Consider the following 72,089-nt stretch of genomic DNA (forward strand, 5'->3'; position numbering starts at 1 on the left):
TAAGTTGAAAGAAATTTGCAGAGTATGACATTAGTGGGCACTAAATTACTGGTGGATAAGTTTTGAGGAGAGATAGAAACCACAACTGAAGTGTGACACCAACGTGCAAGGGAACAAACAGCTCAACAAGAGGCTTGGCTACTAGAGAGGCTGGAAAGGGTGAATTCTTTAATCATCCATATATTGATGAGGAATGTATAGATTCTCAAAAAGGAGCCTTTTCGGGTAAGTGGTCCTCCCTGGATCAACTAGTTCCCATGGATAAATAGAAAGTTGAATCCCTACAAGATTTCACATGAGTCACCTTGTCCATCATCCCAAAAAAGAATCATTATTTGGTAATAGAATTGGATTATACCCATCTCAGGGTCAAGACCACTAATGGGTAGAGTAGTAGAGTACCCCACTATTTAATACACTTCATGAACAAAGTATTTGATTTATATGTTCAATAGGATTTTATTACATCATCTGAGCTACAATATCCTTTATATTTTGGATGCCTTTTAAACTTGAGGTGTGGGTTATATGAAGAAAGAAAGGAGGTTGATATTGCTTCTTAGTGGACATTAAAATATATTTAGAGATACACTGGATTTTCTTGACAACATAATTCATAGATATAAGTTAAGGTCAATTGTACAAATTATTGGAGAAAGAGCTAAATGCTATCTATCTTGTATAAGTTGCATACCTCCCATCACTGTAACTTTTGAACTATGAATATATAAGTGGGAGAACTCTCATTCGTTCATTGGCTTTTTCATCAATGGAGAGGAGGGGCCAGCTTTCGATGAAAATAGAAGTTCCTTCTTTGCTTCAAAAATGACACACTCCCCCTTCAGCTCTTTCTCTAGGAGAAGCGGATCTGACACTTTAGCAAGGTCACCTAATGTAGCAAGCACACACATTGCTCCACCACACATTTGGTCAAACAAGTAAAGAAGCTTTGACCGCTTGACTAGCACCACCTTCTGCAAGCTAGACGTCATAGGTATCGCTCAAAAGGGTCCAAACTTGGTCAAAAGGGTCCATAAACCATAGTAGCAGCTAGCAGGTTCAAACGTTGAAGAGAGCAATGAGCAGCTAAAGCAAATGGTCCTGCTCTCCAACAATGCACACAGCTCAGGCTATTGGAGGAGAGTAGTCTATTCTGAGCCATGATTCGCTACCTCACAGGGGATTGCTAAAGAAACAAATGCAGCCACACAGCAAGGCCTCAATGAATTTTGAAGAAGTTTCCAAGTACAGATCTGTGAAGTAGCTGTCAGGAACAGTGGATTGTTTTTGGCAGCCCATGCCAGACACTAGAAGAACATCACGACTGAAGTTTTCATGCATGCAGAGGAACATTAGCAGTGCGCCCTTCCTTGGCATCAGCCCTATTTTCCCGTCTGCCAATTTGAGATGTCTCTTGTAGCCACTGATCTAATAGGTATAAACCTCCTAGCTTAAGGAAGCACTTTAGAAGATCGACCTCCTGGGTGCAGTCTAAGGTAGTGAACAAGCATACTTTATTATTGGAGGCGGTACTATCTTGGTAGCAAACCCTCGTTCTACAAGTTCTTGCATGGTTGTCTGTGCAGCTCCCCATTGGCAAGGACCACATGGCATCCATAATTGTTGTCTTGTTGATGGTGGGCATTAACAGTAGAGGAAGAGGACTGATCATCTTCTTCCATCATGTCTTCTTCTCCTTAGATTCCTCAAATGGGCAATCAAGCTATGCTATTGACATGCTCCCATTGCACTGGTGACCATTTGCAATTGTACCTCTGTGAAAGTGCTCATCAGAGTTTTCTGCAATCGTTTGGTTATAAGTGTAAAATGTGTGGGAAGTTGTATTCAAAGATGGACCAGAATGTTGAGGCTCATCTACCTCAAGGTTTGTGAGCATATTTCCCAATTGGTTGCATAGAAACATCAGTCTCTATTGTGAGAGGACCACGTCAGCTTCAAGGATACGTTGAGGTGGGAATATAAAGAAGGATGGTTCTAATCTCACAGCTATCAACTAACCCTCTTAATCTTGGGATCAAGGGCTACTGTATCTTCTTCTTGCATGATCAGGTGAAGGCATTGGTGGCAGAAGAATAACCCCCATACTTGGGTTCTGGCCTGTACTTGTTGTTGCAGTCTATCTAGAACCTGTGGCAGTAGATGACAATAAAGCCTCAAATGGGTTTACACGATAGTCAGACGAGAAAGCTAATGTACATCTTATGACTGAAATAACAAGGCATGAAGCAAAGCTGAGTGAGGGCATAGTTTCAAAGACATGACTTATGACTGAAATTACAAGGCATGAAGCAAAGCCGAGTGAGGGCACAGTTTCATTTGATTCTGAAATTTTTGTTGGCAATGGGCAATCCTGCAGAACTAGGCATCATCGAAAACCTCAGAGGTTTGGTGATGAACAAGTTCAGCTAGAGAACTATGGGCTAAAAGAAGGGGTTTCTAAACACAGTTAGAGAAGTAGTAGCTTTTGATGCAGATGTATATAGCAATGGGAAAGTGAATGCAGGCTATGATTATAGTTGGGATCTTGTATGAGAAAGGATGTGAAGAAGTGTTGATAACAGTGAATTATTTGCTTGCAACATCAGACCGTGTGTTTTGAGAGTAAATGATGATGAAGATGAAGCAGATGATGCAAGAGGAACCATGTCATCGAGATGCAATAGCAAGGGGGTCCTCGTCTATTGGGAAGTGGATAACTGGTTTTGCCATAGGTCTACCTGCAGATTGGCAGTAATGACACAATGCTAAACACATGGTATAGCTCTATCGGCTTTGATTTTGTTCTAGAGAATAGTTGAAGGGGAATCGTTCAAAAAAACTTCATCACACATATCTTCTGAAGACTGCATGCCCACCACTACCATTGTCAACTACAACCACAGTCCGATCACTGCTAAGATCATATCTCCCTTTTTGCAAGCAACTGTGTTTGTCTTGCAACTCTTCTGTCTTTAAATCTGTAGCAACCTGAACAAATGCTAAATTTTGTTCTTGTCGAAGTACAAGCAGACGCACATCCATTGCCCTGAGTAGCTCCACCTTGGATGCTTCAACTCCATGATCAAGATTATCAGGTGGGCATCTTGTTGAATATTTTAAGCTTCCATCCTTCTCCTCAATTCCAAAGGTTTCCCCATCAGCATTCCGAGATTAGATCACACAGTGAAGGGAAGCACCCCAGAACCAACTTGGCTTAATGCTGGAGTAGATACAAGATATGGAGAATCGTGGGCAGAAGCATGTATGCTGGAGTTGCGGTTGTAATAGCCAGCCTGCTTTTGTGCAGAAAGGAATGTCATATATAGGTAGCAATATGCTGCCAGATGGATTGGGAATGCATGCAGGGTATCTCCAGGATCACCTTCTTACAGCAATATGGTTATGTCAGGTGTGAATGACAATCATGCTGTAATATTTCCGGCCATGCGAAGTTTCAGGGAAATAATAAGGTTACAGTGAAGTTTCGGACGGGATAATCTAAACTAACACACCTCCACTGAGTCCATACAAGTCACGGTTTTTCAAAACCGTATATTTCTTATAAGAACCTCCTCTTGGGAGGAGGACAAGGGATAATAATGGGAATTTAGGTAAATTTCTCTTTCTTTTTTTTCCCTCAGCCGAAGCGTGGCTGAGGGAAGATAATGATGCCTAATTAAGATGGATGAGTCGTGGGCTGCATGGGAGGGGGGGGAACCCATGCAAGGGGCCACGTGGGGGAGCCCTTCTCTCCCCCCCCATGCCTATATAAACAACCGCTTACGTGCAGAGGGGGGGATACTAGTCGCCGTGCTGAGGAGGAGGAGGCTCTGACAACTCGTCGCCGTGCAAAGGAGGAGAGGAGGATTGCGAAGTGGAGCCTGGGGTCGCCGCCTGCTCAGGCCGGCAGTCATCGTGCTGCATCCGAGGAGGGATAGGCCGACGCGTTGATGAACGCTGTCGTGCTGCACCAGTTTCTGCCAGGCTGCCGCCACGATCACAGGGGTCTTCTTCACAATTTCTTTTTCCCCTGCCGTCGTAAAATTTCCCCCCCCCCAATCATTACTTCTCCCACCCACGTTTTCTGTAAAGGATAGAAGCTTCCTAGAAGCTTCTAAAGGGAAGGCCCTAAGCCCTGTGCACGCGGTCTTTACCCAGTGAGCTTAAAATCCCACACCTTGTGACGGGTATTCCGGCATAAGGGAGAAGCGGATAGACGTGGAGGTTGTTTTGCCAAGGATAGGAGGAATCCGCAGAGTTAGAGTCATCAACGATGGCGCCCAAGAAGACACAAGGCGCACCTGCGGGAGGTTCTTCCCCGGACTTACACGTGGATATCACTGCGGATCCACAAATCCAGGTTCCGTAAATATATTTCCACATGAAGAGATGTTTTAAATACGCTTAACTCCATAGGGAAATTCATACTACGTTATCATTAATTCATGGGTAGTGATAATAGTACATTCGATAAATTATAGATAAAGGATCCGTGCATATCATGCATCTACAAAGTTATGAATGAAAAGCACTTATTCTCCTTGTGAACTTAGTTGCAAACTGTCTCGTCATGCATCTTCAAAGTGGAAGCCACATATGGCCTAGGATTATTGTTAAAGTGCATTGGTCATGTAGGAAAGGAGTATTTTTTTGCATTTAGTCAATAACTCCCTTCGTTATGATTCGCGTGAGGGATTTATTAACTTCTGTTTCACGGCATGATAAAGAACCCCGATGTCGAAGAGTTTGTGCAAGAGCTGCAGAGAGTTTGTGCAAGAGCTGCAGAACACGGGGTTCAAGGTACAGCAATGGAAGAGTCTAACAAGAAGAACTCAAATTTTTGATGTCAAAGTTCACTATATTGCATGTCATAATCGTAGAGTTACAACAAAGAAATGGAGCAAACTCATGTTCTTTATATGCTGTCATGAACAGTTTTGGTATTTCAACAAGTGATCCTCTCCTTGGTAACCAAAGATCCCTATATTTTATTTCAATTTCCACTCTTCCTTAGGTTTTAATACAGTTTAGGGTGATCTGTAAGCAAGCTGGACAGAATGGTTCTCCTTCTGCAAGCTCTGATTCATCTTCATCAACAACTGCTGTCTTTAACCGCAATGCATTTGCGTAGAATTAGACATAGACTCCACATGATTCAGTAGAACATAGCACAATCGATTCTTCAAAAACAATAAGTGGCCAAAAGCAGCAGCAATTCCCTGATTGTATTTGTCTAAATCCTTCGGCTATGTGTTGAAGAAGAAATTCAGAATTTCTCATCAGTCCAGGAAACCAATGAAATCTTGGACTTGGGGATAAGAGCACCAGAGAACAACTGAGTTGACTGTAATTTTTGACCTTGCCAAAGTTCACTATATTGCTTGTCAAATGAGTTACAAGAAATTCATGTTCAGGATAATCCAAAGTATCTCATAAACTGTTTACATTCAGGTGTATGATGACAGTTGCGGTAGGAAGGGAAACACTCTTCACATCAGCATGTTCATTTCGTAACTTGGCAGTTGCTAGTTCAGCAGAGAATTTCAGAAACTCCAAAAGAACATCTCTATAATGAGGTCAAGTCCATCATTATTTGCTGAAAAGATATCAGCAAGTCTTTACAACTTCCATCTTTTGTTGATTGGATTCATGGCTAAAAAAAAGGGCAGTGTCACTTGTATATTTTGTCCAGCTGTCAGTCTGATTCTGTGAAGGACTACACGAAGAGGGACTTTGGCAAGTTGCTTCTGCTCCTTGAAAGGGTATCAACTCATGAGCGAAATGATGCCAAGATCATAGCCACAGCTCAAAATTTTGGTTCGAACAAGTACAGCACCAAGTAAAGCCTTGTACGTGGTCGTTCAGCTGTAATATGCCATGCTTGAAGATGAAAACTCTGTCGAGAGGATTGCTGAGAATGGGAACTGGGTTACTGAAATTTCAGCCTAAACAGAGCCTTTGGGATACTTGCAACATGGAAGTTGGTTGCACTTACAGATTTACTTTCCAAGGAAAGACCTTTCTTAATGTCATGCAGCATTCAAAGAGTTAAGGATCACACAAAGCAGAAAATCTAAGCATCCCTGTTTCCTGTAGCAGCACGTTCAGCTTTGATCCTTTCACACGAAGTCATCCGAGCACACTCCAAAATAGTTCTATCAGAAACAATGAAGTATGTAGCAATTGTAGCTCCACAGATGATTAATGCTTGGCCAGTGTAATTCAGATGTGCCTTTGCCCAAGGTAGCGTTCGTGCAGCAACAAGAGTTTCCCTATATCCATGGGAATCTGCAGCTTCCAGTCGAGCTCCATTTTGCAGCAACAGCTCTGCCACTTGGATTGAATTGCGAACAGCTGTCCAATGTAGAGCAGTCTGTCCAGTATAATCACTGGCATTTACATCTGCTCCATGCTCAATTATGTACTGGGCAGCAGCGACTCTGTGTTCAATTCTTTGAGTGCAATATAATGAAGTTCTGTAGGCAGCCTGCTAACTCCTCCTCTTCTCCTCCTCAAAGTTGGGCAAACTCAACCTTTGTCTGCTCCCAAAATGTGTACACAAGAGGTGGTTTACCAACGGACGGATCACAAACTAAAGGTAGAACAAAGGAGACACCAGTGAAAACAGTATGCTGCCTCCCATTTAAAGATGAAAGCATCTGAAAGGCATCCTCTTCATCTTTTGGCTTCTCTAACACAATTCCATCGAGTTCAACCACGGTATCAGCTCCTATGACAATGTCCACTTTGGCATCATCCCTGTGGATCTGCTGAGAGACTTCAATCGCTTTATGCAAAGCAGTTTCTGCAGCATAATCCTCTGCTAATGGAAAGGAGGACTTTTCAAGGTTTTCATCAAATGTCGATGGGATCACTTCTACATTCAGTCCAAGGCTACGCAACAGCTCGGACCTGCGAGGGGAGGCGGATGCAAGCACGATCCGTTTGGTGGCGAGAAGAGGCAGATGCTGTATCAACATCCCTCTCCCTCTCCCTCTCCCTCTCCCTCTAACGAGGACCAGGAAAAATCGTCATGTCCCTGAGAATCCCAGCAGCCATCTAGATCATCCCCTCCATAGTTTCACGACAGCTCTCCCGTTTCCATTCCAGGCGCAGCCCGCCATATTCGCCTTTTCAAAAATATCCCCCTATCTCCCCAGAATAGACTAGCTTTTCCTTTAAAACTTCTTGTACCTTATCTTTAAGACAGGCCACACCATAGGCCTCTAACATCAGATTATATGTGAGTGAATTTGCACCAATACCATCAGTTTGCTTCATTTCTTGATAAACACGTTCTGCCTTTTCCATCTGTCCACTGTTTATGTAAGCCTTTATAAGCATATTAAAAGTAGCATGTGCAGGCCGCACATTCACAGCCTTTGCCCTGTCGAACAAAGAATCCACTTCTTTTTAGCACTTCAATTGCAAATACATATTCATGGCACTGTCAAAACATGGTTGGAGTGGTTTGAGGTCAGTCTTCTCAACTTCAGATAGTAACTCCAGAACATGATCAGTGTGCAATGCATTAAGGGAATATATACATTGGATGCGAATTATTAAAATGCTAACACAAATGCACAACAAAAGAAATGGAGGTGTATACGACTCGGATGCGCAGCAACACGACATCCACCCCCTCTAAACCTGCGCATCCTCCGGATGTGCCAACTATCCAGGATCATTCAATTCCACAAACAGGTCAAGTCCATCTTCTGATTCTAGTAAACCTGTTTCTCTATCAGCTTCATCATCTATGTCTTCTGTCTCATCTGCTTGTCTTTCTCCTATCTGCTCTTCTTCTGTCAATGCTTCAAGTGCATATTCTTCATCTTCTCTTCTCTTGAAAATCTTGACTCGTTTTCCAGCAATAGGCACCCTCAATGTTGTTCCATCTAATTCAGCCAGCTCATAAGTACCATTGTCAAAAACCTTTTTCACTTCATACGGTCCAAACCATCTTTGAACCATTTTTCTCATGCTACTATGCTGATTTTCTAGACTACTGTCATAGACTAGAACCCAATCTCCTTCTTTTATGGCTCTAGGCCTCAAGCGATGCCTTAAATCAAACCTGTCCTTATTTCTGAGACGGGCTGCCTTCAAACGGTCAATGGCTAGCTGCACATCTTCTGTCCTTCTCTCTAATTGACGAATCCGAAGGGCTAACAGCTCTTCCCTTGATAAATTCTCATGCCACGGAAGAACACTCCAAGTGAGAGCACAAATTTCAGTAGGCATGACAGGTTTTTGCCCATACATCAACTCCGCAGGCATGTATCCAGTAGTCACACTATGTGTAGAGCGATCAGCCCACAATGCAAAAGGTAGTAATCTCGGCCAATCTCCAATCCGACCTCTACAAGCTTTTGCCAATGCTTTAACTATTGGCGGATGTCCTCTTTCACTTTTGCCATTTCCCTCTGGATTATAGGCAGTAGTAAGAGCCAATTTAATCCCAAGCCGTGAGAAGAATTCTCTATTTTCATCAGCATCTAGCTCTCCACGATCAGCTGTAATCTTACCTATACATCCATACCTGCAAAATATTTCTTCCAACAAGAATTTACATACTGTAGTGGTGGTCTTCGTCCGCAACGGTCTACCTTCAACATAGTTTGTAAGATCCTCCCTAGCCAAGACAAGATATCTCATCTGCCAAAGTCCCACTGGCAAAGTAACCAAGTCTACCACCCACTTGTAATGCATACATAGTGGATAAGTCGGATGCAGCTCATCACGATGTCGCACTAAAGAGTAAAGCTGGCAGTCCCTGCAAGTCTCCACAAAGTGAGAAACATCTTTATACATCCCTTTCCACCAGTATCTTTCTTTGATTTTCTCATAGGTAGCCCACACACCTCTATGTCCAGCCCATGAGCTCTCATGAAACTCTCGCATAATCTGTATTTGCATCACTACATCACAAACTACTCTCAAGGGCAAGCCTCCTCTCTTTCTTGGATGCTTCCAAAGAAAACCATCTTTCAAGAAATACCCATAAGCTTTCCTTCTGATTTTCTTGAATTCATCATCTGTCCAATCAGCTCTTCGAGTCAATGAACTTAGATATTGTCCAATTTGCAGCCATTCATCAACATAAAGTTCTTCAGTAAAGGCTTCAACAGTAGATACATGACAATCATGAATAAGGACAGAAGCAGCAAACTCTGTCTCATCATCTTCTGCAAGCATTGACTCCTCATCCTCATATCTCGCTCTAGAAAGCATGTCAGCAACTGGGTTATCTTTCCCTGCTATGTGTCGAAATTCTGGATTCAATGATTTAATATAGGCAATCCATCGAAGCATCTCGATATCTGGAGTCGAGCAACTAGTAATCATGCCAAGCAAAGGCAAACAATCTGTTTCCACAATAACTGAAGCTCCAATAAAATACCCTTTATCACACTTCAGTGCAGTGACTACTCCCCACAACTCTCTTTTAATCTGCGGATATCTCCTTTGTCGCTCATTAAGAACTTTAGCTCCAAAGCGGATAGCATACCTATTTCCATCAGCATCATCCTGTCCCACAGCCCAACCTATGCCAATAGGGCTAGTATCAACTGTCAACATGATCGGCCGTCCACACTGATAATCCGCCTTGCGTAAAGTAGGAGCTGATTGCAACAGCTTCTTGAGCTTACGCATGGCTTTTGAATGCTTCTCATCCCAATGAAATTTCTGCCCCTTTCGAAGCAGCTGATAGAGAACATCTGCAATATGAGCAAAATGAGGAATCCAAATCATGTAAAATACACAAGCTCCCACAAATCTCCGCACCTCTGAAGTAGTCGAGCAATACTCTGCAATCCTGTTTATGGCATCCACCTTTGCAGGAGAAGGCTTTCTGCCATAATATCCAACCATATGCCCAACTATGATGACTTCATTAACAGCAAAGACAGATTTCAGCCCTGAAAGTGTCAAATTTACCTCCTCTAATCGTGTCAATATTTGCTCACAAGCAATCAAGTGGTCAGCCACAAACTGTCTACATCCACGCAAATCAAGACTTTCATTCTTTTCTTCTTCTGCACAACCCTTAATAGGCACATCATCTAGAAAAGGCATGGTAAACTGCGGAATATAGTCTCGAAGAACTCTATGCATAGCATTCATCATATGAGCAACTGAGTTTGTAGCACCTTGAGGCAAGGTACACATCCTCACAAGACCAATAGGTGTCCGCATAGTAGTAATATCCCTGCTTTCCAAGGCAAGCTGAAACTGATCATAACCTGAATACAAGTCTCCTAGAGAATAGATGGCTCGTCCTGCAAAAGCCTCAGCAAATTCATCCACAACTGGACCTGTACCCACATTCCTGATTGTCACTTTGTTCACGGGCTGCATATCCTGAATAAATCTCAAAGTATCATTCTTCTTTGGTACAGTAAACCACCTGTTAGAATAAGGTGCAGAAGAGGGTTCCAAAATCCCCATTTTAATCTTTTCATTCAGCAACTCTATCAGCTTTGGCAAGTGTGCTTTAGGCACAGGTATAGGACGTATATTCCATGGTACATGAGGAACAGTGAAGATGACCATAGGTGCAACCAATTCGGGACTAATGCAGCCAATTTCATGTGGAAAGAAAGCAAATGCCTTACCATGACGTCCAAGCATCTCTCTAAAACATTCTTTTTCCACTGGAAGCAAAAAATCATCATTTCCAATCTTCAATTCTGCAAGAGTTTCAGCTGTAAACTTATGTCCAATATTTGCAGGATCCCTCAACATAGGCTGCTTCATAGCTTTTTCAATCTGTTCATCACTATCAGAAGGAAGCGGGCCTGCAACCGGCTTAACCTTCTTATCAACTGTTTTATATTTTGTGTCAACCTTGGCATCATTCAGGCACTCTTTCCTTTGCTGCAACTTCTGCAAATTTTCAGCATCTTTCAACTCTGTTGGCTGAAAAATTTCAGCCTTTAGCTCTATGGACTGCATGGGTGCAGTCTGAAACTCTGTATGCAGAAATTTTTCTGCATTCAACTCTGTTGGCTGAATGGATTCAGCCCTCTGCAATTCTATTAGCTGATCAAGATCAGCCATAAATTCAGTTTGCTGAGTTTTCTCAGCCTCTAACTCTGTTTGTAGCATAAAACCAGAAATTTCCTGAAACATATCCAAGGTTTGCACAGGTATAATCTTTGAACCCTTGCATACATCAGTTTTCAGCATTGCTCTTATCTCAAACAATGTATCTGCATAAGACATCCCTTCATAAAATCCATCCACATGCTCTTCTGCTTGCAAAATACCTGCATTCTTCAACTCTTTCTCCTTACGACCAATGTACTACCTGGCAGCTCTAGGCAAATCTGAAATTTTCTGATAACTTACTGAACTATCTGAAGTAAACCCAACAAAGTTATTGGAGAAAGACTGGCTGCCAGGAGGCGAGATCTCCTCTTTTCTCCGCGCCGTACCACTGGCGTCTCGCAAGACAGCGGTACCTAATGAAAATCCAACTCCTTCGCAGGTAGTGGTGCCTCACGCAAGGAGTCCCTGTTTCTCGGATGATTTACCCCAACAGTCATAAACTGAACTGCTCGCATACCATCTTTACTGCGTATCCACGCATAAGCTGATCCGTCATCCATCACTTTTGTTTCCATTCTTGCTTCTGTAATGAAAGGCTGTCCAAGAATAATCGGATAAGAGCATGAATCCTGAACAAAGCAATGATAATCCTCTTCAACATTACCAATAGAAATTCTGATACTCGGACAAGCAGCATACATATCACCAGAAGTATTGTTGGCGGCTCTCATGCGCCAGCCATGCTCTGCATCCATAGGCCACTTGCCACTCTCATAAACACCTCGCGCAATAAGATTAATCTCAGAACCATGATCAACTAAAGCGATCAAGGGAATTTGTTTCTCTCCAATCCTTACCACTGTCTCAGTGGTTGCTCTAGCCCAATGACTTCGTGAAAAATGGCTGCGAGGAATGAGAATAGGGGTCTCATCATCTTCATACTGCATAGGCTGCACTATTTTCTCCAATTGCGAATTAACAGAAGCATTCTCAACCATCACTACATCATCATGCTCTTCTCCAAGAGCTCCATGCCACAATCCCTGTAAAGCAGGTCCTTCCATCGCATGTCGTTTCCTCCGCAAAAGATCCTGCATCTGATCTTGTATTTCTCTTCTAGAAATCCCAAGAGCCTCTCCAACAGTAAAAGTGACTTCACTATTCAAAATTCTTTCATGAAAAATCTTACTCATATCCGTTTGCATATCAAGGTCTGACAAGAGCTTGAATCCTGGCTCTTTTCTTGGTTGCCTCTTTTCTTTCTGCTTATCTCCCATTGGTTGATCAGAACCTGTTTGAGTTGGAGAATTTGTCATAGGTGGAGCTGTAACAGGTGGTGAAACAAAGTCACCCCCTCTAGTCTTTTTGGAGGAGCTAGGACCCTCCTCATCTCTTCTTCTCTTTTCTTCAACCATGGCATCTAAACCCTGCGTTTTAGCAATATAAGCAAAAATAGAATACCTGTCAACAGGAGAATCCCATCCTGTTTCTCCTCGGATGCTAGAGCCCACACAAGTCATAGTAGAAGTTTGAACTTTCCCTCTTCTCGCTATCTCCAAGGCAGAAGACCACAAAGCAGAGTCTCCATCAGATTTCTGCTCAAGCTGGACTCCAAAAGCTGAAGCATCTCCTCTAACACTCACATAAGCTGATCGCGCAGCCATATCATCAACAAGCTTCTTCATACCTCCCTTACCAAAGTTCGTGTCAAGAGGAGCGCCAGTCTCTGTCAGCCATATCTTCCCATCTTGTCCCCAGAACACTACATTCTTCTTACGTGCTTCCTGAAAAGCATCACAATCTCTGCAGTGTTGGTGCTCTGTACTATCACACCAAATACATCGTCGCCCTTTTCTTTGACCAGCTGGAAAAGCAGTCACTGGAGCAGGTGCTACAGCAGGTACTGACATAAGTTGCTCCTTTAACTTACCAACTTCAGCTTTGACTGCTTCAATTGTCAAATCCGCCAAGCCTTTAATAACATCATCTACAGATAAGGGCACTGGAGCAGCAGGAACTGGTGGATTTATAACAGGAGGAGTAGGCTTAGGCAAAGAAGCAGCAGGGGTAGAAGAAGAAGTCTCCAAGGATTTTTCAGGAACTGATCCTGTATTTCGATGCAATCTTACTCTCCTGCGCTGCTTCTTGACAAGAGCATTCACAGCATCAATGACATGTCTCCACTCAGTCTTTAAACCTGAATCAGTAGCTTGATCTTCCAAAAGATCATCCAACTTTTTCTGTAAATCAGCATCTGCAGCTTGCAAAAATAACTCCACTTTCTGCATCTCCAAAGCTTGCTGTTCAGTCCCATCCAACTGATCATAACGGCTTTCAAACTCTCGCAGAAGAGCGGTAACTGAAAGTCCCTTATTAGGCATAGAAACCCATGCTAAAAAATTCCTGCGATTCATAAGACCTGTATCCTCCAAGAAATATTCATCTTTTAATGCCTTTTTAAATTCAGCCCAACCTGCATGTGCCTCTTGAATTTCTGCAATTCGACCTTCAAGAGCGCGCACCACGATCCGCAAGAAGTAGCGACTCCAAACATCTTGAGAAACCCCAAAAAACTTCATCTTTTCTTCATACAAATGCAGGTAAGTTGACACTTGCTGGCCATTAAACTGCTTCATCTCCTGTTGGACAGCTTTCAAAGCATCCATAGCATCACTGTCACGTTTTGCATGAGCTTGCTGCTGCATATACATGGTAAATGTCTGAAACAGGTTCTTCATGACATTATCATCTGTCATCTCTTCGTGCGAGTCTCCCATCTTGCTGATGACGCAGCACTTTCACGTCGGGTTCACCAGAAATGTCGAAGAGTTTGTGCAAGAGCTGCAGAGAGTTTGTGCAAGAGCTGCAGAACACGGGGTTCAAGGTACAGCAATGGAAGAGTCTAACAAGAAGAACTCAAATTTTTGATGTCAAAGTTCACTATATTGCATGTCATAATCGTAGAGTTACAACAAAGAAATGGAGCAAACTCATGTTCTTTATATGCTGTCATGAACAGTTTTGGTATTTCAACAAGTGATCCTCTCCTTGGTAACCAAAGATCCCTATATTTTATTTCAATTTCCACTCTTCCTTAGGTTTTAATACAGTTTAGGGTGATCTGTAAGCAAGCTGGACAGAATGGTTCTCCTTCTGCAAGCTCTGATTCATCTTCATCAACAACTGCTGTCTTTAACCGCAATGAATTTGCGTAGAATTAGACATAGACTCCACATGATTCAGTAGAACATAGCACAATCGATTCTTCAAAAACAATAAGTGGCCAAAAGCAGCAGCAATTCCCTGATTGTATTTGTCTAAATCCTTCGGCTATGTGTTGAAGAAGAAATTCAGAATTTCTCTTCAGTCCAGGAAACCAATGAAATCTTGGACTTGGGGATAAGAGCACCAGAGAACAACTGAGTTGACTGTAATTTTTGACCTTGCCAAATTTCACTATATTGCTTGTCAAATGAGTTACAAGAAATTCATGTTCAGGATAATCCAAAGTATCTCATAAACTGTTTACATTCAGGTGTATGATGACAGTTGCGGTAGGAAGGGAAACACTCTTCACATCAGCATGTTCATTTCGTAACTTGGCAGTTGCTAGTTCAACAGAGAATTTCAGAAACTCCAAAAGAACATCTCTATAATGAGGTCAAGTCCATCATTATTTGCTGAAAAGATATCAGCAAGTCTTTACAACTTCCATCTTTTGTTGATTGGATTCATGGCTAAAAAAAGGGCAGTGTCACTTGTATATTTTGTCCAGCTGTCAGTCTGATTCTGTGAAGGACTACACGAAGAGGGACTTTGGCAAGTTGCTTCTGCTCCTTGAAAGGATATCAACTCATGAGCGAAATGATGCCAAGATCATAGCCACAGCTCAAAATTTTGGTTCGAACAAGTACAACACCAAGTAAAGCCTTGTACGTGGTCGTTCAGCTGTAATATGCCATGCTTGAAGATGAAAACTCTGTCGAGAGGATTGCTGAGAATGGGAACTGGGTTACTGAAATTTCAGCCTAAACAGAGCCTTTGGGATACTTGCAACATGGAAGTTGGTTGCACTTACAGATTTACTTTCCAAGGAAAGACCTTTCTTAATGTCATGCAGCATTCAAAGAGTTAAGGATCACACAAAGCAGAAAATCTAAGCATCCCTGTTTCCTGTAGCAGCACGTTCAGCTTTGATCCTTTCACACGAAGTCATCCGAGCACACTCCAAAATAGTTCTATCAGAAACAATGAAGTATGTAGCAATTGTAGCTCCACAGATGATTAATGCTTGGCCAGTGTAATTCAGATGTGCCTTTGCCCAAGGTAGCGTTCGTGCAGCAACAAGAGTTTCCCTATATCCATGGGAATCTGCAGCTTCCAGTCGAGCTCCATTTTGCAGCAACAGCTCTGCCACTTGGATTGAATTGCGAACAGCTGTCCAATGTAGAGCAGTTTGTCCAGTATAATCACTGGCATTTACATCTGCTCCATGCTCAATTATGTACTGGGCAGCAGCGACTCTGTGTTCAATTCTTTGAGTGCAATATAATGAAGTTCTGTAGGCAGCCTGCTAACTCCTCCTCTTCTCCTCCTCAAAGTTGGGAAAACTCAACCTTTGTCTGCTCCCAAAATGTGTACACAAGAGGTGGTTTACCAACGGACGGATCACAAACTAAAGGTAGAACAAAGGAGACACCAGTGAAAACAGTATGCTGCCTCCCATTTAAAGATGAAAGCATCTGAAAGGCATCCTCTTCATCTTTTGGCTTCTCTAACACAATTCCATCGAGTTCAACCACGGTATCAGCTCCTATGACAATGTCCACTTTGGCATCATCCCTGTGGATCTGCTGAGAGACTTCAATCGCTTTATGCAAAGCAGTTTCTGCAGCATAATCCTCTGCTGATGGAAAGGAGGACTTTTCAAGGTTTTCATCAAATGTCGATGGGATCACTTCTACATTCAGTCCAAGGCTACGCAACAGCTCGGACCTGCGAGGGGAGGCGGATGCAAGCACGATCCGTTTGGTGGCGAGAAGAGGCAGATGCTGTATCAACATCCCTCTCCCTCTCCCTCTCCCTCTCCCTCTAACGAGGACCAGGAAAAATCGTCATGTCCCTGAGAATCCCAGCAGCCATCTAGATCATCCCCTCCATAGTTTCACGACAGCTCTCCCGTTTCCATTCCAGGCGCAGCCCGCCATATTCGCCTTTTCAAAAATATCCCCCTATCTCCCCAGAATAGACTAGCTTTTCCTTTAAAACTTCTTGTACCTTATCTTTAAGACAGGCCACACCATAGGCCTCTAACATCAGATTATATGTGAGTGAATTTGCACCAATACCATCAGTTTGCTTCATTTCTTGATAAACACGTTCTGCCTTTTCCATCTGTCCACTGTTTATGTAAGCCTTTATAAGCATATTAAAAGTAGCATGTGCAGGCCGCACATTCACAGCCTTTGCCCTGTCGAACAAAGAATCCACTTCTTTTTAGCACTTCAATTGCAAATACATATTCATGGCACTGTCAAAACATGGTTGGAGTGGTTTGAGGTCAGTCTTCTCAACTTCAGATAGTAACTCCAGAACATGATCAGTGTGCAATGCATTAAGGGAATATATACATTGGATGCGAATTATTAAAATGCTAACACAAATGCACAACAAAAGAAATGGAGGTGTATACGACTCGGATGCGCAGCAACACGACATCCACCCCCTCTAAACCTGCGCATCCTCCGGATGTGCCAACTATCCAGGATCATTCAATTCCACAAACAGGTCAAGTCCATCTTCTGATTCTAGTAAACCTGTTTCTCTATCAGCTTCATCATCTATGTCTTCTGTCTCATCTGCTTGTCTTTCTCCTATCTGCTCTTCTTCTGTCAATGCTTCAAGTGCATATTCTTCATCTTCTCTTCTCTTGAAAATCTTGACTCGTTTTCCAGCAATAGGCACCCTCAATGTTGTTCCATCTAATTCAGCCAGCTCATAAGTACCATTGTCAAAAACCTTTTTCACTTCATACGGTCCAAACCATCTTTGAACCATTTTTCTCATGCTACTATGCTGATTTTCTAGACTACTGTCATAGACTAGAACCCAATCTCCTTCTTTTATGGCTCTAGGCCTCAAGCGATGCCTTAAATCAAACCTGTCCTTATTTCTGAGACGGGCTGCCTTCAAACGGTCAATGGCTAGCTGCACATCTTCTGTCCTTCTCTCTAATTGACGAATCCGAAGGGCTAACAGCTCTTCCCTTGATAAATTCTCATGCCACGGAAGAACACTCCAAGTGAGAGCACAAATTTCAGTAGGCATGACAGGTTTTTGCCCATACATCAACTCCGCAGGCATGTATCCAGTAGTCACACTATGTGTAGAGCGATCAGCCCACAATGCAAAAGGTAGTAATCTCGGCCAATCTCCAATCCGACCTCTACAAGCTTTTGCCAATGCTTTAACTATTGGCGGATGTCCTCTTTCACTTTTGCCATTTCCCTCTGGATTATAGGCAGTAGTAAGAGCCAATTTAATCCCAAGCCGTGAGAAGAATTCTCTATTTTCATCAGCATCTAGCTCTCCACGATCAGCTGTAATCTTACCTATACATCCATACCTGCAAAATATTTCTTCCAACAAGAATTTACATACTGTAGTGGTGGTCTTCGTCCGCAACGGTCTACCTTCAACATAGTTTGTAAGATCCTCCCTAGCCAAGACAAGATATCTCATCTGCCAAAGTCCCACTGGCAAAGTAACCAAGTCTACCACCCACTTGTAATGCATACATAGTGGATAAGTCGGATGCAGCTCATCACGATGTCGCACTAAAGAGTAAAGCTGGCAGTCCCTGCAAGTCTCCACAAAGTGAGAAACATCTTTATACATCCCTTTCCACCAGTATCTTTCTTTGATTTTCTCATAGGTAGCCCACACACCTCTATGTCCAGCCCATGAGCTCTCATGAAACTCTCGCATAATCTGTATTTGCATCACTACATCACAAACTACTCTCAAGGGCAAGCCTCCTCTCTTTCTTGGATGCTTCCAAAGAAAACCATCTTTCAAGAAATACCCATAAGCTTTCCTTCTGATTTTCTTGAATTCATCATCTGTCCAATCAGCTCTTCGAGTCAATGAACTTAGATATTGTCCAATTTGCAGCCATTCATCAACATAAAGTTCTTCAGTAAAGGCTTCAACAGTAGATACATGACAATCATGAATAAGGACAGAAGCAGCAAACTCTGTCTCATCATCTTCTGCAAGCATTGACTCCTCATCCTCATATCTCGCTCTAGAAAGCATGTCAGCAACTGGGTTATCTTTCCCTGCTATGTGTCGAAATTCTGGATTCAATGATTTAATATAGGCAATCCATCGAAGCATCTCTATATCTGGAGTCGAGCAACTAGTAATCATGCCAAGCAAAGGCAAACAATCTGTTTCCACAATAACTGAAGCTCCAATAAAATACCCTTTATCACACTTCAGTGCAGTGACTACTCCCCACAACTCTCTTTTAATCTGCGGATATCTCCTTTGTCGCTCATTAAGAACTTTAGCTCCAAAGCGGATAGCATACCTATTTCCATCAGCATCATCCTGTCCCACAGCCCAACCTATGCCAATAGGGCTAGTATCAACTGTCAACATGATCGGCCCTCCACACTGATAATCCGCCTTGCGTAAAGTAGGAGCTGATTGCAACAGCTTCTTGAGCTTACGCATGGCTTTTGAATGCTTCTCATCCCAATGAAATTTCTGCCCCTTTCGAAGCAGCTGATAGAGAACATCTGCAATATGAGCAAAATGAGGAATCCAAATCATGTAAAATACACAAGCTCCCACAAATCTCCGCACCTCTGAAGTAGTCGAGCAATACTCTGCAATCCTGTTTATGGCATCCACCTTTGCAGGAGAAGGCTTTCTGCCATAATATCCAACCATATGCCCAACTATGATGACTTCATTAACAGCAAAGACAGATTTCAGCCCTGAAAGTGTCAAATTTACCTCCTCTAATCGTGTCAATATTTGCTCACAAGCAATCAAGTGGTCAGCCACAAACTGTCTACATCCACGCAAATCAAGACTTTCATTCTTTTCTTCTTCTGCACAACCCTTAATAGGCACATCATCTAGAAAAGGCATGGTAAACTGCGGAATATAGTCTCGAAGAACTCTATGCATAGCATTCATCATATGAGCAACTGAGTTTGTAGCACCTTGAGGCAAGGTACACATCCTCACAAGACCAATAGGTGTCCGCATAGTAGTAATATCCCTGCTTTCCAAGGCAAGCTGAAACTGATCATAACCTGAATACAAGTCTCCTAGAGAATAGATGGCTCGTCCTGCAAAAGCCTCAGCAAATTCATCCACAACTGGACCTGTACCCACATTCCTGATTGTCACTTTGTTCACGGGCTGCATATCCTGAATAAATCTCAAAGTACCATTCTTCTTTGGTACAGTAAACCACCTGTTAGAATAAGGTGCAGAAGAGGGTTCCAAAATCCCCATTTTAATCTTTTCATTCAGCAACTCTATCAGCTTTGGCAAGTGTGCTTTAGGCACAGGTATAGGACGTATATTCCATGGTACATGAGGAACAGTGAAGATGACCATAGGTGCAACCAATTCGGGACTAATGCAGCCAATTTCATGTGGAAAGAAAGCAAATGCCTTACCATGACGTCCAAGCATCTCTCTAAAACATTCTTTTTCCACTGGAAGCAAAAAATCATCATTTCCAATCTTCAATTCTGCAAGAGTTTCAGCTGTAAACTTATGTCCAATATTTGCAGGATCCCTCAACATAGGCTGCTTCATAGCTTTTTCAATCTGTTCATCACTATCAGAAGGAAGCGGGCCTGCAACCGGCTTAACCTTCTTATCAACTGTTTTATATTTTGTGTCAACCTTGGCATCATTCAGGCACTCTTTCCTTTGTTGCAATTTCTGCAAATTTTCAGCATCTTTCAACTCTGTTGGCTGAAAAATTTCAGCCTTTAGCTCTATGGACTGCATGGGTGCAGTCTGAAACTCTGTATGCAGAAATTTTTCTGCATTCAACTCTGTTGGCTGAATGGATTCAGCCCTCTGCAATTCTATTAGCTGATCAAGATCAGCCATAAATTCAGTTTGCTGAGTTTTCTCAGCCTCTAACTCTGTTTGCAGCATAAAACCAGAAATTTCCTGAAACATATCCAAGGTTTGCACAGGTATAATCTTTGAACCCTTGCATACATCAGTTTTCAGCATTGCTCTTATCTCAAACAATGTATCTGCATAAGACATCCCTTCATACAATCCATCCACATGCTCTTCTGCTTGCAAAATACCTGCATTCTTCAACTCTTTCTCCTTACGACCAATGTACTGCCTGGCAGCTCTAGGCAAATCTGAAATTTTCTGATAACTTACTGAACTATCTGAAGTAAACCCAACAAAGTTATTGGAGAAAGACTGGCTGCCAGGAGGCGAGATCTCCTCTTTTCTCCGCGCCGTACCACTGGCGTCTCGCAAGACAGCGGTACCTAATGAAAATCCAACTCCTTCGCAGGTAGTGGTGCCTCACGCAAGGAGTCCCTGTTTCTCGGATGATTTACCCCAACAGTCATAAACTGAACTGCTCGCATACCATCTTTACTGCGTATCCACGCATAAGCTGATCCGTCATCCATCACTTTTGTTTCCATTCTTGCTTCTGTAATGAAAGGCTGTCCAAGAATAATCGGATAAGAGCATGAATCCTGAACAAAGCAATGATAATCCTCTTCAACATTACCAATAGAAATTCTGATACTCGGACAAGCAGCATACATATCACCAGAAGTATTGTTGGCGGCTCTCATGCGCCAGCCATGCTCTGCATCCATAGGCCACTTGCCACTCTCATAAACACCTCGCGCAATAAGATTAATCTCAGAACCATGATCAACTAAAGCGATCAAGGGAATTTGTTTCTCTCCAATCCTTACCACTGTCTCAGTGGTTGCTCTAGCCCAATGACTTCGTGAAAAATGGCTGCGAGGAATGAGAATAGGGGTCTCATCATCTTCATACTGCATAGGCTGCACTATTTTCTCCAATTGCGAATTAACAGAAGCATTCTCAACCATCACTACATCATCATGCTCTTCTCCAAGAGCTCCATGCCACAATCCCTGTAAAGCAGGTCCTTCCATCGCATGTCGTTTCCTTCGCAAAAGATCCTGCATCTGATCTTGTATTTCTCTTCTAGAAATCCCAAGAGCCTCTCCAACAATAAAAGTGACTTCACTATTCAAAATTCTTTCATGAAAAATCTTACTCATATCCGTTTGCATATCAAGGTCTGACAAGAGCTTGAATCTTGGCTCTTTTCTTGGTTGCCTCTTTTCTTTCTGCTTATCTCCCATTGGTTGATCAGAACCTGTTTGAGTTGGAGAATTTGTCATAGGTGGAGCTGTAACAGGTGGTGAAACAAAGTCACCCCCTCTAGTCTTTTTGGAGGAGCTAGGACCCTCCTCATCTCTTCTTCTCTTTTCTTCAACCATGGCATCTAAACCCTGCGTTTTAGCAATATAAGCAAAAATAGAATACCTGTCAACAGGAGAATCCCATCCTGTTTCTCCTCGGATGCTAGAGCCCACACAAGTCATAGTAGAAGTTTGAACTTTCCCTCTTCTCGCTATCTCCAAGGCAGAAGACCACAAAGCAGAGTCTCCATCAGATTTCTGCTCAAGCTGGACTCCAAAAGCTGAAGCATCTCCTCTAACACTCACATAAGCTGATCGCGCAGCCATATCATCAACAAGCTTCTTCATACCTCCCTTACCAAAGTTCGTGTCAAGAGGAGCGCCAGTCTCTGTCAGCCATATCTTCCCATCTTGTCCCCAGAACACTACATTCTTCTTACGTGCTTCCTGAAAAGCATCACAATCTCTGCAGTGTTGGTGCTCTGTACTATCACACCAAATACATCGTCGCCCTTTTCTTTGACCAGCTGGAAAAGCAGTCACTGGAGCAGGTGCTACAGCAGGTACTGACATAAGTTGCTCCTTTAACTTACCAACTTCAGCTTTGACTGCTTCAATTGTCAAATCCGCCAAGCCTTTAATAACATCATCTACAGATAAGGGCACTGGAGCAGCAGGAACTGGTGGATTTATAACAGGAGGAGTAGGCTTAGGCAAAGAAGCAGCAGGGGTAGAAGAAGAAGTCTCCAAGGATTTTTCAGGAACTGATCCTGTATTTCGATGCAATCTTACTCTCCTGCGCTGCTTCTTGACAAGAGCATTCACAGCATCAATGACATGTCTCCACTCAGTCTTTAAACCTGAATCAGTAGCTTGATCTTCCAAAAGATCATCCAACTTTTCCTGTAAATCAGCATCTGCAGCTTGCAAAAATAACTCCACTTTCTGCATCTCCAAAGCTTGCTGTTCAGTCCCATCCAACTGATCATAACGGCTTTCAAACTCTCGCAGAAGAGCGGTAACTGAAAGTCCCTTATTAGGCATAGAAACCCATGCTAAAAAATTCCTGCGATTCATAAGACCTGTATCCTCCAAGAAATATTCATCTTTTAATGCCTTTTTAAATTCAGCCCAACCTGCATGTGCCTCTTGAATTTCTGCAATTCGACCTTCAAGAGCGCGCACCACGATCCGCAAGAAGTAGCGATTCCAAACATCTTGAGAAACCCCAAAAAACTTCATCTTTTCTTCATACAAATGCAGGTAAGTTGACACTTGCTGGCCATTAAACTGCTTCATCTCCTGTTGGACAGCTTTCAAAGCATCCATAGCATCACTGTCACGTTTTGCATGAGCTTGCTGCTGCATATACATGGTAAATGTCTGAAACAGGTTCTTCATGACATTATCATCTGTCATCTCTTCGTGCGAGTCTCCCATCTTGCTGATGACGCAGCACTTTCACGTCGGGTTCACCAGAAATGTCGAAGAGTTTGTGCAAGAGCTGCAGAGAGTTTGTGCAAGAGCTGCAGAACACGGGGTTCAAGGTACAGCAATGGAAGAGTCTAACAAGAAGAACTCAAATTTTTGATGTCAAAGTTCACTATATTGCATGTCATAATCGTAGAGTTACAACAAAGAAATGGAGCAAACTCATGTTCTTTATATGCTGTCATGAACAGTTTTGGTATTTCAACAAGTGATCCTCTCCTTGGTAACCAAAGATCCCTATATTTTATTTCAATTTCCACTCTTCCTTAGGTTTTAATACAGTTTAGGGTGATCTGTAAGCAAGCTGGACAGAATGGTTCTCCTTCTGCAAGCTCTGATTCATCTTCATCAACAACTGCTGTCTTTAACCGCAATGCATTTGCGTAGAATTAGACATAGACTCCACATGATTCAGTAGAACATAGCACAATCGATTCTTCAAAAACAATAAGTGGCCAAAAGCAGCAGCAATTCCCTGATTGTATTTGTCTAAATCCTTCGGCTATGTGTTGAAGAAGAAATTCAGAATTTCTCTTCAGTCCAGGAAACCAATGAAATCTTGGACTTGGGGATAAGAGCACCAGAGAACAACTGAGTTGACTGTAATTTTTGACCTTGCCAAAGTTCACTATATTGCTTGTCAAATGAGTTACAAGAAATTCATGTTCAGGATAATCCAAAGTATCTCATAAACTGTTTACATTCAGGTGTATGATGACAGTTGCGGTAGGAAGGGAAACACTCTTCACATCAGCATGTTCATTTCGTAACTTGGCAGTTGCTAGTTCAACAGAGAATTTCAGAAACTCCAAAAGAACATCTCTATAATGAGGTCAAGTCCATCATTATTTGCTGAAAAGATATCAGCAAGTCTTTACAACTTCCATCTTTTGTTGATTGGATTCATGGCTAAAAAAAGGGCAGTGTCACTTGTATATTTTGTCCAGCTGTCAGTCTGATTCTGTGAAGGACTACACGAAGAGGGACTTTGGCAAGTTGCTTCTGCTCCTTGAAAGGATATCAACTCATGAGCGAAATGATGCCAAGATCATAGCCACAGCTCAAAATTTTGGTTCGAACAAGTACAGCACCAAGTAAAGCCTTGTACGTGGTCGTTCAGCTGTAATATGCCATGCTTGAAGATGAAAACTCTGTCGAGAGGATTGCTGAGAATGGGAACTGGGTTACTGAAATTTCAGCCTAAACAGAGCCTTTGGGATACTTGCAACATGGAAGTTGGTTGCACTTACAGATTTACTTTCCAAGGAAAGACCTTTCTTAATGTCATGCAGCATTCAAAGAGTTAAGGATCACACAAAGCAGAAAATCTAAGCATCCCTGTTTCCTGTAGCAGCACGTTCAGCTTTGATCCTTTCACACGAAGTCATCCGAGCACACTCCAAAATAGTTCTATCAGAAACAATGAAGTATGTAGCAATTGTAGCTCCACAGATGATTAATGCTTGGCCAGTGTAATTCAGATGTGCCTTTGCCCAAGGTAGCGTTCGTGCAGCAACAAGAGTTTCCCTATATCCATGGGAATCTGCAGCTTCCAGTCGAGCTCCATTTTGCAGCAACAGCTCTGCCACTTGGATTGAATTGCGAACAGCTGTCCAATGTAGAGCAGTCTGTCCAGTATAATCACTGGCATTTACATCTGCTCCATGCTCAATTATGTACTGGGCAGCAGCGACTCTGTGTTCAATTCTTTGAGTGCAATATAATGAAGTTCTGTAGGCAGCCTGCTAACTCCTCCTCTTCTCCTCCTCAAAGTTGGGCAAACTCAACCTTTGTCTGCTCCCAAAATGTGTACACAAGAGGTGGTTTACCAACGGACGGATCACAAACTAAAGGTAGAACAAAGGAGACACCAGTGAAAACAGTATGCTGCCTCCCATTTAAAGATGAAAGCATCTGAAAGGCATCCTCTTCATCTTTTGGCTTCTCTAACACAATTCCATCGAGTTCAACCACGGTATCAGCTCCTATGACAATGTCCACTTTGGCATCATCCCTGTGGATCTGCTGAGAGACTTCAATCGCTTTATGCAAAGCAGTTTCTGCAGCATAATCCTCTGCTGATGGAAAGGAGGACTTTTCAAGGTTTTCATCAAATGTCGATGGGATCACTTCTACATTCAGTCCAAGGCTACGCAACAGCTCGGACCTGCGAGGGGAGGCGGATGCAAGCACGATCCGTTTGGTGGCGAGAAGAGGCAGATGCTGTATCAACATCCCTCTCCCTCTCCCTCTCCCTCTCCCTCTAACGAGGACCAGGAAAAATCGTCATGTCCCTGAGAATCCCAGCAGCCATCTAGATCATCCCCTCCATAGTTTCACGACAGCTCTCCCGTTTCCATTCCAGGCGCAGCCCGCCATATTCGCCTTTTCAAAAATATCCCCCTATCTCCCCAGAATAGACTAGCTTTTCCTTTAAAACTTCTTGTACCTTATCTTTAAGACAGGCCACACCATAGGCCTCTAACATCAGATTATATGTGAGTGAATTTGCACCAATACCATCAGTTTGCTTCATTTCTTGATAAACACGTTCTGCCTTTTCCATCTGTCCACTGTTTATGTAAGCCTTTATAAGCATATTAAAAGTAGCATGTGCAGGCCGCACATTCACAGCCTTTGCCCTGTCGAACAAAGACTCCACTTCTTTTTAGCACTTCAATTGCAAATACATATTCATGGCACTGTCAAAACATGGTTGGAGTGGTTTGAGGTCAGTCTTCTCAACTTCAGATAGTAACTCCAGAACATGATCAGTGTGCAATGCATTAAGGGAATATATACATTGGATGCGAATTATTAAAATGCTAACACAAATGCACAACAAAAGAAATGGAGGTGTATACGACTCGGATGCGCAGCAACACGACATCCACCCCCTCTAAACCTGCGCATCCTCCGGATGTGCCAACTATCCAGGATCATTCAATTCCACAAACAGGTCAAGTCCATCTTCTGATTCTAGTAAACCTGTTTCTCTATCAGCTTCATCATCTATGTCTTCTGTCTCATCTGCTTGTCTTTCTCCTATCTGCTCTTCTTCTGTCAATGCTTCAAGTGCATATTCTTCATCTTCTCTTCTCTTGAAAATCTTGACTCGGTTCCCAGCAATAGGCACCCTCAATGTTGTTCCATCTAATTCAGCCAGCTCATAAGTACCATTGTCAAAAACCTTTTTCACTTCATACGGTCCAAACCATCTTTGAACCATTTTTCTCATGCTACTATGCTGATTTTCTAGACTACTGTCATAGACTAGAACCCAATCTCCTTCTTTTATGGCTCTAGGCCTCAAGCGATGCCTTAAATCAAACCTGTCCTTATTTCTGAGACGGGCTGCCTTCAAACGGTCAATGGCTAGCTGCACATCTTCTGTCCTTCTCTCTAATTGACGAATCCGAAGGGCTAACAGCTCTTCCCTTGATAAATTCTCATGCCACGGAAGAACACTCCAAGTGAGAGCACAAATTTCAGTAGGCATGACAGGTTTTTGCCCATACATCAACTCCGCAGGCATGTATCCAGTAGTCACACTATGTGTAGAGCGATCAGCCCACAATGCAAAAGGTAGTAATCTCGGCCAATCTCCAATCCGACCTCTACAAGCTTTTGCCAATGCTTTAACTATTGGCGGATGTCCTCTTTCACTTTTGCCATTTCCCTCTGGATTATAGGCAGTAGTAAGAGCCAATTTAATCCCAAGCCGTGAGAAGAATTCTCTATTTTCATCAGCATCTAGCTCTCCACGATCAGCTGTAATCTTACCTATACATCCATACCTGCAAAATATTTCTTCCAACAAGAATTTACATACTGTAGTGGTGGTCTTCGTCCGCAACGGTCTACCTTCAACATAGTTTGTAAGATCCTCCCTAGCCAAGACAAGATATCTCATCTGCCAAAGTCCCACTGGCAAAGTAACCAAGTCTACCACCCACTTGTAATGCATACATAGTGGATAAGTCGGATGCAGCTCATCACGATGTCGCACTAAAGAGTAAAGCTGGCAGTCCCTGCAAGTCTCCACAAAGTGAGAAACATCTTTATACATCCCTTTCCACCAGTATCTTTCTTTGATTTTCTCATAGGTAGCCCACACACCTCTATGTCCAGCCCATGAGCTCTCATGAAACTCTCGCATAATCTGTATTTGCATCACTACATCACAAACTACTCTCAAGGGCAAGCCTCCTCTCTTTCTTGGATGCTTCCAAAGAAAACCATCTTTCAAGAAATACCCATAAGCTTTCCTTCTGATTTTCTTGAATTCATCATCTGTCCAATCAGCTCTTCGAGTCAATGAACTTAGATATTGTCCAATTTGCAGCCATTCATCAACATAAAGTTCTTCAGTAAAGGCTTCAACAGTAGATACATGACAATCATGAATAAGGACAGAAGCAGCAAACTCTGTCTCATCATCTTCTGCAAGCATTGACTCCTCATCCTCATATCTCGCTCTAGAAAGCATGTCAGCAACTGGGTTATCTTTCCCTGCTATGTGTCGAAATTCTGGATTCAATGATTTAATATAGGCAATCCATCGAAGCATCGCTATATCTGGAGTCGAGCAACTAGTAATCATGCCAAGCAAAGGCAAACAATCTGTTTCCACAATAACTGAAGCTCCAATAAAATACCCTTTATCACACTTCAGTGCAGTGACTACTCCCCACAACTCTCTTTTAATCTGCGGATATCTCCTTTGTCGCTCATTAAGAACTTTAGCTCCAAAGCGGATAGCATACCTATTTCCATCAGCATCATCCTGTCCCACAGCCCAACCTATGCCAATAGGGCTAGTATCAACTGTCAACATGATCGGCCCTCCACACTGATAATCCGCCTTGCGTAAAGTAGGAGCTGATTGCAACAGCTTCTTGAGCTTACGCATGGCTTTTGAATGCTTCTCATCCCAATGAAATTTCTGCCCCTTTCGAAGCAGCTGATAGAGAACATCTGCAATATGAGCAAAATGAGGAATCCAAATCATGTAAAATACACAAGCTCCCACAAATCTCCGCACCTCTGAAGTAGTCGAGCAATACTCTGCAATCCTGTTTATGGCATCCACCTTTGCAGGAGAAGGCTTTCTGCCATAATATCCAACCATATGCCCAACTATGATGACTTCATTAACAGCAAAGACAGATTTCAGCCCTGAAAGTGTCAAATTTACCTCCTCTAATCGTGTCAATATTTACTCACAAGCAATCAAGTGGTCAGCCACAAACTGTCTACATCCACGCAAATCAAGACTTTCATTCTTTTCTTCTTCTGCACAACCCTTAATAGGCACATCATCTAGAAAAGGCATGGTAAACTGCGGAATATAGTCTCGAAGAACTCTATGCATAGCATTCATCATATGAGCAACTGAGTTTGTAGCACCTTGAGGCAAGGTACACATCCTCACAAGACCAATAGGTGTCCGCATAGTAGTAATATCCCTGCTTTCCAAGGCAAGCTGAAACTGATCATAACCTGAATACAAGTCTCCTAGAGAATAGATGGCTCGTCCTGCAAAAGCCTCAGCAAATTCATCCACAACTGGACCTGTACCCACATTCCTGATTGTCACTTTGTTCACGGGCTGCATATCCTGAATAAATCTCAAAGTACCATTCTTCTTTGGTACAGTAAACCACCTGTTAGAATAAGGTGCAGAAGAGGGTTCCAAAATCCCCATTTTAATCTTTTCATTCAGCAACTCTATTAGCTTTGGCAAGTGTGCTTTAGGCACAGGTATAGGACGTATATTCCATGGTACATGAGGAACAGTGAAGATGACCATAGGTGCAACCAATTCGGGACTAATGCAGCCAATTTCATGTGGAAAGAAAGCAAATGCCTTACCATGACGTCCAAGCATCTCTCTAAAACATTCTTTTTCCACTGGAAGCAAAAAATCATCATTTCCAATCTTCAATTCTGCAAGAGTTTCAGCTGTAAACTTATGTCCAATATTTGCAGGATCCCTTAACATAGGCTGCTTCATAGCTTTTTCAATCTGTTCATCACTATCAGAAGGAAGCGGGCCTGCAACCGGCTTAACCTTCTTATCAACTGTTTTATATTTTGTGTCAACCTTGGCATCATTCAGGCACTCTTTCCTTTGCTGCAATTTCTGCAAATTTTCAGCATCTTTCAACTCTGTTGGCTGAAAAATTTCAGCCTTTAGCTCTATGGACTGCATGGGTGCAGTCTGAAACTCTGTATGCAGAAATTTTTCTGCATTCAACTCTGTTGGCTGAATGGATTCAGCCCTCTGCAATTCTATTAGCTGATCAAGATCAGCCATAAATTCAGTTTGCTGAGTTTTCTCAGCCTCTAACTCTGTTTGCAGCATAAAACCAGAAATTTCCTGAAACATATCCAAGGTTTGCACAGGTATAATCTTTGAACCCTTGCATACATCAGTTTTCAGCATTGCTCTTATCTCAAACAATGTATCTGCATAAGACATCCCTTCATACAATCCATCCACATGCTCTTCTGCTTGCAAAATACCTGCATTCTTCAACTCTTTCTCCTTACGACCAATGTACTGCCTGGCAGCTCTAGGCAAATCTGAAATTTTCTGATAACTTACTGAACTATCTGAAGTAAACCCAACAAAGTTATTGGAGAAAGACTGGCTGCCAGGAGGCGAGATCTCCTCTTTTCTCCGCGCCGTACCACTGGCGTCTCGCAAGACAGCGGTACCTAATGAAAATCCAACTCCTTCGCAGGTAGTGGTGCCTCACGCAAGGAGTCCCTGTTTCTCGGATGATTTACCCCAACAGTCATAAACTGAACTGCTCGCATACCATCTTTACTGCGTATCCACGCATAAGCTGATCCGTCATCCATCACTTTTGTTTCCATTCTTGCTTCTGTAATGAAAGGCTGTCCAAGAATAATCGGATAAGAGCATGAATCCTGAACAAAGCAATGATAATCCTCTTCAACATTACCAATAGAAATTCTGATACTCGGACAAGCAGCATACATATCACCAGAAGTATTGTTGGCGGCTCTCATGCGCCAGCCATGCTCTGCATCCATAGGCCACTTGCCACTCTCATAAACACCTCGCGCAATAAGATTAATCTCAGAACCATGATCAACTAAAGCGATCAAGGGAATTTGTTTCTCTCCAATCCTTACCACTGTCTCAGTGGTTGCTCTAGCCCAATGACTTCGTGAAAAATGGCTGCGAGGAATGAGAATAGGGGTCTCATCATCTTCATACTGCATAGGCTGCACTATTTTCTCCAATTGCGAATTAACAGAAGCATTCTCAACCATCACTACATCATCATGCTCTTCTCCAAGAGCTCCATGCCACAATCCCTGTAAAGCAGGTCCTTCCATCGCATGTCGTTTCCTCCGCAAAAGATCCTGCATCTGATCTTGTATTTCTCTTCTAGAAATCCCAAGAGCCTCTCCAACAGTAAAAGTGACTTCACTATTCAAAATTCTTTCATGAAAAATCTTACTCATATCCGTTTGCATATCAAGGTCTGACAAGAGCTTGAATCCTGGCTCTTTTCTTGGTTGCCTCTTTTCTTTCTGCTTATCTCCCATTGGTTGATCAGAACCTGTTTGAGTTGGAGAATTTGTCATAGGTGGAGCTGTAACAGGTGGTGAAACAAAGTCACCCCCTCTAGTCTTTTTGGAGGAGCTAGGACCCTCCTCATCTCTTCTTCTCTTTTCTTCAACCATGGCATCTAAACCCTGCGTTTTAGCAATATAAGCAAAAATAGAATACCTGTCAACAGGAGAATCCCATCTTGTTTCTCCTCGGATGCTAGAGCCCACACAAGTCATAGTAGAAGTTTGAACTTTCCCTCTTCTCGCTATCTCCAAGGCAGAAGACCACAAAGCAGAGTCTCCATCAGATTTCTGCTCAAGCTGGACTCCAAAAGCTGAAGCATCTCCTCTAACACTCACATAAGCTGATCGCGCAGCCATATCATCAACAAGCTTCTTCATACCTCCCTTACCAAAGTTCGTGTCAAGAGGAGCGCCAGTCTCTGTCAGCCATATCTTCCCATCTTGTCCCCAGAACACTACATTCTTCTTACGTGCTTCCTGAAAAGCATCACAATCTCTGCAGTGTTGGTGCTCTGTACTATCACACCAAATACATCGTCGCCCTTTTCTTTGACCAGCTGGAAAAGCAGTCACTGGAGCAGGTGCTACAGCAGGTACTGACATAAGTTGCTCCTTTAACTTACCAACTTCAGCTTTGACTGCTTCAATTGTCAAATCCGCCAAGCCTTTAATAACATCATCTACAGATAAGGGCACTGGAGCAGCAGGAACTGGTGGATTTATAACAGGAGGAGTAGGCTTAGGCAAAGAAGCAGCAGGGGTAGAAGAAGAAGTCTCCAAGGATTTTTCAGGAACTGATCCTGTATTTCGATGCAATCTTACTCTCCTGCGCTGCTTCTTGACAAGAGCATTCACAGCATCAATGACATGTCTCCACTCAGTCTTTAAACCTGAATCAGTAGCTTGATCTTCCAAAAGATCATCCAACTTTTCCTGTAAATCAGCATCTGCAGCTTGCAAAAATAACTCCACTTTCTGCATCTCCAAAGCTTGCTGTTCAGTCCCATCCAACTGATCATAACGGCTTTCAAACTCTCGCAGAAGAGCGGTAACTGAAAGTCCCTTATTAGGCATAGAAACCCATGCTAAAAAATTCCTGCGATTCATAAGACCTGTATCCTCCAAGAAATATTCATCTTTTAATGCCTTTTTAAATTCAGCCCAACCTGCATGTGCCTCTTGAATTTCTGCAATTCGACCTTCAAGAGCGCGCACCACGATCCGCAAGAAGTAGCGACTCCAAACATCTTGAGAAACCCCAAAAAACTTCATCTTTTCTTCATACAAATGCAGGTAAGTTGACACTTGCTGGCCATTAAACTGCTTCATCTCCTGTTGGACAGCTTTCAAAGCATCCATAGCATCACTGTCACGTTTTGCATGAGCTTGCTGCTGCATATACATGGTAAATGTCTGAAACAGGTTCTTCATGACATTATCATCTGTCATCTCTTCGTGCGAGTCTCCCATCTTGCTGATGACGCAGCACTTTCACGTCGGGTTCACCAGAAATGTCGAAGAGTTTGTGCAAGAGCTGCAGAGAGTTTGTGCAAGAGCTGCAGAACACGGGGTTCAAGGTACAGCAATGGAAGAGTCTAGCAAGAAGAACTCAAATTTTTGATGTCAAAGTTCACTATATTGCATGTCATAATCGTAGAGTTACAACAAAGAAATGGAGCAAACTCATGTTCTTTATATGCTGTCATGAACAGTTTTGGTATTTCAACAAGTGATCCTCTCCTTGGTAACCAAAGATCCCTATATTTTATTTCAATTTCCACTCTTCCTTAGGTTTTAATACAGTTTAGGGTGATCTGTAAGCAAGCTGGACAGAATGGTTCTCCTTCTGCAAGCTCTGATTCATCTTCATCAACAACTGCTGTCTTTAACCGCAATACATTTGCGTAGAATTAGACATAGACTCCACATGATTCAGTAGAACATAGCACAATCGATTCTTCAAAAACAATAAGTGGCCAAAAGCAGCAGCAATTCCCTGATTGTATTTGTCTAAATCCTTCGGCTATGTGTTGAAGAAGAAATTCAGAATTTCTCTTCAGTCCAGGAAACCAATGAAATCTTGGACTTGGGGATAAGAGCACCAGAGAACAACTGAGTTGACTGTAATTTTTGACCTTGCCAAAGTTCACTATATTGCTTGTCAAATGAGTTACAAGAAATTCATGTTCAGGATAATCCAAAGTATCTCATAAACTGTTTACATTCAGGTGTATGATGACAGTTGCGGTAGGAAGGGAAACACTCTTCACATCAGCATGTTCATTTCGTAACTTGGCAGTTGCTAGTTCAGCAGAGAATTTCAGAAACTCCAAAAGAACATCTCTATAATGAGGTCAAGTCCATCATTATTTGCTGAAAAGATATCAGCAAGTCTTTACAACTTCCATCTTTTGTTGATTGGATTCATGGCTAAAAAAAGGGCAGTGTCACTTGTATATTTTGTCCAGCTGTCAGTCTGATTCTGTGAAGGACTACACGAAGAGGGACTTTGGCAAGTTGCTTCTGCTCCTTGAAAGGATATCAACTCATGAGCGAAATGATGCCAAGATCATAGCCACAGCTCAAAATTTTGGTTCGAACAAGTACAGCACCAAGTGAAGCCTTGTACGTGGTCGTTCAGCTGTAATATGCCATGCTTGAAGATGAAAACTCTGTCGAGAGGATTGCTGAGAATGGGAACTGGGTTACTGAAATTTCATCCTAAACAGAGCCTTTGGGATACTTGCAACATGGAAGTTGGTTGCACTTACAGATTTACTTTCCAAGGAAAGACCTTTCTTAATGTCATGCAGCATTCAAAGAGTTAAGGATCACACAAAGCAGAAAATCTAAGCATCCTTGTTTCCTGTAGCAGCACGTTCAGCTTTGATCCTTTCACACGAAGTCATCCGAGCACACTCCAAAATAGTTCTATCAGAAACAATGAAGTATGTAGCAATTGTAGCTCCACAGATGATTAATGCTTGGCCAGTGTAATTCAGATGTGCCTTTGCCCAAGGTAGCGTTCGTGCAGCAACAAGAGTTTCCCTATATCCATGGGAATCTGCAGCTTCCAGTCGAGCTCCATTTTGCAGCAACAGCTCTGCCACTTGGATTGAATTGCGAACAGCTGTCCAATGTAGAGCAGTCTGTCCAGTATAATCACTGGCATTTACATCTGCTCCATGCTCAATTATGTACTGGGCAGCAGCGACTCTGTGTTCAATTCTTTGAGTGCAATATAATGAAGTTCTGTAGGCAGCCTGCTAACTCCTCCTCTTCTCCTCCTCAAAGTTGGGCAAACTCAACCTTTGTCTGCTCCCAAAATGTGTACACAAGAGGTGGTTTACCAACGGACGGATCACAAACTAAAGGTAGAACAAAGGAGACACCAGTGAAAACAGTATGCTGCCTCCCATTTAAAGATGAAAGCATCTGAAAGGCATCCTCTTCATCTTTTGGCTTCTCTAACACAATTCCATCGAGTTCAACCACGGTATCAGCTCCTATGACAATGTCCACTTTGGCATCATCCCTGTGGATCTGCTGAGAGACTTCAATCGCTTTATGCAAAGCAGTTTCTGCAGCATAATCCTCTGCTGATGGAAAGGAGGACTTTTCAAGGTTTTCATCAAATGTCGATGGGATCACTTCTACATTCAGTCCAAGGCTACGCAACAGCTCGGACCTGCGAGGGGAGGCGAATGCAAGCACGATCCGTTTGGTGGCGAGAAGAGGCAGATGCTGTATCAACATCCCTCTCCCTCTCCCTCTCCCTCTCCCTCTAACGAGGACCAGGAAAAATCGTCATGTCCCTGAGAATCCCAGCAGCCATCTAGATCATCCCCTCCATAGTTTCACGACAGCTCTCCCGTTTCCATTCCAGGCGCAGCCCGCCATATTCGCCTTTTCAAAAATATCCCCCTATCTCCCCAGAATAGACTAGCTTTTCCTTTAAAACTTCTTGTACCTTATCTTTAAGACAAGCCACACCATAGGCCTCTAACATCAGATTATATGTGAGTGAATTTGCACCAATACCATCAGTTTGCTTCATTTCTTGATAAACGCGTTCTGCCTTTTCCATCTGTCCACTGTTTATGTAAGCCTTTATAAGCATATTAAAAGTAGCATGTGCAGGCCGCACATTCACAGCCTTTGCCCTGTCGAACAAAGACTCCACTTCTTTTTAGCACTTCAATTGCAAATACATATTCATGGCACTGTCAAAACATGGTTGGAGTGGTTTGAGGTCAGTCTTCTCAACTTCAGATAGTAACTCCAGAACATGATCAGTGTGCAATGCATTAAGGGAATATATACATTGGATGCGAATTATTAAAATGCTAACACAAATGCACAACAAAAGAAATGGAGGTGTATACGACTCGGATGCGCAGCAACACGACACCGATCTTATAAATGGCATGGAGGATGATGCTTGCAAATAGATTAAATCGACTCTTGCCTTAGTATTGCATGAACTTCACTCACGATGTTGTTGTATCTAAGGGTCGCACTTTTACTTTCGCAAACTTCATTTCATCATGTAACATTTAGGAATGATTGCATGGCTTATAAAAGCAGGAAATGCAAATACTTAGACACAAGGTTGTAGGTGTTATCCCTTGACCTAAATCCTAGTAAGCCCTATGTAGATTACTCTTCAAATTATCTTGCCTTTTGACTTTAACTAAAAGGAAGGGATAGGACTACTGCGGATCTTATGGCATGTGAAAGTAATGAATTACAGGTTTACATGTATTGTAGCATTTTGCAACTATTTTCCTACTTTAGATAAAGTATATCATCTCTAGGAAAGAATTGTCCTTGTCAAAGACAAGTAGGTCAATTTACCCAAGTCATTTGTAGTATCACGACTGCTAGGGTTTCGTATAGGCATAGCTAGCCGATTCAATAAAAACCTCAAGTACTAGCTAGGGCTTGGCACGTTAGAGATGTGGCCAAGTAACGTAATTGGACACCAAGTCGAAGTCCTCAAACCCAAAGGTCCTACCCACCTTCCCAGAGAAATTGAGCCAATGGGACACGCACGCAAATAATGATCTAGGGTTTCTACCCTAAGGATCATTCGACCTTGTGCTAGAACTTGGTTTGAGTTGGAATCCCTAGGACCGAACGTTGTCGGTCTAGTGCAATTAGGATTGGGGTGAGTGAGAAGACGCCCTAAACCCTACTTCGAGTCTAATCATAATTCTTGACCAGAAAACACCATTCAAAAGTGAAATGATCTCTTGGAATGGAGGCGACACTTGTGCAACAAGTTGCAACGTCGCATAGCCTTGTGGTTTGATCACAAGAAAGTTTTGCCAATCCTTGGAATGAGGTTGGCAGGTTCTTGCGCAAGTTTAACTTGCAAGGGGATGGGTAGTCATCCTGTTACATCGCCCTCATTAGGGGAAATTTGCCAAGTTAAGGGAAGTTAGGTATTTGCTTGGACGCAAATGATTAATCAATAAATTAAAGCGACATGGCCGCCGGGATTTACTATTAATAAAACCTAAGGCATTGGTTAAGTTGGGTTAACAGGGTATGATCCTAACCCAAGGACAATAGGAATCTTGCCAAGTTGCAATTGATTCCGGATCGAATGCTGGATGCATTCGGAGAGAAGGATTCACTCCTTAACAGTTTGCCAAATAAACAATCACTGGAATTGATTGTGCTTGTAACAGTTTAGAAAGCACTGTTTGCATTGTTTGCTCAAGGAACTAAAGGATGAAAAGATATATAAATGCTTCAGGTTGAAGGCCTGAAGGGAGGGGCAGCTTCAGTTACCCCCGACTGCCTGCCTGACCCTAACCAAGGGGGTTGTTGACCGTGCCGGGAATGTGGACCGAACCCGCCACGAGAGGTCTTTCCGTTGTGATCTACTTGGAGTAGGAGGACGCTTGGGTGCCAGGGGGGGCTCTGGCCGTAAATCCCTCGCCTTCCGGGTCCTGCATAAGAGTCTAACGTGACTCGGGATTGGATCTCGAGGCCCGCATACTAGTCTACGGGCAGAAGCTTGGAATAGTGATCCCTAGCGGATTACTGGATAAGCCTTCGGGCGGATTATAGACAAGCCTACGGGCGGAACTCCTTGTATTTCAAAGATAAATGATGATATGATAATAAAGAAGTTGTTTGATATTGTTTTTCTATGTCACGTGATAAGATTACGTGAAGGAACCAGTGCTTAACGGGATTAATCAAGGGAGCTGTTTGTTATATGTCAAATTAATGTGTTAGGTAATTACATAACTAAAACAACCGAGGAAAGTGCGGAGGATAGACCATGGGTCCGTCCTATGGATGGGTGGTCCCGGTTAGCCGGGAACTTTTCTCAAAAATCTTGAAAAACAACAGGATGATCATCATCATCAAAGCGAATAACGAGAACGATGACCTAGAGGTACCTCTTACCCAATTTACGCTGTTTTAGGGGAACGGAATGGGACTAGGCCTTATGGCAGAGAGGTTGAGCCTTGCATCCCTCTCGTTTCCCATTCTCCTTGAACCAAGTGCAGCGTGAATCCGCTTCGGACCTGGCGCTTCTGCGTAAAGTAGTTTGCTCGGGTCTGACGCTAGTTGCTGTTAGCTAATGACCAAACAGGAAAACACTAATTCCGGTCGATCCTAAGTGGGAAACGGCCAGGATACTTCCGCTACATGGCAGACGCAGAAAGACCTAGATTGCAAAACTCGTAACATTCCATGGGAGTGCCGGGCGGAGTTTTCTAAACATTCTTCCCGATGGACTGCTAAGACGTGTCCTAGATGACTCTAGTGGACACGTTACACATGCATCACCTATTGCTGGTAATTTTGGATTGTATGGAATGCATGCAGAGAGCAGATGGCCCCATATGGGGTTCAATCCATGCACGAACAACAGCCATCATCTGGTTTTGGGCAGCACCATGCCTATATGTATGATGTTCATGCTTACTCTCATGGGCAGCAGTGTGCATATGGAAAGGTCATCAAAAGTACCATAGAGAAAATTATGTTCAGCAAGCTTGATGCTGGAATGGTTGATATGATGGTTGCATTGGCACATGCGCTCATGATATTTGATGATACAATGATGGCTGCAGAAATATTAGATGTTGTTCTGGTTGAGCATGTACTTGTACAACAATTAACACTTAATACCCCTCAGTTGGTACAACAATGTATTGTGGAGGCTCTTGTAAACCTCTATGGCAATATTGTTTTGCCAGAAGGCCTAGATCACGTACAACACATGAACATGCTGATTGATCTAATTGCTAGGACTGATGCAGAAGTTTAAGGGGACTCTATGCAATCATTGATCAAATTGTGAAGGAGTGAGTGTGGACAGCCACCCTATTACGAGTAGTGTGGTGCATATGATCACAAGTAGCATGCATATGATGAGCACTCTATGCATGATGTTGATGTCTATGAATAGTTTTCTTGTGATCAATATGTTGGGGGGCAGCATGATGTTACTCGAGGAAAGATTCTCACACATGCTGATATAAGACGACTGCATGCTCAAGGGCTATGCTACCGATATGCTGAGCCTATGTCCTCCCATCACAAGGATACATGCAGGAAAAGGAATGTTAAACTAGCAATTGTTTTAGAGTTTTTGGATGACGAGAACAATGAAGAGGAAGACGAACAAGTGGATGACATAGTGGATCATGAAGATCATGATCAACAGGAGGAAGATTGTCAACATGAGGTAGGTCATGCATATCATGTAGTATTTGGTTCAGTTGCTTATGATTTGGTGGCCCAAGGAGCACATACATATGATTTGATGGATGATGACATCTCTGTCTTGGAGGACAATGATTGGATGCAAGGAGCATATACATATGATTTTATGGATGATGATATCTATGTCTTGGAGGACAATGATTTGATGCATGGTAGTGATGTCACTTTTCCCTTTGATCCAGGTGGACAAAAGGGTGTTAAAAACTCTATGTAGGTCAGTAAGCATCTGTGGCTAATCCTCATATCTTCATGATGATCTTTCAGATGCAAAGGATGCAAGTTAAGTGCCCTATATCACTACAATCTGCTTCCTACCAGCTCTCTGTTTTGAGCTCTTTAAAATTCTGAATTGCTTACAGAGATGTATCACTTGCATGACTTGATAGTACACTAAAAAAGCTTTTTATAGAGCTATTAAATGCTTGGTTTGGTTCAACCTACCCAAGCTTATGGAAGTTTTTGTACAGTAGGGTCTGCAGGGATAGCATGCTTATTCTATCAGGTTGCAGTTCATGATTGAAGAAGAATGCATCAAGTCATCATCCTATGGTTCCACATTGATGTATGCATCCGATAGTATGCTTGCATCCATATACATAACCTCCCATATGAAGATTTGGAGATTGTAATAACTTTTTACACCTACATAGAGTCTCATATCCTCTCCATTACAATTTTCTAACCCATGTTATAAGTTCCTCATTTCTTTGTTTTTGGGGACAAATACATCCAATCAAGGATGGATTGTAATGGAGGGAAATACCTAGTGTCACACTGACCTAGGTATAAAAGGTGTGAAGGACATTGGCATGGTACCAATATATGAATATACATCTATCCTTTCACCTTCTTCACCTTCTCTCCTATCCTTCCATGGTGGCTACCAGCCATTTCTCTCTCCTCGTCACCCTCTTTCACTCTCCTTCTCTCCTCTCTACAGTCCTTCTCTCTCTTCTTGCACCTCTTCTCTCTCTTCTGCGGTCCCTCTCTCTCTTTTGTCCTCTCTCTTACATAGATATCATGGAATTTCTCATTCTCAATGAGTTTCAAATACTTATTGTTTGCAATGTTTCATTGAAAGGGCACAGTGGGCACAATATGTATTTGTTTTTGCATGAATACATGTTGTACCAATGCCTCTGTTATAAGGTAAGAATCAAAATTCCTTTGTTTGAGAGCTAAAATTTTAGCCTTCCAGTGCTTTGATACATTTGCAATTGCAGATGCTTTCACCCTGAAATCTTCCTTCATACTTGGACGCATATGTACCCAAGACAAGCAATTATGCGTATTAGTGATACATATCCCTTCTTCATATTTTCTATTATGTACTACTATCGAGAGAATTCTTGTTCTTCTCTCATGCATTATAACCTAGGCATTAGATGTAAAGAAGTATGTATTAACCCCTAAACAATAAGCATTTTAAGTATGTCTAGTAATCACCAATATGCCATACACATCAACATGGCATTAAGAGATGTTTACACTTTTGTAAACAAACACAAACATCAATATCGAAACACATGTGGATATGTACATCGACACAATGTATAGATTCAATTTCGAGGCATCACTTTAGTCATACCATTTACATGAAATATAATGAAAATAATAGCACAATAATAGTCGAAGAATTTTGCCATAATAAATTTCATTATAATGAATAGGAGTTTCATTTGACTCAATACATTGTATGAAACGTGGGTATTGCAGAGTAGTTGTTACAAGGATAGCAGCCACATGGCATGCAAATCTTAATAGGCACAATGGATTGACACCTGAGATATTCTATGACTCAATACATTGTGCATTATATGGGTGATATGATAGAATAGTTTCTAGGTCATTGCCAATTTTCATGGAGATTCGAATGGACACACATGACCAATAAAGCAGATGATTTTTTAACCATATACTTCTAGCAGATCCACATCATCTAGCACTCACAAAGGAATCACTCACCACAGCAAAATATTGGATCGAGAATTATATGCTTCACCTAAACGTTTGTATAATATCTGCATGTACAAAAAAATACATGCATGAATCCCTTTTAACGAAAAATATCTAAATAACGGCATGAATATAAGCAACACAAAATAGGGCCAATTTACCTATAAGTTGATTTGTTGAAGATAAGATTGAATCGTTAATGATCAAAACCTATTGCAAATGATAGACAAAATAAAACATCAATCCCAAATCAAACATAAAAGTCACTAATCAAATGAATAAATTTTGGCACCACAAAATATGGCAAATTTACTTGTAAATCAAGCTACAGAATCTCTACTCTACCATGTGTTAAGTGCTACAACAACAATTGATCATTCAGTTAGAACTACCATCAAACCCTATTGTAAAGATATTAGAAAAGGGAAAACACAGAGAGGAAGAAAGAGAGAGTATGTAAGTACATGAGAGAGAAAGAAATGAGCACTATAACGTGTCCGCTTATCCACTGTGGGACACGTCTTAGTAGTCCATTAGGAGGGGAGTCTAGAAAGTGCCACCTGGCACTCACAAGGAATGTCACAGGGTTTGTGATCTAGGTCTTCCCGAGTCTGCCCCGAAGTGGAAGCATCCAGCCGTTCCCACTTAGGATCGACATGAAGTCAGGGTTTCTTTCCTATCAGCCAAGTCTCTAGGAAGTAGCTAGCATCGAGCTCCAGATGACCCACTTTGAGTAGGAACAACAAAGTCGAAGCGGATTTATGCTGCAGTTGGTTCATGGAGAATGGAAAACGAGAGGGATGCAAAGCTCAACTTCTCTGCCCATAAGGCATAGTCCCATTCCGCTCCCCTAAAACAACATAAATCGGGATTCTAAATCTACTGACTCTAGGTCTTCACAGTTTTGTTATCACGTATTTTGAGAAAAGTTCCCAACTAACTGGGACCACCCTTCCGTAGGACGGACCCAAGTCGCGTCCACCGCACTTTCCTCGGGTTGCTTAGTTATCTAATTACCTACCACATTATGTTTGATATGCAAAGGCAGCTTCCTTAATTAATCAATTTAAAAACGGGTTCCTTCACGTAACTTAGGCACTGACACAAAAACAATGTCAAGAAAGTTTCTTTTTCAAATATCTGATCTTTATTTATCATAGTCCTAGAATACATCAAGTATCTTGCCCGAAGGCTATCCCAGCAATCATCAGGATTGCTACTCCAAGTTTTGCCCGTAGACTAGTACATGGGTCTCAAGATCCCATCTCGAGTCACGTCGGCCTCTTATGTGGGATCCAGAGACAAGGAATTTATAGCCAGAGTCTCCCCTGGCACCCAAGCGTCCTCCTGCTCCAAGCAGCACCCATGGAGAGACCTCCTGCGGTGGGTCTGGTCCATGTACCCAGTGCGGCTAACAACCCCCTTGGATAGGGCTCGGCAGGCAGTTGGAGGTAACTGAACGTGCCTCTCCCTCTAGGCTTTTAACTTGAAGCATTAAGTGTTTTTCCTTGAGTAAAGAAGTTCAAACAATGTACCTAAGTGTACAATCACAATCATTTGAGTGGTCGTTCGTACGACCAATTGCTAAGGTGTGATTCCTTCTTCCCAAATGCTCCAGCATTCGATCCTAGATCGTTTGCGACTTGGCGAGATTGGAAGGGCTTGCTAAGCTAGGTTGCTTGTTTTCCCTTTCTCTTTGGGTTAGGGTTTGTGCTCTTCCGACCCTAATTATCCTTACCTTAGGTCTCCTTGTAAGATAGATCTTGGATAACCCTGTCGCCCTCGGTTGGTCAATTTGCTTCTTGGCGATTCTCAATTTCCCTAAGTTTGACAAATCGGTCCCCAGAAGAGAGAGTTGTAGTCGGGCGACTACTTGACTTCTTAACAAATCTAACTTGTAATTAGATCTCGCCTCTCTTGTCCTAAGATGTAGTAGTAGCATCTTATGATTTAGTCGCAATAGCATCTGACCTTGCAGACTAGTTGCTCAAGATAGGTAGCAGTGCCTATCTTGAGGAATTACATCCCTTTTGTCGAATTACTAGTATTCGTGTCCTAAGGCCTGGTACCCTCTCATTACTCGCAACATAGAATGATCTAAATGCGAGACCGTTGGATTAACTCTACAAGCGCCTATCTTTTCATATTGATTGTAACTATCACTTCATGCATGTTGCATCATATATGCTTTTCACCAACTGAAATATAACCCTTTTCCTTTTCATACATTTACTTATGCATGCAAGTTGCTTATGCATGCAGGTTATGCTATGTATAGTTACAATGATATTGAAATAACAACATAATCTTTTCCTTTCCCATGCAAGTCACGCGAAGTAGAATGCAGTTGCTTATGCGAAAATATAACCCTTTTATTCCTCTCCATAGCAACTACATATTGTTTAATTAAACATCCTCCTACGAATCAACCTATTTACAGTCGTCATAGGGGATTTTTTTTTAAATTGCACAAATGTATTGTGTACAACATAACTCAATTCTTGCCAACGTAAGTTACCCCATACAAACCTTCCAATGCATGCAAGCATCGCAATATATATTTAACCTATGTGCGTGATGTGACTAGGACATTATTGCATGAGTGCATCTTTTAACACATGAACCATATATTCATGAATGCAACAACCTTTCATCATGATGGTGCGGGAAATATAAGTATCTTGTGATGCGATCTAAAACTTTCCCGAACATTCCTATGATCTTTTTAAAACAAAGCGCTCAATTATAGTAAATTTTCAATGCGATTAAGACTACCCTATGTGAATTTTATACTTATTGCACCCATATCATGCGAAAACAAAAAGGGTGAATTTGATGGAACCTGAACTTCTGCAGGAGGGGTATTATTGGCTTTCGCGCTTCGGTTGGGGACTCCTACATGTGCCCTTCTTACTCCTGCATGTGCTCCTCTCGTGTGGTGGCGCTTTGGGGCCATCGCAATTGGGGCTAGGGCAGTTGGAGGGTGTGTGGAATTTTGCTGTAAGCTGGCAGTTTTCCCTTCCTGCAAGGAACTCCCTTCACAGACAAATTGTGTCCCTTTACACAATCCACAAGTGAAGCACCCTTAAGAAGGCACTTTTGAGGAAGCTTCTAGGAAGCTTCTTTAGCTTCTTCTTTCCTGATAGTCGTCTTCATCTCCTCCTCCTCAACCCGTTACGATGGAAAAAATGATGGTGATGGGGGGTATGGCAGCGTTTGGCCCTGGCGGAGTGATGGCGGAGCAAGGGGGGCGGCGCTACCGACGATGATGGGGGGGGGCCTTTATAATGGGGAGGGGGTGGTATATGAGGGGGGAGACGGGTTGTTTAACGGCGGCCACCCCTCCACCTGGGGGGTGCATGCCCCTCTCTCACTCTCTTAACTCCCTCTCTCTCTCTCTCTCCCTAACATGCTGTCGGTGGGGAGAGAGAGGGAGAGTAAACAAATTTGAATTAAAATTTTTTTTAAATTAAAGGGGGGGTTCATATGGACGACGGATGTTACAAGCACCTATCCAATCTTGCCCAAGTTGATCTCTGTAAAAAAGACAATAGCAAGAGTTAGTATTTACATGAATGTATACTGAAAAATAGTAGAAAAGAGGAGACACACAAAGAGAGAGAGAGAGAGAGAGAGAGAGAGAGAGAGAGAGATGAGAAGTTATGCAATGTCACCCAAAACGATCTCTGCAATAAAACAACAACAAGGGTTATAACTAAAATCAAGTTGTATTGAAAGGTAGCTGTGGAAAAAACCCAAAAACACAGAGAGAGAGAGAGAGAGCGGATACCTTCACATTCAGGTACACCACATACAATTCCCCAATAGTGTTATTGGTTGCCCACATTTTTTAGTCATTAGGAAAAAAATGAACTCACAAATGGGCCCCTAAAAATAATATAGTTTAAGATGTGGGCCTTTTGGATTGTCCAATAGGAAGGCTAGATGTTGACATCCATGGAGGGTGAATATTCTCTCTCTAAATCTTGGGTTTTTTATTAAAAAAGGGGGTAGTGGGGGATTTAAAAAAAGGGTGAATGAATAGTACAAAAAATTTGAGTTTCTCTCACCTTGTATTTTTTCCCTTTTTTTGATAATTTTCAATTTTGGTTTTTTTCCCTCTCACGAAATCAGTTTGACCCAAAAGTTAAACGATAGATCACTTTTCCTCTCTTCACTATATTGGTGAATTTTCATCTCCATTGAAGCTCCCTGGTGAGAGTTATTAGGGTTTTGAGCATTCTTCTTACCTTTGCACTTTCTTCTCCGTGAAGCTCCAGATTTTGGGCAAAACATAGGTGCCCATCTCTCTTTGCATTTTCTCTTGTTTGCTATCTTTTCAATAGGTTTTGACGCCATTTCTTACTGTTGTTGTCCTTTTATTGCAGAGGTTGTTTTGGGCAGGAGCACATGTGCTCATCTCTCTCTCTCTCTCGATGTTTAGGATGATCATCATTTTCTTGTTCATGACTCATGCTCATATCCTATGATTTTGGGAGACACCTACATCACTACAACACCAATTGAGACTAAGGTGATGGATGACAAAACTACTTATGCATGGGTCCAAAGCAAGGATGCAAAAATACTTGTGTAGTTCAAAACAATTTGTGTGAATCATCCGTGGAATAGGGATACACTACAAGATTTACCTTTTCCTTCTAGGTACCACTATCTAGGAGGATAATGATGGTATGGGAGGAGAAAAGCTCTCACCCCTTGGCAGTGGTGCTTTTCTTTCAGGATTCATTAGTCTTTCAATAGTAGAGACTTTAGTTAGTTTTCACAACATTTCAGAGTTGCTAAGAGTTGCCATGCAATATGTATGCAAAGAGAATGAGTTGAGAAGACAAGGTTTCCTACAAGATGATGAGTGCATTGATGGAATGTAAGAAGGGTTGGCTTGTTCAGACACTATTGCAAAGACAACAAAATTGTTGAATTTTGAGAGGCAAAGTGGTTTTGGTTGTTTTCTACCTCATTCTCTTAACATGTATCATGAAATTTCAGATTTTATGCAAAGAAATAAGTTGATGATTGAATTTTCTTAGAAAATGGAGCAAATGGAGCAAAGGGCTAAATTCTTTCAACCAACAAAGAAGAAGAGGGTTTATCTATGTTAGCCAAGAGAATTGCAAGCTAATGTATTCCAATCCAAATACTTAAGGGATGATTTATTTAAGCCAAGAGTGATACATAATAGGACTATTTGTTTTAGTCAAGAGTGATACACAGGGCTGATTTGTTTTAGCCAAGAGAAAAGATGGATATTTCTATGCATCCAATAGTGCAAGGGGTTGATTTACTTCAACCAAAAGAGAAGATGGTTGTTTTTATGTAGTCTACAATGCAGAGTGCTGATTTACTTTAGCATGAGAGTTATGTCCTCTTCATTTACATCAAGAGTTGTTTTTGCCAAAGAAAGAGAATAAAGCCAAATACTTGTCGAGAAAGTGACGCCAATTGCTAGACCACTATCTCTTGATAGTGATGAGTAGATGAAGAGTGGTTATAGAGACACTGAGAGAGCTAAAGATTAGGAATGGGGAGTTTCTCTTTTCCGCAGAGAGAAAGAGGTTTGAGGAGATGTTGATAAGACATGGAGGACTTTTGCATTCTCTTCGCACAAGATTGCTTGTGTAGATCCAAGGATTGTAGTACTTGTGGTGATATTTATTACCATTTCTCACATACCTTGAAATGTACATCCTATTCTAGCGTTGCCATCTTTTATGCCTTATTCCAATCAATGGTTTACTATACCTAAGAAGAATGGAGTACTCAAATTCATATAGGACATATAGTTGTTAAATAGAGTAACCATCCAAAATATTGGAGTAGGGCTAGTTGTGGATGAGTTTGCTAAGGCTTTTGTAGGGTGTGGAGATCAATACTCAAGGTATGACCAAATTTAGCTAGTATTATAGTTCTGACAACAATGAAGACTCCTCTGGGCCTTGTGAGGATGTGCACTTTACTTAGGGGCTATGAATTCTGTAGCTCATATGATGAACACCATAAATAAAGTCCTTAGAGATTTCATTCATTATCTTACTAGCCAATCCTGGATGATGTGCCGATTAAGGGCCATGTAGAAGAAGATAAAGATGAGACATTGAATGATGCCATTCCTAGATGATGTGCCAATTAAGGGCTATGTAGAAGAAGATAAATATGAGACATTGAATGATGCCATTATTGGATTATGTGCTGATTAAGAGTTGTGTAGAAGAAGAGAAAGATGAGACATTTAATGATCAAGATTGCATGTACTTTGTTGCAGCACACAATGCAAATTGTGAGAGGATCTTATCTAGGTCAAAGGGGGTCATTCTGTCAAGGTAGAAATCTATGTTTGGTGTGAATGAAGTTCTTATTGTGGGACATATCTATGTCTCATATGGTAGAAAGCCTTCTCCTACAAAGGTTGATGCTATTGAGAAGAGTGCTGAGATTTGTACTTCTATATTAGAGGTTTAGACATTTCTTTGATGGAGCTTTTGTTTTCTATATGATATGGATTTCACATTTTGTGCCTATTTTAGATGATTTAAATCAACTCTTGAGAAAAGCTTAGTAGTTCTTTTGGGACAAGAGGCATACTAGGACAATGTAAAATTTAAAGTTGTTGAGAGTATCTCCAACCCTTAGGCAAATTATACATGACAAGGCCTACAACGATTACATTGGACACTAGTCCCATTGGGATTGGATGTTGATTAATATGATAAAGAAGGGAATAGATATGTTGTGATATGGGAAAAATTTTTGAATGAGGGGTAGAAGAGGTACCCACAAATTAAGAGATATCTTTGGGGAGTTGTGATTGCTCTCAAAGTGCGATAAAGAGTATTTTATTGGTGCTTCTAGTGTAGTTGAGACTAACTATCTATCTTTGTTGAGGAAGATTTCCAATTTCTCCATGTGTGACATTGCTATGCTTATCTGGATGGCATACATCAAGTTCATGAACCTTAATCACATTGTAGGTAAAGACAATCCAATGTAGATATGCTTTTGATGAGGAGTCTCTTTTCTTGATGATGATGAGCTTGAGATTTCAGCCACACATATAGATTACTTTTGTCATGTTTTAACTATTGAGAGCTTTGATGAGGAATCTCTTTTTGTTGATGATGATGAGCATGAGATTTCATCCACACATATAGATTACTTTTGTCATGTTTTAACTATTGAGAGCTTTGATGAGGCTGTGTGTAGGAGAATGGTTGAAAATCAATCAGTATTTGAGCACTTTCACTAGACAAACTAATTGAAGTGATGTTGAATTTAAAATTATTGTAAGAAAAGCCTATATATACTTCTAGAGAGATGGATTGATATATGGAAATACCTAAGTAAAACAAGAGAGCAACCATAGATATAGTTTGTGATAGGACTATACAATTGCACATGATGAAATAATTCCATAGAGAATGAGCTACATCCAACCTATCCACTATATATGCATGATAAATGGGTGATTGATCTATTCACTATGCCTATTGGTCTTTGGTAGATGAGATAGATTGTTCTAGTTAGAGAAGACCTAACCAACCGAATTGAGGATAAGGCATTGAGGGCTAAAGCTACTTTTTTTGTATGCAAGTTTCTACTTGAGGAGATCTTTTGTAGGTATGGGTGTGTTAGGAATATCACTGCAAATGGAGGTGAGATGGATGTTGATGAGGCTAGGGAATTATTCTCTAGCTTGGTATTAAGGTGGCCTTAACTTTTGCATATAATTCAAAGGATAATGAAAAGAGTGAAAGGGGTTATCCACCTACGATGAAGTTCTAGCAAAAGCTTGTGGTGGAGGGATCAGAGAGTAGCCATGGTTGTTGCCCTTTGCTTTATGCGTGGACCATACCACACATAATTTGACCATAAGATTTATGCCTACGAAGTTGATGTGTGGGTAAAAGCTAGTGATGCCCACAAAGACTTGTGCACTTACTTGGAATATTTTGCATTGGCAGGATGATATGTCCAGAGAGGATCTCTTGGCTCTTTGCATATGACACCCTCATGACACCTTGCGAGAAGACCAAATGATGTGCATAGAGCACTGCAAAAGATTAAGGAGGCAAGGCTATGTAATAAGAAAAGGTTTGATAAGAGACACAAGTTGAGGCCTAGAGCAATTGAAGAGGGTGATTTGGTCTTGTTCTATGACACGAGCTTAGAAAATCAACATAGCACTATTGACAAGGTAGCCACCAAGAGATGGTTTGGGCCTTATGTAGTGAAGGATGTCCATGACAATGCTACTTATTCGTTGATAGAGCTTGCTAGAATTGCTTGCAGATACCCATTACATGTAAGAGAATCAAAGTGTTCAAGAGAAGGGATGAAGATGCATATGTAGTAGAGAACTTGGGTGAAGAAGAACATGACAACAGAGAGGATGAAGAAGAGGAAGTACATGATATGGTAGATGAAGTAGAAGATCTGGATGCAAGGGAAGAGGAGTTTGAGATGACTATAGAGCTTGGAGGAGATGAGGATGGATAGCTATGGTCCATCCAGAGGATATGTAGATTTGGAGGGGGTGGATGCTGTGTACTTACAGGTTCAATGAAGGAAAAACAAGAAAAAGATGTATGTATAAATATTTTGGATATATGTGTATGGGATACTTACTAGCATGATCCTAACAAGTTTTCTAGGTTCAGAACTAGTCTCCAAAATAGTTTGAAAATAAGTTATTGAGTTCTATAACTTAATTGGGTGGATAAAAATACATGCAAGGAGTTATCTTAAGTGTTACATGGCATCTAGGCCTAAAAATACAAAAAAGTAATGTATTTTATGAAGATTGGATTTTTTGACTATTCTAAGATGATTTTGGAAATTCTACCTCCATTGAAGTGGAGATCAAGTTTGTTCTAGTCAATTTGAGTACTTGAACACCATATTCTATATTTGAATGATAAATTTAAAGTGAGAACAAGTTGTAGCAAGTCATTAGGAAAAAAATGAACTCACAAATGGGCCTTTTAGCTCCCCCCTCTCCTCCTTAAAACAAGGAAAATAGGAAAGAATAATAGTAAAATAATCATCCTCTCTCTCCACTTTTGCAATCTCGTTTTGCCTTTTTTATATTATCTACAAAGATATACTCAGATTGCTTCTCTCTCCTCATTCAAGAAGTCTTTTTCAACCAAATTTTATATTAAAAAAGGATTTAATTACGGGAGTGTGGTACTTTGTTTTCAATGCAAAATGATTAGTAGATACGAGATAATTGATTTTTTAATCGAGATCAAGGAAAATGAAATTTTAGAAGTTCCTTTTAAGATATTTTGGGGATTTTTTATATCCTAGCTTTTGATCAAAAAACAAACCAACTGGTCAAATTTCGTGTTTTTTGGAGATGTTTTTGGAGGAAAAATAGAAATATCTAAAATACAAAAAGTCTTGGACATCCCTACCCTCTGAGCTATTTCCCCCCATATCTATACTCTCTCATGGCTCTATTGTGACCTCTTCTCTGTGTTTATGCAACCTTCATTAACATAGTGAATTACTTACACCCTCCTTTCCCTTGGCACCTTTGTGTACCTCTCTGTGCATCTCCACTCTACCTCTTGTGACAACCAAGTAGGCTCCCCGTTTCTATTAATAGTAAAATGAATACAAGAAAGAAGGAGCTGCATATTGAGGTAGAGATTGAATATGCCCCATTATTCAAAAGAATCTAGCATACCACTGTCAACCCTCAAGTTTCGTAGAGTTACACGAAAATGGGATTGAAACATGTGGATTTGTGGGTTGATGAGGGAATCTACCCAATTGACCCCTTAAACAATAGACCTCCAACTTTCTCAGGAATCACAAATTTGTTAAAGTATGTGTGCGAGGGTGAAAATGGGTTACTTGGTTATACTAGGCGGCTCAATGATCAAGCGTTCAAAGTATTTACAACTTGCCAAGCAACCATAAAAAATTGCCATGATGTGATCGTTGCACATCAACTTCATATACAAGAGCTCATAGGACAAGTGGTACAACTGAATGACACTGTAATTCAACAAAACAATCAAATTATTTCAATGTAGGACACTATCCATGACATTGGTATCTCATATGAGGAGGCAAAAGCACAATTGGAAGACTTGAGAAAGATCAACAGCAAGCTAACACATGAGCGCAAACAAAAGAAGAAGCCAATAAATGAGTTAATTGTGAATAGTGGCCAACGGAAGCAACGTATCAAATCGTGTAAGGTAGCTCAGAAAGAGAACCTAGGTGAGGGTAAGGTTGGATCGTGTATTAGTAGATTGCTGAAGGCAAGTACACTAGAAAATGCTTTGAGCAATCGTAAGTTTAAGGCTATGAAGAAAAAGGTGATTGAGTGCACATTAAAAGATGTGTCAAATGAGTTCTCAGTTGTGGATGCTCAATCTATTTGTGACAGGGCCGGCATTAGCACAACGACTTACTCAAAGATATTCAAAGGTGTGAAGGTTGGGTTTGGTCATGTGCTGTGAAGAGAAATAGAATCGTCTCTTCCTCAACCTTCAAAGTTAATAAAGGCCCGACGACAACTTAATGTAAAGGTTTTGGAGTTGATAGGAGATCCCATGCATGCTCAATGTGTGGAAACACTAAAGGTTGGGACCAAAAATGCATATGAGGTGAAGTTCACCGAACTCAATAATTACTATTTAGATTTGAACAAGGTGCAGTTGGCAATGCTAATGTACTACAATATGTGTGTTGAGGAATGTAATGGTAAATTGCAGTTTGTTATAAAATTAGATGAAAGTCAGGTCGTCAAAGGAGTAAAGATTGAAAGAGTTAGTGTAACTCTGATGAATAGAGCTTTACAATTCAACAAGAACAACCGAGGGAACTTTAGTGTTCAATCTGAGTACCATGTGTGGTGGCTCGCTACATTTGAAGTTCCTAAGGAAACATTTGAGGTGTTGCAGCTATTCTTTATGCACACAAGCATTCCAAGCATCATCGATCATCATGAACATGGTGAGATGCTCTCGGTTGAAGGGTATGATCAATACTTGGTTGAATGGCATCTTGCAGGAGACTTGAAAACTTTAAAATGCATGTGTGGAATCTCCAATGGTACAAATACAAAGAATCCATGCCTATATTGCTTGACAGAGAGGGGGAAGGAAAGGACGGAAAGAAGAACTGGCGAAAGGTGACAAGTGCTGCACCGACGCACAATATAGAAGATCCCACTTGGAAGCCCATCTTCAACATTCCCTTGGATTGTATTCACATTTGTTCATTGCATGCTTTTGTCAGAATCATGGAGAAACTTGTGTATGAATACATTTGCTTTGCTTATAGGATGCAACCAAAAAAAGAAGGCATTACAACATGTAGGAATGTGGAGCGAGTGCTATCAGAAATTGGGCTACACAAGCATCAAGTGTGTGACGATTGAAAAAGATGAGAAGAGATCAAGAAAATCTGGTAACTTGCTAAAAAAGCCTTGCTTTGGAGTAGCAAAGGCTAGGAAGTTTCTCTCAGTACCCATCAATGAGGAAGGGAATGTCATGGTTCGTAGGCCGTAGGACTACGATGGGTGGAAAAGTTACATTTTGTAGTTCCTAATCGAAGTAATGGAGAAAAAACAAGATTGGCCAAAGCTAAGGTTTGGATAAGTCTTAACAAATTGGCTCCCTTACTTCGCAAGATGGTGTTTAACAATGAAGATAAGCAAGAATTTATCAATGCTATGCATAGCTTCTACGAAAACATGGTGGAAGCATGGGGCAAAAGCTCTATCACACATTACATGGTGCATACTAAGTTAATATTTTAAAATTGTATGAATTGTATAAACTATTGAGTATAGTTTTACTCATGTGTGATATGTGTCTTTGTACATATCCTTGAGGCACATGGACCATAATTTGCAGAAAAGGGAAGCATTGGAATTTGGTCCATGCAAGGGATGGAAAATTCACATTGGATAGCACGTGGTGCATACCAAAGAAAAACCGATCATGTTGGAGGGGTGAATGGTAGCAATCCAATGATCCAATTGCTATCTTGGTGGTATAGGATTATAGTAGCGGATGAAGCTAAACTCTCACAAAAGAGAGCAAATGAAAGTGCTGATGAATCGACTGTAGACATGATGAAATCACGTCGTGTCACTAAAAGAGTGCGTTATGAAGCCTCAAGTGCCAAAGAAAACCATGCCAAGTGGCGAGAAACAAGGCTTTGACAAGGCAACAAATGGATTCGAAAAGAGCCAAGATAGTAAGATGAACAATGTGAGTAAGTGTGAATGCAATTCATAGTTTAAGAGAGAAAGAGAGAGTGTGCATCTATGTGAATGAGTCTCATAGTTTAGGGTTATATAAAATAGGGTTTCACTTTCTATCTTATTCATTGAGTTCTCACATCTCCTGTGCAGGAAAGATGGTTAGGTCTAAGGTAGTTGCAAATAAGCTTCCGCTCAGAGCCCCATATCGTGTTTAGCCCCTTGGATCATCTACTAGCTCAGATGCACCCTCTTCTCAACCTAATCCACCTTCCTCAACTCGCCCTCACAAGGGTCCTCCTTAGCATCCCCACAAGAAATGCAAGTGGAAGCCAAATACAGTGGCTTTGAGAGAAATTAGAAGGTATCAACGCTCTTTTCGCGAGATTTTGCAAGACCTCTACCACACAGAAAGCAGGAGATGGTTTTTGGCACAAGGTTAGGATAGACCTGATCGCTTCACAAAAGAATGTATTCATGCTCTATAGTGTGCTGCAGAGGCCTTTTTATTTGACATGATGTGATTGAAACTCAACATTGTGCAATACATGCGAAGTGCATCATTGTAACTCCCAAGGGCTTCCAACTTGTAAGAAATCTTCAAGCAATGAAGGATGCATTCATTCCAATGGAATGAACACGTTTGCAATGTTATCTTTTTTGGCATAGTGTTATCCTCATGCATTGGACATATGACTATGTCCTAGTGCAAATTAAAATTGTACACTTGTCCTTCACTCTCAACTTTGACTGTGCATCTTCGCTGTATTTTCAATTCTTACTTACAGTTTTTGTTAGCACTGTCAATTTCAATAGAAATAACATGCAAAAATTTGCCATTTCTTATTGTAGACTTTACTCCTAATGCCTCTGTATAGTTTATGTGGTGCGAAGTTTCTAAGGGCCAGTAGTCGCGATGTTGATTTCTCAATTATCAATACATCCATAATTTTGGTATGGGATAGTCTCTAAAATACTAAACTGTATCAGAACGTGACGAAACTTCACACGTGCACTCGTTAAGTGGCCAAGAGCCCCTTTTTTTTTGAAAAAAAAGTGCCTACAGACCCCTGGTCCGAAGTCTGGCATCTGGAGCCACTAGAACCAACTCAAAACGCCAACAGCAAAACTGATATCTGGTCTCGTATTACACAAGTAGATCATACTACCAACCATCCTCCTGTACCTCCCAATGTCTGCCAGTGCTGATGTATCCTCAACGGATAACTTTGCATTCACCTCCATAGGTGTAGCTATCTCCTTGCACTCGGTCATGCCAAATGCCTTCAAGATCTCCTATGTATATTTCTTCTGAGAGATGAAGATCTTTCTTGGCTCTTGCCAGACTTCAATTCCCAAACAATATTGCAGCAAGCCCAAGTCTCTCATTTCAAACTCAGAACTCAAAGCCTTTCGAGTTTGGTTGATCATATCTTCGTAGTCATTTGTAATAAGAAGGTCGTCTACATATAGGACAATCACTACAGACTTTTCACCATCCCTATAAACATACAAGTTAGCATCTGAGGCATATCTTTTGAAGTTTAAGCTTAAAAAAAACTTATCTATCTTCTGGTAGCATGCTCTGGGGGCTTGTTTCAGCCCATACAATGCCTTCTTCAGCTTACACACTTTGTTCTCAGAATAATGGGGGGCCTCAAACCCTAGTGACTGAGCCACATACATCTCCTCCTTGAGGTCACCATTTAAGAACATTGACTTAATATCCATTTGGTAAACTGGCCACTGCTTGTGGGCAGCCAGTGCAAGTACTGTGCAAATAGTGGTCATTCTGGCAGTAGGGGCAAATGAATCTTGAAAATCAAACCCTTCAACCTGTGAAAATGCTTGTGCAACTAGTCTAACTTTGTACTTTTCTAAAGCACTAGCAACCTTATACTTTTCCTTCTAGATCCACTTGGTGCCAATCACCTTCCGCTTTGCTGGCCTTTGCTGGCCGATCCATTAGCTCCCAAGTGTCATTCTTCATTATGTTGTCATACTCACCTTGCATAGATGACTTCCATGTTGGATTTGCAAGTGCTTCTTCTAAGTCAATTGGCTCCTTTACTTCTCTCATAATCTCAGTCATCAAGGCCATATTGACTATGTGAGAAGAAGCCCTCCTTTGCTCCTCTATTCTCTGAGACCTCCTTAGTCTATCTGGCTTCTCCTCAACAGATGTGGGCATAGGATTATTGTGGTCATAGAGTTGCTTCACCCAACATGGAAATGGCTTTTCTGGTGGGGTGATGTTAGGTTGGTGAACTTTTTCCTCATCATCTGAAGATGATGCTTCCTCCTCCTTAAGGATAGGGATAGCTCTCGGGACAGGTTCATAGTGGACTACTTCTTTGCTTGATGATAAAGTGGAAGAACTTGCCTTCTCCTCCTCCACTGTATGTAGCTGCTCCTTGAACACCACATCACGGCTCGTGATGATCTTCTTTGCCTCTTGGTCATATAATTTATAAGCCTTCTACTCATCACTATAACCCAAGAAGATACATTTTCTGCTTTTTGGTTGTAACTTGTTTCTCTTCTCATATGGAATATGTGCATAACATTCACATCCAAAAATTCTGAAGTGTGAAACAGATGGTTTCTTACTAGTGTAAGCCTCATGAGGTGTTTTTCCCTTGAGAGCCTTTGTGTAGCTTTGATTTAAAATGTAGACTACAGTATTAAGAGTTTCAGCCCAAAAATGGTTTTGCCCTTTTGTTGAGATATCGAGCTCCACTCATGATATGCCAGGGTGACCGTTGTGCATTTATGTCACCGACTTGTTAGTTGCAGATGCAGTTGGTACACCGCCCATGAATAATAGCTAGATGATAACTATCCTTATCTACTCTAGTTCGTGGTTCAGTTAGTATGCCACCTTAGTTAGTTGAGTTTGGTTTGAGACCCATATATAGGGTTCTTCTATTTCTTTGTATGTGAGTTCTTTTGGCTTACACAACTAAGAAGAGGAAAACTGTTTTCAGCCTCCACCCTTGTGTGTATTCCCCCATTGTGCAAGCAAGAAAGCTACAAGTGAGACTCCTTCCTTCTCTCCCACAATCTTGACATGGTATTAGAGCCTTATTTGTGGTAAGGAGCTCAAGAAAGTAAACCAAGTTCGAGGTGTTCTGGTAAGAGGACCAGTGTTGCTTTCATTTTTCTGTTTTGGGAGCAAGAGGCTAAAGCTGTGTTTTTTATAGTGACAGAATTTTTTGCAGTGTTCTATAATGGCATCTGATTCTCTTTCACAGATTGTCATTGAAAAGCTTGACAAGAACAACTTCCAAGCATGGAAGTTTAGAATGACAAATTTCCTTATGGGAAAAGGATATTGGGAATTTGTTGCAGGAAATGAAGAAGAACCGGTTCTTCCTGATGTTCCCAATCAACAGCAAATGCAGGCATTTAAAGGATGGAATGAGAGAGCCAAAAAAGTTATGTACTGGCTATCTATCAGTATTTCAGACTCTATGATTGTGCATATTCAGGATGCAAGTACGCCAAAAGAGGCATGGGATACTTTGTCAAAAATGTATAGCACTTCTTCGACGACATTTTAGTCTATTCTAAACAGGAAGAAGATCATGAACCTCAACTACGGATTGTGTTGGAGACAATGAGGTCTCATAAGTTGTATGCAAAAATGAAGAAGTGTGCATTCTTCAAACGTCAGATTGAATATCTAGGATTCATAGTATCATCAGAAGGAATATCAGTAGATCCAGCCAAAGTCAGGGATGTGCTTGAATGGCCAATACCAGTATCTGTCAAAGAGATACGTAGTTTTCTTGGCTTGACAGGATGGTATAGGATCTTTATCAAAAAACTATGCTTTGATTGCAGCACCTCTTACCGACTTATTAAAGAAGCAGACTTCTATTACATGGTCTACTCCCGAACAAAATAGCTTCGACCAATTGAAGCAATGTTTGGTATCAGCACCTATTCTGAAACTGCCGGATCTCAATAAGGAGTTCGAGGTAGTAACTGATGCCAGCATTCTTGCCTTGGGGTGTGTCTTATGCAGGAAGGTCATCCAGTAGCATATTCTTCAAGGAAATTGAAGAGTCACGAAAAGAATTATGCCACTCATGATCTGCAGTTATTAGCTGTCATCCATGCTCTAAAGCTTTGGAGACACTACCTGTTGGGTAACAAGTTTACTCTAGTAACCGATCATAAGAGGCTCAAATGGATTTTTTACCCAGAACGAGCTCAACATGAGGCAACGTCGATGGATTGAAGTATTGGGGAATATGATTTTGAAATCAAGTATCGACCAGGGGAAAAGAATGTAGTTGTTGATGCACTCAATCGCAAGGCATTCCTTAATTCACTAATCTTGCAAAATCTATCAATAGCTAGATCTCTAGCTACAGAGGTGTCCATGCCAAACGATCTAATACTTGAGCTAGCTAGAGAGGAAGGATGCCATGATCTAGCCTATCAAAGGATGCTAAGGGAAGTCTCTATCAAGGACCAGGAACAAAAGCTAGAGGCTAAGTATCGTGAATTCTCTGTCAATAATGGACATGTCTACTATAGAATGAGAGCATGTATACAAGCAAGCCAGTTATTTAATAGAAGATATTGTGCGAAGCTTATGATTTCACTCTATCGGGACATCAAAGCTGCGAAGGATAGACAGAAGGCATATACGAAATTGAAGTGTCAAGATAGAATATTTGAGGAAGGAGACATGGTCTTCATTCATGTATGCCCAAAGAAGAATTCTCTATCCTTAGGAGATTGCAGGAAGCTAAGTCCAAGGTATTGTGGACCATACAAGATCCTCAAGTGCTTAAGACCTAATGTTTATAGACTGCAACTCCCTGAAAACCTAAGGTTCATAAAGTATTCCATAACAGTCTATTGAAGAATGAAGTATGCACCTAGCCCTAATCATGTACTTGATGACCAACAACTTGTAATGCCTAGTCAAGGAGTCCTTGAACTAAGGCCGGACAAGATTTTAGATGCTAGGGTGAGACAACTGAGAGAATGGCTCGTCCAGTGGAAAGATTATCCTAAGGGGGATGCTACCTGGATGGATGAAAGCTCTCTCAATCTTCAATATCCCCAGTTTATCTCGAGATGAGGACATCTCGATTCTTCTAAGGGGGAGAGAATGTAATATTTCCGCACACTGCGTGCCGTAAATATTGACTTCCCGCATGTCATGTAAATCTCGTCCAAAGATTATCACTAGTGCCAGCAGCTAATCTATAGCCATACGCGGGAAATGGAGACACTCCACCTTAGGAAAATAAGGTCAGGGATTCAAACCGGCATAGCCGCGGGAAAACTCCCTCTTGGGAGGAGGATAAGGGGATAAAGGTGGAATTATTGCAAAATTTTTTTTATTATCTTCCCCAGCCGAAGTGCGGCTGGGGAAAGGGATGGGCTAGCATGAGGGAGGTGAGAAGGGAGAGAGCCATGCAACTGACACGTAGGGAGGACCCCTCACCCTCCTTGGACTATAAGAACCCCCTCTTGGGGGGGGGGGGGGGGGAAAGCGTGAGAGGGAGGCTGTGGAGGGACAGAAGGCTGTCATATGGAAGGGCCGTAGAGAGGAGGCGCCGGACATGAGAGGGAGGGGGCGCCGGTCATGAGCTGGAGGAGGTGCAGGCGTGAGAGGGAGGAGAGCGGGCCGTGAGGAAGGGAGGAGGAGGGCTGGACGAACTGGGGGGGAGGTCGCCGTGTGAAGGAAGGGGCCGTGAGGGGTGTCGGCCGTGTGAAGGAAGGGCCGCCAGGCCGCCGTCATCAAGCGCAACGCTGCCACCTCAGTCCGCCAGCCGCACAGTCCGCCAGCCGCACAATCCGCCATAGCCGCTGTGAAGCCGCCGGCCCTTCAGTCCGCCGCCACTGGAATACGATCCCCCTCCTCCTCCACACGTGGACGCTGCTGCAGAAGCTTCTTAGAAGCTTCTCTAGGAAGCTTCTAAGGGGCTTCCCAAAGCCCCCCTTCCCGTGGAGCCTTTATAGCCCATTTTACACCGGGATTTTTAAGTTCCCTTCCTTTTTGATCTCACACAAGCCATGCCCTAGGCGGGTTTTTAAACCCCTTCCCACTACGTTGGCCATAGATCTATCCACACACCCCCGGGACTCTGAAGAGAAGGAGGCGACGAACCTTCTCACCGATTTTCCATAAGCCCTCTAGGCCCAGGTCTTGTAGAGAAGAAGAGGGTCCTTAAACACCTTTCCACAATATCTTTAACCCTCGGGATTTTGAAGAGTAAAAGAGGAAGCCTATAAAGGTCCTTCCCCACCAATCTCCCAAGGCTGGGCCTAGGATTTTTGGGAAGGAGGAGAAGAACTCCAAAGGCCTTCCCACCATCTTTCCAAAGGTCCCTTCCCAAAGGCCCTTCCCACCACTTTGCCAAGAAGATCTCTTCATACCCTTCCCGGGATTTTTGAAGAGGGGACGGTGAAGCCATAAAGACCACCGCAAGATCCATCGAAGAGACTTCCGCAAGAAGATTTTAAGCCGCAAGCCGTCCGAGGATAAATACCGTGCCGATTCGAGTTCTTGGAGGACTCCTAAAACTTTTGCCGCAAGCACCATCCCGAAGAGGAAATCTCCCGCATACAAGGATAAAGGCAAAGGTTGGAAGGCCGCATTCCGAGGGCCGTCACTCCGTAGATCCCAAAGGCGAATCGGAAGTCGGATTTACGTCTACGATGGCCCCAAAAAGATCGCAAGGTGCGACCGCGGAAGGCTCATCTCCGAATGTACAAGTGGACATCTCCCCGACTCCTCAAGTCCAGGTTCTTTTGAGTTAATTCCGCATAAGGAAATGATTAGGCGCGCTTAGCTCATAAAAGGAATTGCATTTTTTTCACTTAATTTTTACGGAAATTGGAAAGAAATACATGTGATAAAGCATCTCTTGAACATTAGGTAAGATTGATATATGTCGTGAATTTGAGCGAGTAGCAGGCTAGTTGCATGTAGTTTTGGTACATCATCAAGGTAATGAGTCTAAACTTAGGCAAAGAAATGGAATTTATAAGTGCATTATCTTCCGTCCTAGACATGGTAGGAATAAGTGTGTGCTGCACATTAGGCAACATACTTCTCGCAATGACTTCATAGGAAAAGGGTTAACACCATAAGGTATTTTCCGGAAAGAATAGAGTACTAAAGTGAACGTATGGACTTGCAAATAGCTTGTAAGATGGAATAAATTAACACTAGTTTGTATAAACTTCATTATCTACTTCGTAGCTAGGAGAACGTTGAGTATTGCGTAGTTGTCATGCCATCGTTAAGAGTTGCATTTAGGGTCAAAGCATAGTATTCGAAAGTATGGACTACAAGTAGTAGGCATGATTAGTTGGTAAATCCTAGTAGGACCTAGGAAAGTTAGCGTACAGATTGGCAAGCATTTTACCTTACTAAGGAAAGATAATGTTATCATGAACCATGTGATACGTAGAGGCAATCAATCGCATGTTTACGCGTTTTGGTGGAATTGTATCTATTGCTCTCCGTTAGATTTAGTTATTACCTTTAGAAGGATCACCCTCGTCGCAAGATAGTGACTAAGTAACCTAATCATGGGTATGGCTCCGTCGGAATGAAAGGTATTCCAAGTGCTAACTAGAACTTAGTGCAATAATAATTCGACCTAGCTTTAGACAAAAACCGTGAATCTAAAGATCCTACACACGTTCACAAAATGTCGAAGCAATTGGATGTTCATGTATGAAATGATCTAAGGTTATCCTAAGGATCATGACGAAACTCCGACAGAGTTGCATATTTCTGGAACCATGGGCCAACCTAATTAGGAATGATTTGGAGGATGTCTAATCATCCTGTTACTCACTTTGGGAATAATTTGCCAAGGAAAAGGAAAGTTAAGTATTTGCCTTGAAGCAAATGACCAGACTATAAACCAAAGCGACATGGTCGCTGGAACCTACCACAACTAAACACTAAAGTATGGGTAGGGTATGACCCTAACCCAAGAATGATAGGAATCTTGCCAAGTTGCAATTGATTCCGGAACGAATGCGGATTGCATTCGGAGGAAAATGAGTCACTCCTTAACAGTTTGCCAGCTAAACGACCATTGAAATTGATTGTGCTTGTAACAGTTTAGAAAGGACTGTTTGCATTGTTTGCTCAATGAACTAAAGGATGAAAAGATATCTAAAAGCTTCAGGTTGGTGCCTGAAGGGAGAGGCAGCTTCAGTTACCCCCGACTGCCTGCCTGACCCTAACCAAGGGGGTTGTTAACCGCGCCGGGAACGTGGACCGAACCCGCCGTGAGAGGTCTCTCCGTTGAGTTCTACTTGGAGCAGGAGGACGCTTGGGTGCCAGGGGGGGCTCTGGCTGTAAATCCCTCGCCTTCCGGGCCCTGCACAAGAGGCTAACGTGACTCGGGATTGGATCTCGAGGCCCGCATACTAGTCTACGGGCGGAAACTTGGGTTAGTGATCCCTGGTGGATTACTGGATAGCCTTCGGGCGGATTATGGAAAGCCTACGGGCGGAACTCCTTGTATTTCAAAGATAAAAGGATAAAATGATAATAAAGGAGTTGTTTGACATTGTTTTCTTTATGTCCTGTGATAAGATTACGTGAAGGAACCAGTGCTTAACAGGGCTAATCAAGGAAGCTGGTTGTTATATGTCAAATTAATGTGGTAGGTAATTACATAACTAAAACAAACCGAGGAAAGTGCGGAGGATGGACCATGGGTCCGTCCTACGGATGGGTGGTCCCGGTTAGCCGGGAACTTTTCTCAAAGTCTTCGACGAGCAGCAGGTTAATCTTCAGCATCAAAGTGAATAACGAGGATGATGACCTAGACTTACATCCTACCCGATTTACGCTGTTTTAGGGGAACGGAATGGGACTATGCCTTATGGCAGAGAGGTCGAGCCTTGCATCCCTCTCGTTTCCCATTCTCCTTGAACCAAGTGCAACGTGATTCGGACCTGGTGTTTCTGCGTAAAGTAGTTCGCTCGGGTCTGACGCTAGTTGTTGCTAGCTAATGACCAAACAGGGAAACCCAAATTCAGGTCGATCCTAAGTGGGAACGGCCAGGATACTTCCGCTACGTGGCAGACTCGGGAAGACCTAGATTGCAAAACCCGTAACATTCCATGGGAGTGCCGGGCGGAGTTTTCTAGACATCCTTTCTGATGGACTGCTAAGACGTGTCCTGAATGGTTCTAGTGGACACGTTACATACGCAAGCCAGGAAAATGCAGCTCAAGAAAGAGTTGCACAATGTGCAAAGAGAAAGTATGAGCACCAATGACTACCACATGAAGGTGAAGAAGATTTCAGATGCACTTGCTTCCATTGGGTCGCCAGTGGAAGATGATGATTTAGTTTCCGTGACCTTGAATGGTCTAGGAAAGAATTATGCATAGTTCCGGACATCCATTTCCATCCGTGAAAGATTTCTTGATTTTGAGGAGTTGATTGCTCTTCTAATTTTTGAGGAGCAGAGAAACGGTGGTGCATCTTCTTCACGAGGAACTTCAAAAGAAACTGTCTTCTACTCAAATGCTGGAAGAGGTAGAGGCAGAGGTAGAGGAGGCCGATTTGGAGGCCGTGGTAGAAATCAGAATATGCAGCAAACTCAAGAAAACCAGTCCTATGGAGGAGGACGTGGTAACTCTAGAGGCAGGGGGAGCCAAAGAGGTCGTGGGAGAGAGAGAGAGAGAGAGAGAGAGAGAGAGAGAAGAGTCACCCCGAGAGGCTGCAAGGGAAAGAGTTAGCACAATTCCCTGTATTTTGATCCTCGACTTAGCCATCTTCTCTTACACTCTCCTATCTCGAATCTATTCCGCCTTATTTATCTCTTGAGTATACTTGCGGACAATGGCCCTCAAGTGAAGAATGTCATGTGCGGAAGGCAATCCCACAACTAGCAACGAAGCTTCGGGAAAAGGCATCATTGTCAATCCAATTATGGTTTCGATCGTAAGCAATGTATTTTAAAATTGATAGATGCTTGCCTTGATTCTCATATGAGATAAGTTAGGCCCATACTATGGTGCACGAGTATAGATCATTTCATCTCATGTATTCAAAAGATGGAGTTTGCGAAGTGCATGTATCAAGGGAAGTTAATTGCACCTAGTTGCACATGGCTTATTTGCTGGTAGAGAAATTACAAGAAAGAATTAGTCAAGGGTTATGAATGGTGTAGTAGTTCAAATCACGACATTAAAAGATTGTGCATACAAGTGCTAGGTTAAAGCATAGTCAAGGGTTACAAATAGCATGATTACTAAAAGAATATGACATTAAGAATCATGAATGGAAAGTACTAGTTTAAAGTCTAGACACTTCAAAAGTACTTAGCATAAGAGCCCAAATATTAAGAAGAACTAGATTCTAGCTCAATGCAAGGCCTGTTGAAGTTTAGTTACTTGAGATAATCTCGCACTTATCTTATCAAGTATGTATACGTTATGCCTATAACATATTTGATATATGAGGATAATTTCCTGTTTGCCTCATGGTTTGACTATGAGCTAGTACAGGAAATTAATCATAAGGATTTAAACTAAGATGTCTTGAGATCCATTGGATAACTATGACTTTCGCCAATCCAATTTAGGGTTGGGTTATTGATCAATGTAAGTGACCTATAGAACTTACATCATGAATAGTGTTTGTATCCGTAACATATGTCCTAGCCGAAGGAAGGAAGTGGTAAGAAACATTTTGCATAGTATTGCTCTTAGATCCCAAGGGGGAGAGCAAATATATGATGGAAATGTTATATCATCTATTCTTGCATTGTTTAGGAAGAATGCAATTGGTTTTGTTAGTTGATCGAACAATATCCTAAATGCTTTTACATTCAACTGGTTCTTGGTTTGGGTGTAGCTCATGCAATCCTATCAAATCAATTCATAAGGCTTCGAACATTGATAGAATATTTATCCAAGAGATATTTTGACTACATGAGCTCCCAATAAGGATAATTATTAGTGATCACGACAAGAGAATGATGGTGTAGAGGGGTTAGGGGTAGTGGAATGGAAGAAAGGAGATAATGGAAAGATGGAGAATGAGGGTGTAATATTCCCCATGCCTCCCCCCCTTTTTTTAAAAATTTTAATTTTTTTTTTTACTCTCTCCCCCTTCCGACTGCATGGCGGGGAGAGAGTGAGTAAAGGGGGAGAAGGGGGCATGCAGCCCCAGGTGGAAGGGGTGGCGGCTGTGAACAACTGTCTCCCCCCCATACCACCTCCCCTCCCCCCTCTATAAAAGGGAGCCCCCTTGTGGGGCTGAAAGGTAGTGCCCTCCCCCCCTTGGTGGTCTTGACAGCAGCCTCCTCCTCCTCGTCAACACGTAGACCCCCCCTCATTGGCAGTAGCCTCCCCCCCCTCTTCATCATCAGGCAGGAACCCCCCCTCATGATGAGAAGAAGAAGAAGAAGAAGAAGAAGAAGAAGAAGAAGAAGAAGAAGAAGAAGAAGAGAGAAGATTAGAAGAAGAAGAAGAATAAGAATAAGAAGAGGAAGAGAGAGAAGGAGAAGAAGAGAAGAAGAAGAAGAAGAAGAAGAGGGAGACAGGGAAGTAGAAGAAGAGAAGAAGAGGAAGAAGAAGAAGAAGAGAGAGAGAGAGGAGAAGAAGAAGAAGAAGAAGAAGAGAGAAGAAGAAGAAGAAGAAGAGAGAGAGAGAGGAGAAGAAGAAGAAGAAGAAGAGAGAAGAAGAGAAGAAGAAGAGGAAGAGGGAGAGAGAGAAGGAGAAGAAGAAGAGAGAAGAAGAAGAAGAAGAAGAGAGAGAGAGAGGAGAAGAAGAAGAAGAAGAAGAGAGAAGAAGAGAAGAAGAAGAGGAAGAGGGAGAGAGAGAAGGAGAAGAAGAGTAGAAGCAGAAGAGAGAGAGGGAGAGAGAGAGAGAGAGAGAAGCTTCTGGAAGCTTCTACTTCCCCCCTCCTTAAAGAGAGGTCAGACACCCCTCTTGGTATCTCCAAAAATACTTCCTCCCCCCTTCAATCTCTTCCTTCGACAAAAAGATGGGTGATTCTGCACTCAATGCACCTTAGGTCAGCTTTGTCTTTGTTCTACTGCTCCCTCTTAGGGCAACATGATGAGACATGACCTGGGTGACCACAAGTCCAATAGGTGATTGGATATTGCATCTGCCCTCTTAGGCCTCTACCTCATCCTCTCCCTAATGCCATCACCGGTACTGGTCGATAGTCCATAAGGACTGCGTTGCCCTCGTCATCGTGAGAGACATAAGGGTATAAGTAAGTCTCTTCCTCATTTGGCTCTTCCACGTAGTGGAGTGGAGCGTCACTCAGTGGATGGGCCACGTAGGGACCAGGTGGTCTAGGTATGCCTGTAGGGTTTATGTCCATCCTAGGAACAACCGGCTTAATGTCGTTAGGTGCAGGAAGGGCTTATGGGGTTCCCCTTCCAAAGAGTGGTTGCGGCCTATTCGCTAGGTAAGGCTGGCCGTATGGTTGCGAGTATGGAAGTCTTCTTGGAAATCTACAATGCGCAACGTCGTGACCAAACCTGCCGCAGTTAGTGCAAGGTCTCGACCTAGGGTCCTAACACTCGGTTGGCAAGTGGTTTCTGCCAGAGTACATGCATTGGACGTGTGGGCGCATTGGTCATCTCAATATGTCTTGCAGCTTGGCTATCTCCATCTTGACATCATCCAAGTCTTGGTTTGTCTCAGTGGCTTTTCCCTTATTTTGGGATGATGGGATTGATCGTTCACTAGAGGCTAACGCTCTCTCTAAACTTTGCGAGTTGGTTCCTTCTAAGTTTGAGCTCCTGGAGCCCTGCTCTTTCAGCTGGTCATCAAATCTGATGGCTTCCTAAAAAACCCTAGCTAGCGCGTCTCGCTGCAAGCTCGAGTTGCCTGCCTTATAGAGTTCCTCATTTTGAATTCTGTTGATAAATATAGTTGAAACTGCTCTTTCAGTCAGTCGTTCGCCCGTAGGGATTCTCTTAAAGAGACTCCTCATGTGGGTTATGTAATCGCGAATGTCCTCCTTCTCTTTCTGCTTGACATTCATCAATCGTACTAGCAGATTGTCGAAGTATCCAGGCTCGAAAAATCTCTTGATGGAGAGATTCTTAAGGCCATTGAAATTGGCTCGCTCTGCGGCATCTAAGCTTGTATACCAAGTCCTACCCTTGTCACCTAAGTAGAGCCCAAACGCTTGAGAGCACTGAGTCACATCGCTAAGGCCGTTGGCTTAAAAGACTTGCTCGAACTGCTCTACAAAGCTGTATGGATCGTCATGGGGCTAGTACTTGTCAAGCTGCTTTGCGACTATTGGGATTTTAGACTGGCTCTTAGAGCCTTGGGTTGCTCCTAATCCTGCTAGTAGTGATGCTGCCAATGCTGCGGCAGTTTGCTCTGTTGCGGTAATGTCTAGTAGTCACTTCATGAGAAGCTCGCTCAGTGTTAAGTCTCCTTCTAGCGCACTCTCGTGATCCATTTGATTTCTACCGGCTAAGTTTAGCGCCCCCTGCACCTCACACAACTCCATGCTTTGCCTTTGGCTCCTACCTTGCTGCTCTCTATTGTATTTGACTATGCTTTGCAATTCCTTGTGGACTAGCTTTCTCTCTTCTTCTAAGTCTGCGATGATAGCATTTGTTGTCTTGCCATACTGCTTATACTGGGCATGCGCATCGTAGCTACTGACCAGTTGTTGTTGGATAGCCTTTGGGAAGATGCCTAAGTCAAGTTCCTCGTTAGACCTGCGGTCTGAGCTTTCTTTTGCCATAGTCAAGTTCTCGTGCTCCACCAAGCTATCGATCAGGTTGAGTAGGTTTGTCAAATCCACTTCGTTGGTGCCACTTGCTTGGTCCTACTTCGCGTGTTGATGGTTTGTCTACGTCTTTGGGTTCTCTCCTATTGGTGGGTTCCTTGAGTGGTTTATCTGGGTGAGTTCCTTGACTTAATAAATACAATTCTCAATTTATCTCCACTCACAATGTGTGTGTTCTTTCCCATGCACTTGTGCTCAATCAGGCTTTCAGTTTTCCTTAAAGTGTACTTCAAGTGCAAAAATTCAAGGTGAGTGCGGCAAAAAATCTCTAAGTGTCTTATGCACTCCCGCTTCGTTTTGGGCCTGATAGGCTTTGTCGATCAACTCTCTGGCCATCTTGACGGGGTTTAGGGTTTTTTTATTACGTTGCCTTGCTCGTTTTTTTGGTCCAATCAGGGTTTTATGGCTCAACGGCTTGCCTCAAGGTCTCTAGGTCTCGCGACCACCTACTCAAGTTGCTAAGCGGCTGCGCTTCACAATTTTATCTATTCCGTATGCCAGAATCAAGTTTTGAGCGTCAAGAGGACTTGTGACAGTTTGCGCTCCTGAGCTCTAGCCAGGTCAAGTCAAATTTTTGAAAATTTGAGACAAATTCATACTCGATGCAAGTGGTCCAAACTGCAGGGGCCGAGTGGGTGACTCGGATAGGCCAAATCACACTGGTCCGAGGACCAAAATTTTCTTGGGCCGAGGGCCGAGTGCCGTCACTTGGATGGGCCGAGGGCCGAGTCGGGTCTTGGGCCAAGGGCCAAGCTGGGTCTTGGACCGAGGGCCGAGTCTGGTCTATGGGGCCGAGTGGACTTTGCGCCGAGGTACGATTAGGGTTTCCAGGCCAAGTCGGCCGAATGGCAAGGGCCGAGGGCCCAATCTGGGGCTCGCTCAAAAACAGCTGCTCGAACGGGCCAAATGCGGTGCCATGAATGCCGTGCGACGACGATTTCAATCAATTCTTACGATTTAGAAAATCACTCTAAGCAAAAAATTCCAGATCCTAACTAGGGTGCCAAGGAAAGTGATTGGTATACCTGAGGTGAGCGGTAGACGCTTCGATGACGAGATCGAATCGAATCTTTGCGGGGGCTCTCTCTCTCTCTCTCTCTCTCTCTCTCATTGCAATGGTTGCAAATGAGCTCTCCCTTGGCCTCTTGGCTCTTAAACCCCTTCCTAGGTAAGGTTTTGATGCTCCCAATCACTCACTTGCCCACATTAAGCATCCCAAGCAATCTTTTTGCCATTTTTTGCGTGATTTATGCCCTGTTTTTTCTTGTTTTGCAACGGTAAACCCTACCCTTTCTCGATTTGATTTCCTAATCCTATCCTATGCTAAATGCAACAAGAATCGAAAGCAACAAATTGAAAATGATTTCTCCATGTTTTCCAATCGAACAAACAAACTAACCCAAAATACTTACTTGTTTCGAAGATCAAAACACCCAAACTTCCTACCTATCTCAAGCTCCGTTTCGGGGATGAATCCCTTGCTTCGATGCTTGATATGAGGCGAGCAAGGGCTTAAGCTTGAATTTGTTGGTCCCGACAACAGAACCAAAATGTGGGAGCTTTCGCTCAACTGCCAAGACCCACGAACTGCTTATTGTTTCAAGTGTTCCAAGCAGGCTCTAATGGCTATCTCTCACCTAGTCGACACGTCGTTGATCCTACGAGTGTAGTGAGCTTACGTTGATGCCGATATGAGTTGCCTCCTCTCTCGCACACACTGGTAGCTTCACGATCTTAGATGCTAGCTCAAGCATCCTCAAGCCTCCTCTATCTCCAAGCTCCATCCACCATAGTTGTGCGCGCAAGAGAAGAGAAGATAAGAGAAGAGAAGAGAAGAGAAGAGAAGAGAAGAGAAGAGAAGAAGAGAAGAGAGGATGGTGAAGAGCTTCACCCTTTTGATCCGTCACTCCCACACACTCACTCTCTCACACTCTCACACTCCCTGTCTCAAGAGCGCACACACAAGAAAGGAGAAGAGAAGAAGGGAAGAAGAAGAGGACTCTTGTTAGCCACACAACAAAGACTGAGTTTTCATTCACTTTTTGAACTTTATATACAAGCCCTAAAATCCCATGGGCACCCATCCCTTTTTTTTACATGACTAGCCGTTGTGGCAAGGTCCTTTCTCTATTTCCTCTTCTAGCCTTATGCCTCTAGTCTACACCCGTCTAATATTTTACACTCGACATAGGAGGGAGCCTGGCGCTCTTTTACACAAGTTTTTGGAGTTTTTGAGGTGCCTTTCATTTAAAATTATGCTTTTGGCCCCAGCTTAGCTTTAGAGGTCGCCTACGTGTCTTTGCTCTTTTTCCATCCTTTTTTCGTGTTTTCATTCATTTTTCCACCTTCTTGACTTGGGGTTAACATTCCTTCACGGTAAATACCATGGCCAAGCCCTATCTTTTCGTTGTCGAGTAGTTCATTTTAGTTTCAGTGAGTTGTCTACTAGCAAAGATCCTAACCAAGGGGGTTGTTAACCGCGCCGGGAACGTGGACCGAACCCGCCGTGAGAGGTCTCTCCGTTGAGTTCTACTTGGAGCAGGAGGACGCTTGGGTGCCAGGGGGGGCTCTGGCTGTAAATCCCTCGCCTTCCGGGCCCTACACAAGAGGCTAACGTGACTCGGGATTGGATCTCGAGGCCCGCATACTAGTCTACGGGCAGAAACTTGGGTTAGTGATCCCTGGTGGATTACTGGATAGCCTTCGGGCGGATTATGGAAAGCCTACGGGCGGAACTCCTTGTATTTCAAAGATAAAAGGATAAAATGATAATAAAGGAGTTGTTTGACATTGTTTTCTTTATGTCCTGTGATAAGATTACGTGAAGGAACCAGTGCTTAACAGGGCTAATCAAGGAAGCTGGTTGTTATATGTCAAATTAATGTGGTAGGTAATTACATAACTAAAACAAACCGAGGAAAGTGCGGAGGATGGACCATGGGTCCGTCCTACGGATGGGTGGTCCCGGTTAGCCGGGAACTTTTCTCAAAGTCTTCGACGAGCAGCAGGTTAATCTTCAGCATCAAAGTGAATAACGAGGATGATGACCTAGACTTACATCCTACCCGATTTACGCTGTTTTAGGGGAACGGAATGGGACTATGCCTTATGGCAGAGAGGTCGAGCCTTGCATCCCTCTCGTTTCCCATTCTCCTTGAACCAAGTGCAACGTGAATCCGCTTCGGACCTGGCGTTTCTGCGTAAAGTAGTTCGCTCGGGTCTGACGCTAGTTGTTGCTAGCTAATGACCAAACAGGGAAACCCAAATTCAGGTCGATCCTAAGTGGGAACGGCCAGGATACTTCCGCTACGTGGCAGACTCGGGAAGACCTAGATTGCAAAACCCGTAACATTCCATGGGAGTGCCGGGCGGAGTTTTCTAGACATCCTTTCCGATGGACTGCTAAGACGTGTCCTGAATGGTTCTAGTGGACACGTTACATACGCAAGCCAGGAAAATGCAGCTCAAGAAAGAGTTGCACAATGTGCAAAGAGAAAGTATGAGCACCAATGACTACCACATGAAGGTGAAGAAGATTGCAGATGCACTTGCTTCCATTGGGTCGCCAATGGAAGATGATGATTTAGTTTCCGTGACCTTGAATGGTCTAGGAAAGAATTATGCATAGTTCCGGACATCCATTTCCATCCGTGAAAGATTTCTTGATTTTGAGGAGTTGATTGCTCTTCTAATTTTTGAGGAGCAGAGAAACGGTGGTGCATCTTCTTCACGAGGAACTTCAAAAGAAACTGTCTTCTACTCAAATGCTGGAAGAGGTAGAGGCAGAGGTAGAGGAGGCCGATTTGGAGGCCGTGGTAGAAATCAGAATATGCAGCAAACTCAAGAAAACCAGTCCTATGGAGGAGGACGTGGTAACTCTAGAGGCAGGGGGAGCCAAAGAGGTCGTGGGAGAGAGAGAGAGAGAGAGAGAGAGAGAGAGAGAAGAGTCACCCCGAGAGGCTGCAAGGGAAAGAGTTAGCACAATTCCCTGTATTTTGATCCTCGACTTAGCCATCTTCTCTTACACTCTCCTATCTCGAATCTATTCCGCCTTATTTATCTCTTGAGTATACTTGCGGACAATGGCCCTCAAGTGAAGAATGTCATGTGCGGAAGGCAATCCCACAACTAGCAACGAAGCTTCGGGAAAAGGCATCATTGTCAATCCAATTACGGTTTCGATCGTAAGCAATGTATTTTAAAATTGATAGATGCTTGCCTTGATTCTCATATGAGATAAGTTAGGCCCATACTATGGTGCACGAGTATAGATCATTTCATCTCATGTATTCAAAAGATGGAGTTTGCGAAGTGCATGTATCAAGGGAAGTTAATTGCACCTAGTTGCACATGGCTTATTTGCTGGTAGAGAAATTACAAGAAAGAATTAGTCAAGGGTTATGAATGGTGTAGTAGTTCAAATCACGACATTAAAAGATTGTGCATACAAGTGCTAGGTTAAAGCATAGTCAAGGGTTACAAATAGCATGATTACTAAAAGAATATGACATTAAGAATCATGAATGGAAAGTACTAGTTTAAAGTCTAGACACTTCAAAAGTACTTAGCATAAGAGCCCAAATATTAAGAAGAACTAGATTCTAGCTCAATGCAAGGCCTGTTGAAGTTTAGTTACTTGAGATAATCTCGCACTTATCTTATCAAGTATGTATACGTTATGCCTATAACATATTTGATATATGAGGATAATTTCCTGTTTGCCTCATGGTTTGACTATGAGCTAGTACAGGAAATTAATCATAAGGATTTAAACTAAGATGTCTTGAGATCCATTGGATAACTATGACTTTCGCCAATCCAATTTAGGGTTGGGTTATTGATCAATGTAAGTGACCTATAGAACTTACATCATGAATAGTGTTTGTATCCGTAACATATGTCCTAGCCGAAGGAAGGAAGTGGTAAGAAACATTTTGCATAGTATTGCTCTTAGATCCCAAGGGGGAGAGCAAATATATGATGGAAATGTTATATCATCTATTCTTGCATTGTTTAGGAAGAATGCAATTGGTTTTGTTAGTTGATCGAACAATATCCTAAATGCTTTTACATTCAACTGGTTCTTGGTTTGGGTGTAGCTCATGCAATCCTATCAAATCAATTCATAAGGCTTCGAACATTGATAGAATATTTATCCAAGAGATATTTTGACTACATGAGCTCCCAATAAGGATAATTATTAGTGATCACGACAAGAGAATGATGGTGTAGAGGGGTTAGGGGTAGTGGAATGGAAGAAAGGAGATAATGGAAAGATGGAGAATGAGGGTGTAATATTCCCCATGCCTCCCCCCCTTTTTTTAAAAATTTTAATTTTTTTTTTTACTCTCTCCCCCTTCCGACTGCATGGCGGGGAGAGAGTGAGTAAAGGGGGAGAAGGGGGCATGCAGCCCCAGGTGGAAGGGGTGGCGGCTGTGAACAACTGTCTCCCCCCCATACCACCTCCCCTCCCCCCTCTATAAAAGGGAGCCCCCTTGTGGGGCTGAAAGGTAGTGCCCTCCCCCCCTTGGTGGTCTTGACAGCAGCCTCCTCCTCCTCGTCAACACGTAGACCCCCCCTCATTGGCAGTAGCCTCCCCCCCCTCTTCATCATCAGGCAGGAACCCCCCCTCATGATGAGAAGAAGAAGAAGAAGAAGAAGAAGAAGAAGAAGAAGAAGAAGAAGAAGAAGAAGAGAGAAGATTAGAAGAAGA

The 72,089-nt window shown here is 42.4% G+C and overlaps 4 pseudogenes; all 4 read right to left on the bottom strand.

Moving 5' to 3' along the window:
* Positions 1-6,512: 6,512 nt before the first annotated feature.
* LOC148019893 (uncharacterized) lies at positions 6,513-6,986 on the bottom strand (annotated as a pseudogene).
* Positions 6,987-15,650: 8,664 nt separating this feature from the next.
* On the bottom strand, positions 15,651-16,124 carry LOC148019894 (uncharacterized; annotated as a pseudogene).
* Positions 16,125-24,788: 8,664 nt separating this feature from the next.
* LOC148019895 (uncharacterized) lies at positions 24,789-25,262 on the bottom strand (annotated as a pseudogene).
* Positions 25,263-33,926: 8,664 nt separating this feature from the next.
* Positions 33,927-34,394, bottom strand: LOC148019896 (uncharacterized; annotated as a pseudogene).
* Positions 34,395-72,089: the final 37,695 nt, after the last annotated feature.

Source organism: Lygodium microphyllum, chromosome 19, assembly GCF_053477565.2.
Source record: "Lygodium microphyllum isolate KBCC chromosome 19, Lygodium_microphyllum_v1.1.10, whole genome shotgun sequence".
In the NCBI taxonomy this organism is placed as follows: Eukaryota; Viridiplantae; Streptophyta; class Polypodiopsida; order Schizaeales; family Lygodiaceae; genus Lygodium; species Lygodium microphyllum.